The sequence below is a fragment of the Arachis hypogaea genome, chromosome 14, assembly GCF_003086295.3.
Source record: "Arachis hypogaea cultivar Tifrunner chromosome 14, arahy.Tifrunner.gnm2.J5K5, whole genome shotgun sequence".
Classification (NCBI taxonomy): Eukaryota; Viridiplantae; Streptophyta; class Magnoliopsida; order Fabales; family Fabaceae; genus Arachis; species Arachis hypogaea.
The window spans coordinates 2,474,610-2,545,460 of NC_092049.1; the positions used below are offsets into that span (position 1 = coordinate 2,474,610).

The 70,851-nt window shown below is 35.5% G+C and overlaps 6 protein-coding genes and 1 pseudogene across 9 annotated transcripts; 5 read left to right on the top strand and 2 right to left on the bottom strand.

The window, feature by feature from the left end:
- Positions 1 to 2,649: 2,649 nt before the first annotated feature.
- Positions 2,650 to 11,777, top strand: LOC112740937 (protein transport protein SEC23 E). The gene is made up of 12 exons (XM_025789662.3): positions 2,650 to 3,669; positions 4,262 to 4,435; positions 6,657 to 6,818; positions 7,568 to 7,710; positions 8,451 to 8,526; positions 8,672 to 8,844; positions 8,950 to 9,031; positions 9,204 to 9,281; positions 9,992 to 10,153; positions 10,244 to 10,507; positions 10,663 to 10,767; positions 11,030 to 11,777. Exons 1-12 carry the CDS (start codon positions 2,905 to 2,907, stop codon positions 11,174 to 11,176), a joined length of 2,331 nt encoding a protein of 776 aa, XP_025645447.1. The 5' UTR covers positions 2,650 to 2,904; the 3' UTR covers positions 11,177 to 11,777.
- Positions 11,778 to 24,739: 12,962 nt separating this feature from the next.
- On the top strand, positions 24,740 to 32,717 carry LOC112740938 (protein PUTATIVE RECOMBINATION INITIATION DEFECT 1). The gene is made up of 9 exons (XM_025789665.3): positions 24,740 to 25,267; positions 25,756 to 25,865; positions 25,953 to 26,128; positions 26,870 to 27,178; positions 27,755 to 28,715; positions 28,817 to 29,525; positions 30,179 to 30,459; positions 31,155 to 31,821; positions 31,968 to 32,717. The coding sequence occupies exons 1-9, from the start codon at positions 24,815 to 24,817 to the stop codon at positions 32,199 to 32,201; spliced, it is 3,900 nt and encodes a 1,299-aa protein (XP_025645450.1). The 5' UTR covers positions 24,740 to 24,814; the 3' UTR covers positions 32,202 to 32,717.
- On the bottom strand, positions 32,614 to 35,536 carry LOC112740939 (pentatricopeptide repeat-containing protein At4g14190, chloroplastic). Its single transcript, XM_025789667.2, has 2 exons — positions 35,040 to 35,536; positions 32,614 to 34,016 (listed from the first exon to the last, which is right to left on the bottom strand). Exons 1-2 carry the CDS (start codon positions 35,466 to 35,468, stop codon positions 32,874 to 32,876), a joined length of 1,572 nt encoding a protein of 523 aa, XP_025645452.1. The 5' UTR covers positions 35,469 to 35,536; the 3' UTR covers positions 32,614 to 32,873.
- Positions 35,537 to 38,078: 2,542 nt separating this feature from the next.
- Positions 38,079 to 38,999, top strand: LOC112740227 (pentatricopeptide repeat-containing protein At2g15690, mitochondrial-like; annotated as a pseudogene).
- A 1,711-nt stretch (positions 39,000 to 40,710) lies between these two features.
- LOC112740940 (uncharacterized) lies at positions 40,711 to 45,049 on the bottom strand. 2 transcript variants are annotated; one of them, XM_025789668.2, is made up of 5 exons: positions 44,637 to 45,049; positions 44,194 to 44,394; positions 43,544 to 43,654; positions 41,821 to 43,464; positions 40,711 to 41,628 (listed from the first exon to the last, which is right to left on the bottom strand). In XM_025789668.2, exons 1-5 carry the CDS (start codon positions 44,671 to 44,673, stop codon positions 40,973 to 40,975), a joined length of 2,649 nt encoding a protein of 882 aa, XP_025645453.1. In that variant the 5' UTR covers positions 44,674 to 45,049; the 3' UTR covers positions 40,711 to 40,972. The 2 variants fall into 2 exon arrangements, with proteins under 2 accessions (XP_025645453.1, XP_025645454.1); XM_025789669.2 differs by having other exon boundaries at positions 43,544 to 43,648; positions 44,637 to 44,993.
- A 1,194-nt stretch (positions 45,050 to 46,243) lies between these two features.
- On the top strand, positions 46,244 to 51,071 carry LOC112740941 (dolichyl pyrophosphate Glc1Man9GlcNAc2 alpha-1,3-glucosyltransferase). 3 transcript variants are annotated; one of them, XM_025789671.3, is made up of 6 exons: positions 46,253 to 46,730; positions 47,717 to 47,798; positions 47,888 to 48,816; positions 49,218 to 49,421; positions 50,053 to 50,290; positions 50,630 to 51,071. In XM_025789671.3, the coding sequence occupies exons 3-6, from the start codon at positions 48,064 to 48,066 to the stop codon at positions 51,016 to 51,018; spliced, it is 1,584 nt and encodes a 527-aa protein (XP_025645456.1). In that variant the 5' UTR covers positions 46,253 to 46,730; positions 47,717 to 47,798; positions 47,888 to 48,063; the 3' UTR covers positions 51,019 to 51,071. The 3 variants fall into 3 exon arrangements, with proteins under 3 accessions (XP_025645455.1, XP_025645458.1, XP_025645456.1); XM_025789670.3 differs by lacking the exon at positions 47,717 to 47,798 and having other exon boundaries at positions 46,244 to 46,730; XM_025789673.3 differs by lacking the exon at positions 47,717 to 47,798 and having other exon boundaries at positions 46,249 to 46,730; positions 47,897 to 48,816.
- Positions 51,072 to 58,682: 7,611 nt separating this feature from the next.
- Positions 58,683 to 61,485, top strand: LOC112740942 (xyloglucan endotransglucosylase/hydrolase 2). The gene is made up of 3 exons (XM_025789674.3): positions 58,683 to 59,136; positions 60,584 to 60,777; positions 60,890 to 61,485. Exons 1-3 carry the CDS (start codon positions 58,867 to 58,869, stop codon positions 61,281 to 61,283), a joined length of 858 nt encoding a protein of 285 aa, XP_025645459.1. The 5' UTR covers positions 58,683 to 58,866; the 3' UTR covers positions 61,284 to 61,485.
- Positions 61,486 to 70,851: the final 9,366 nt, after the last annotated feature.

Below are 70,851 nucleotides of genomic sequence, written 5' to 3' on the forward strand. Positions count from 1 at the left end.
TCTTTTGCTCATACTTTAATACTCTCGAAAACTGTTGAGTTCAAGACTTCTGCTTTTATGAAACAAACACTTGCGATTCCAAATGAAATAAATTGGCACAATTTATGAAACCATTTGAAATCCTTTCCCTTAATCCCCACCCTTTATTTGAACCAACGGCCCAAATGTCATAGGAAAGCCAACCGGTGTCTAATCAATGAATAATGCTTCATTAACGACTTTTCAGTTATTTTATTTTCTTTTATTTTTTACCATTTTCTCTCCCTACGAAAATTTTAATAAAGTGTCTTGAGTTGGGGGTTCCACACCTATAACGTATAGACCGAGTTATACATCGTTATTTAAAAATTCAACCTGCTTTATTAAAATTTCACCAGACTGAACTTAAGGGCTATGATATGGCCGTTATACGTCGGTTATGAAAAACTCGGCATACATGTTATAGGTCGGCTATTAAAACCATAACAGCAAATTATAACATTATTGATCTCCATGCGTTACCACTATAATTCGGTAACAGACAAATCTCATATCACAAACTCCCAATATAAAGGTAAAAGGAGAACTCATCAAGCGGTAAGTTGAATTCCACTTAAGAATAAGTTGACAAAAGCTGACTTGAGCGTCGGAGTGCCTTTTACAGATACCTCCCACATCTTTATTCATTCTGCATCAAGGTGTACCTCCCTTGGAAAAAAAAAAGCTCGGAGTAAAAGCTCAATAAAAATGAGTTATACCTCGACTTACAAGCAAGAACAGAACCTCATGTGAAAAAATGTTAGTATAAAGTAGATAGAACTTAAAACTTAAAAAGAGTCTCTCACCAAAATCAGATTTTTTAATATTCAACACAATTCCAGATTTACAACCGTCGTTACCGTTTCAAATTGAAGTTTGAATAAAACTGATTTTGTAGAATTGATTTTAGGTAAAAGTGAGTTTATGTCAACATGATTTATGTTTGGCAATTTTATATTAAAATTGATTTTGATAAAATGAATATTATTTGGATAATATTAGTTAAAATCACTTTTAGATAAATAATTATTTAATTATTAAAAATAATATAATATTAAATTATGATGTTATTTTTTTAAGTATATTTAAATTTTTTTATACTTCTTTTAGTATGTCTTTTATATAGTATTTTTTATAGTACTCTATTTTAGTATGTTATAATTTTTTATTATTAAAATAAATTAATATTTATTTATTAAATTAAAAATAACATATAAAAATTGATAACTTTTAAGTATTGTTTTTATAATAAAAATTAATATTTATTTATTAAATTAAAAAATATATAAAATAATAAATTTTAATACTCTTTTTAAGTATTCTCAATAATCTTATTTTTATTATTGTTTTAAGTTCTAACTTTTTACTAGTTATATTTTTATTATTATTTATAAATAATTTTTTATTTAATTTATTATTTTTAATAGGAACAATAATACATATTATAAAAAATTAGAATAATAAATCATGCACAAGAATTACAATGATAAATTTTACAGTATCAAACAAAAAATATTATATAATTATTTTAATACTCTCAATATTTTCTTATTTAATATTATTTTGGACGATAAAATTTTATTCCTTATGACTCTATTGTTATGTACGATCAAATTTTTATTTATTTTGTCTTTTTTAATAAATTAATAATTCATATTATAATAAAATTATAATAAAAAATTTAATAAAAAAAAATTAAGATATGAAAGAAAGTATTAAAAATGATAAAAAAAAAACTATAAAGAAAACTATTAAAGTCAATAATGACCAGTAGGGTTGGAAGTGAGCCGAGCTGAGTCGAGCTAGACCAAGCTCAAACTCGACTCACGAAAATTAAGCTTGGCTCACAGCCCGACTTATTAACAATCGAGCCTATTTCGTAAGCTCAAGTTCGACTCAACGAAAGCTCAAATAATAGGAACATAATCTATAATTGTATATCAATAAATTATAACTTATATATATTAAAAAATATTAAAAAATAAATTTAATATATTGTCTATCTATCAATTATAATTTTTTATTTATCTCTTACATCAAAATTATATATAAAAAATGACTATAAAATTTTAAACAATTAAGAACATTAATATATATGTAAAATTATATATTACTATTTTATATGTATATATTTATATTAAATTATTAATAAGCATATTCCATACTTTTAATATTTTATATATAATCGAGCTAACTTACAAACTAATGAGCTGAGCTTATCAAAGCTCAAACTCGGCTCATCAGCTTGCGAGTTCAGTTTTCAGTTTATTGAGTTTATTGAACTATTAATGAGTCGAGCTCGAGTTGGCTCATAAGTTGGCTTGACTCACTTCCAACCCTAATGACCAGCAACAAACGTAAAGCACATTAAGTAATTTCAGAAACTACAATTTCTTGTTTAAACACGCTTTTAGCATGCAAAATCACGTCTGTATCTAAAAAAAAGTTACCAAATATCAAATAACAACAGTTCAAAAAAACTTAAACGCAATCTTATTCTCTAAAACTTATTTTCCAAACACAGCCTAAGTCTTTACAAATTAAGCTTAACCATTAACGCAAGACAAACAAACACGTGCCTCTCACGCCCCAAAAAAAGATATAACCCCTTCATAAAATAAACAGTCTTTTAAATACAGTCTTTTCTCTCTCGGTCTCTCCCTCCGTCACCTTCCAATGCTCTGCTGCGCAGCAAACTCATCGAAAACACATCATCGCGTTGCTGTGTATTGAGTGTTGACCCCTTTCTCTCTCAATTCTCAAAGGGGTCCCCAAACACACAACTTCTAATTCTCCCTTTCTCTCTCACACACACGCACACTTGAATTCCTCATCTTCTTCTACGACGTCATCATCATAATAATAAGCTAATAATAAATCCTTACAATGTCGGAGATAGCGAACACAGATCCCGAGGGGGTCGACGGAGTGCGGATGACGTGGAACATATGGCCAAGCACGAAGGTCGAAGCGAGCAAGTGCGTGATCCCACTCGCCGCCACAATCTCCATCATACGCCCTCACACGGACATCCCCCGCCTCCCATACTCCCCGTTACGCTGCAAAACCTGCACCTCCGCCCTCAACCCCTTCTCGCGCGTCGACTTCACCGCCAAGATCTGGATCTGCCCCTTCTGCTATCAGCGCAACCGCTTCCCCCCTCACTACTCCCAAATTTCCGAAACCAACCTCCCCGGTGAGCTCTACCCTCAGTACACTACCATCGAGTACACCGTCCCAACCGTCTCGTTAGACCCCGCTTCCCTAACGCACTCACAGGCGCCTCCGCCGCCTCCTCCGCCGGTCTTTGTATTCGTCCTTGATACCTGTATGATCGCTGAGGAATTGGAATTCGCAAAGTCCGCCCTCCGGCAGGCGATCGAGCTGCTCCCGGATAATGCTCTCGTCGGATTCGTGTCGTTCGGGACGCAGGTGCAGGTCCATGAATTGGGATTCAGTGATATGTCTAAAGTTTATGTGTTCCGTGGAGCGAAGGAGATTTCCAAGGACCAGATTTTGGACCAGCTGGGACTTGGAAGGGTGCCTCAGAAGGGATTGGCGCAGGGCGGCCCCGGTGGTTTCGTTCCGGCTTCCTCTGGCGTTTCGCGGTTCTTGCTGCCTGCTTCGGACTGCGAATACACTCTCAATTCGGTAGTGTGGTGTTTTTCTTTCTCTTTTTCAATATATTTTTTTCTAGCTGAATTTCTGTTTTGCATTGTGTAGCTTTTTAGTGAGTTGAAGATGAACATAAATTGTAGGCTTTGCTTAAATGATTAGAACACTCAGCACACTACTAATTTTGTGTACACTGCTACACCTTCTCTTTTTAGTATTAAAATTGAAAGTTAAAAAGAGTGAGAATGCCAAAAACAAATTTTTTGAATATAAAAAAATGAAGATATATACTTGAGTTGTACCAAAAAGTGGAGCAAGTATCATTTCTCTTTGCAGCTTATCTTTCATTCTTGTTTATTGAAGAGTATGTTATTAATTTTTTTAATTTTGTCCTTCACAGTTCACACTATTATGCATGCCGATCGTAAAATAAATTAATGGTTGAGTCCTGATTTTGTGTTTCTTAGTAAAGTGGATATTATGAACTTGAATAAATAAATACACTAACTAAAAGACACCAGTAGTTTAAGCTAGATACTTGAACCTGAAGTATTATTCGTGTTCTTACTCCAACATTCCAATTGAGGGTTTGTTCATAAATTTGTTGTGCTATTGTTTTTTCTTCCAGCTACTAGATGAGTTGCAGACTGACCAATGGCCTGTCCCACCAGCCAGTCGTCCAGCACGGTGCACTGGTGTGGCTTTGAGTGTTGCGGCGGGTTTGCTTGGTGCTTGTATTCCTGGGACAGGGGCTAGAATCATTGCGTTGGTTGGAGGTCCTTGCACTGAAGGACCTGGCACGGTAAATCAGTTCTCTGCTCTTAGCTGTATGATTTATTTTTTGTTTGTTGTGAATTATTAATTTTGGCTGAATATTATTCTCAGTTCAAGACTGTTTTAGTGTTTTTATTGTGATGAAAAATGTTAGTAATAGGAAAACTTCATCTAACTTTCTAACGTTAGGAATGTGTTGCTACCACTGGAATTGTTGGACATTTTGTACCATGCTCATTTATTGAGTTAAGCTTCAAAGTGGTCCCTAAAGTTGCACTCGAGTCTCAAAGTGGTCTTTGAAGTTAATAGTTACCCAATTTCATCCTCGAAGTTGCACTCCGGGACTCATACTAGTCCCTGAGGCTTTTTCCGTCCATCGGAACACTGAAACGACGTCGTTTTGTATTTGTAAAAAAAAAGAGAAAACCAGAGCCTCCCGTTCCCCTTCCTCTTTGTCGCCGCTTCTCTCCGGCCTCCGTCACGGCGCTGCGCCGCACGCCCCCTTCTCCAACCTAGTCTCTTACACTCTTGTCTCCTCTCTGTCTCTCCCTCTTCTCTTGTCTCCTCTCTATCTCCCTCTGATCCCAAAATTAATTCCTCCATTACCTCATTTTGTTTTTCTTCATACACAACCAACCATCAATTTCCACAGACATGTTAATTAAAAAATCGCATTACTCATCAATACACACCATTTCAACAAACTCAATTCAAAGTCATCTTCCACCTAAACCACAAAATCCATTTATCAAGTACAAAATTTTATGCAACCAATGACAGGATAAACTCCATTGCAGTTAAAAAACAATTGAAAAAAAAAAAAAAACTCCGAAGCGAAGCGAACTGACCTTGGTGCCAACCTTGGATCAAAATCATACTTTTTCAAGGACCTCAGTGAATTGATCAACGGTGAAGGAAACACCTTTCATGGGAGCAGTGCGGCACCTCTCATAGGTTTGCTCGAAGATCTCAGCTTCACTCAAGGAGTGCAGTGACGAATTAATTTCGGGATTAGGGAATATAAAAGGGATCAGGGAGGTAGAGGGAGACAGAGGAGACAAGAGTGTGAGAGACTAGGTTGGAGAGGGGGGCGAGCGGCGCGGTGCCATGACAGAAGCTGGCGAGAGGCGGCGACAAAAGGGCCTCGGGTTGGGGAAGGGGAAGGGGAGGCTCGTGTTTTCTTCTTTTTTTTTTAATTTTTTTTTATAAATACAAAACGACGTCGTTTCAGTGTTCCGATGGACGGAAAATGCCTTAGGGACTAGTATGAGTTCCGGAGTGCAAGTTTGAGGATGAAATTGGGTAACTATTAACTTTAAGGACCACTTTGGGACTCGAGTGCAACTTCAGGAACCGCTTTGAGGTTTAACTCTCATTTATCTGGTGTTTAAGTTTCATTGATGGGTTGGAGAACCAGATACTGTACTCAAAATCATATTATTTTATTTATTATTATTATTATATAATTTTAAATTTTGTAATTTGTCTGATGCATTGAAGTGGTGCTGTACTGAAACCATATATTTCACTAGCAATCTTAGAAGTGGAAGTGTTTGAATCGAATAGATTTAAACCACTTATATTCCTTTGTTTAGAAGAGGTAGGCATGCTGCTATATTAAGATACTATAATGGTGAGTTCACAAGATTTAAGTTTTTCTGTGTCACTGACATTTTGATTTTTGATGGAGAATAAGAAAGGGGCAACTCTGTCTCTTTTTCTTAATTTAAAATTGCACAAAAGATTGCATGTAAACTTATTAAGTTGAAAGAAATCAAGTAATTACAGGACAGTTATTGAACAATCTATTAGCACGAATCATGAGTTTAGTGGATTTACATATTTTTCTCCTTAATCTCTCACAAAGATGCAAAGATCTTGTAGCAATCACTGGTTAATGTTGTGCTTTGGTGTATTTGGTTAGAGAAAAACTGCTAGAAGTTTCAATGTGCCCCCCCCCCCCCCCCTTTTTTTTTTTTCCCTTCTCAACTGTAGACTTTATTTGAGACAGGGTTACATTTCTTACTTTGCTTTGTGCTATGCTTCTGGTTTATTTCATGGGGATATTGTCATCTGACATTTGAAGGGATTGGTGTGCATTAGGACTTATCTTTTATTTTGGTTTGGTTGTCTCGTCCTCTTTGTTACTTTCCTTTCTTCTTGCAGAATATCTTTTTCTACCAAAATAAGTAAATCAGCCACAGAACATTTCTAATGCGGCAAATTCTGATTTTGAAATTACTATGCAGATTGTGTCAAAGGATCTATCTGACCCAGTGCGTTCTCATAAAGATCTTGATAAAGATGCAGCTCCATACTTTAAGAAGGCAGTCAAATTTTATGAGAGTATTGCCAAACAGCTGGTTAGCCAGGGTCATGTTTTAGATCTTTTTGCCTCTGCACTTGATCAGGTTTGTGTCAGAATACTTATTTTCTCATACTGCTCGATTTCCTTCACAGATATAGTTGGATAAAGAATGCATGGATAGATCACATATCTGACTGGTCTCAGAGATCTGATTGGTCTCTGAAACTGAGACTTCTGAATCACTTGGCATGAGTTTTGATCAGCGGGTAAATCATCCCCCGCCCCGGGTGCAATTTTTTCCCCCAAATTCTATGTTAAAAGGCATCATTATACCTAGAAATTGTTTTCGAACATTTACAGTTTTTATACATTGGATTTTTTCAATTTTCGAACCAAAACTTTGCAACCATCCTCGTATCTTTGTACCCTTAATTCAGTTTCACTAAAATGTGTTATATGTTACCCTTATTTCATGATTGACTAGCTAGAAGAATGTCATCCATAGTTTGCATTTCGGCTGAAGAAGTTTTCCGGACTTGTTTGGGTATCTCCTGAATGGCATCTCTCTCTTGATCTGACAACAGTTGGCATCAAAGCCTGTGAAACCATATATACTCGTGATTGATATATGTGCCATTTACAAACATTGGGACATTATATTGATGACATTATGATTATCAAGCTTGCTTTATCCTCTTGACACTGAAACTATCTTGAGTTCTTACCTTATCAGTGACTTCCATAAAAAAAGAGCTGGTCTCATTATAAGAATGTTGCTTTAAGAAAACTATTAGGATCTGGTTATTCTCATTCTTTGTCTTCTACTAATTCATGGATGCTTTAATATTAAAGGTTGGAGTTGCGGAAATGAAAGTCGCAGTTGAAAGAACTGGTGGCCTTGTTGTCTTGTCTGAAAGTTTTGGTCATTCAGTCTTTAGGGACTCTTTTAAGCGCGTTTTTGAGGATGGGGAACAAGCTCTTGGTCTCTGTTTCAAGTAAGTAATCTTTTATTCAGATGTTATGCTTGGTTTTCTTTTCACCTAATTTCAGTTTATTTTGGCCTTCTGTTCACGGCTGTTATTTCGCTTCCTCCTTGCTTTCATTGGATCCCAACCTTTTCTGTAGTAATTGTTTGCTAGTGAGTTAATACTTAATCTGGATTTTAAGGGATTTCTTTTGGAGAGGTATATTTGGTCCTTCTTTCTTTAGCATTGACATGTAATCAATGTTTCATTACATCAATGAGAAAGTAGGTATTTTCAATTTTATGAGAAGCATGTTACATTGTGAAGAAATGCTACCAATATGGAGAGAATTTCTGGGTACATTTTAAATGTACTATCAAATAATAAGTCACTAGTGAAAGCAAAAATAAGGGGAAAAATATAGGATTCAATTTAGGCCTTTAGGGCTATTCCACTAACCTCCTAAAGCTTGCTTCTATCTATTTATGCATGTCTTGAAGATCTGAAGGGTACCATCTTTTTAAGTTTTTTGGACCAATTCACTTGGTGACACTTAATGAATGTGTGGGTTTTTTGGTGTTATTTTTTTTTAAATTATTGTTGAGAATTATTATTTGACTTCACCTTTTGATTGATTTTGGGCTATCGATATTGTTTTTCATGTTTTATTTTGTATTGTCATTCTTCCTTTTTCCTTGTTTCCTATTCTCTCTAAGATATCTTCCCGTGCTATCAAGCATGCTTACTGCCAAACTTGGTTTATGTTTCAGTGGTACCCTCGAGGTAAATTGTTCAAAGGAAATCAAAATTCAGGGAATAATTGGACCTTGCACATCATTGGAAAAGGTTGAAGCATCTTCTATTTCAAACTCAATTTCCTATACATATACATAATTGGCTCTGAAATTGGCGTTTGTGTTGGCTCAAGAACTAAGATATGCACGACATGATATTTCTGGATTTTGACGGTTATTATTTTTACATTCTGCAGAAAGGGCCTTCTGTTGCTGACACTGTAATAGGAGAGGGGAATACAACAGCATGGAAGATGTGTGGTCTTGACAAGAGTACGTGCTTGACAGTGATGTTTGATCTTTCATCAAGTGACCGGTCAAACACACCAAATGCTGCCAACCAACAGCTGTACCTGCAGTTTCTTACAAGGTTTTGCTTGATAGCATCTCTTATATCTTATCCCTTATATATACTATATGCCACTTTCCAGCATCCTTCTGGGAGTTAAATGTTGATGGTCATTTCTTGTTGCAGCTACCAGAGCCCAGATGGTCAATTAGTGCTTCGAGTCACAACAGTAACTAGAAGATGGGTAGATAGTTCTGTTAGCACTGAGGTAGTTTCATTTTACTTTTATTTGTACAGTTTGGTGGTTGTTTCTTTTTCTTTTTCTTAAATTTTGTTATTCCCTGCATTATTTTCTTTGTATGGAGAATATTTGATGACAAGGAAATTGATAGATTCATTAATTATGGGATTTTAATTTAGTAACATGATTTTCTCATCAGGAACTGATTCAAGGATTTGACCAAGAAACTGCTGCCGTGGTAATGGCTAGATATGCTTCTTTGAAAATGGAGACTGAGGTATATCACTATTATTTTTTCTATCTTTTGTTCTCATTAGTGTTCCTAAAAATGTATTACAACTCCTTATTAGTGATTCGTTAGTTTTACTATTGGCTAACTGCAAAAATTGCCTTTTTAACTGTCTCATCGTCCATGTTCCTACTTATTGAATGGTTGTAACCCACCTATGTACTTAAGCATGCCACTTAGCATCCCTATTAATTCTTGTGTTTTCAAGGCATGCTAACTCATTAACCAAAATCATGCTGTCAATGGTTATCCCCCTCACTGGTCCCTATCTTTTTATCTTTTATTTTTATTTTTTTGAAGTCCAAGTGACTCAACATCCACATGAGAGGAAAACAAAAAGGGGATAGTGGATATCCTTGCATTATCCCCTTTTTCTTGGATGTAGTAGCTTAAACATTTTAGATAGGCACTAGTTGATATGTTGTTAAAATGTTGATGTCCCAATGGTCATGGGTGTGATCATAGCTTAGCATAAGGTAGACGAGCATGTATTACATGTTAGAGAATTCTAAGTCAAACAACCTTAGTGTAATAGCTTAATATTTTGAGATAATTACTCATGTTAACTCTGCTAGAGAAGTAACCATTTCATCTAACATCAAAACCACCTTGTTGGACATGTATTACATGTGGCAAAATTTATATCAAGTATTTTATTATACAAATGCCTAACTGAGCATAACTTCTTGTTTGATCAGGAAGCATTTGATGCCACACGGTGGTTGGATCGATACCTCATTCGCGTCTGTTCTAAATTTGGTGACTATCGCAAGGATGATCCATCATCTTTTACATTAAACCCTGCATTTTCACTCTTCCCCCAATTTATGTTTAATCTGCGGCGGTCACAGTTTGTACAGGTATCTTTTATTGCAATATTTTTCCTATCCTGATTTGCAATTTTCTTTGTTTAAACTTTGTTGCATGTGGGGGGTGATATGCATTGACAGGTTTTCAACAACAGTCCAGATGAGACTGCCTACTTCCGCATGTTGTTAAACAGAGAAAATATTAGTAATGCTGCTGTCATGATTCAGCCATCGCTAATATCATATTCATTCAATTCACTACCTGGCCCTGCCTTATTAGATGTAGCATCCATCGCTGCAGACCGCATTCTGTTGTTAGATTCATATTTTAGTGTGGTAATTTATCACGGGATGACAATAGCTCAGTGGCGCAACTTGGGATACCAGAACCAACCAGAACACCAGGTATGTTCTTATTCATGTCCTGCTAAAGATGTTTTTCTAGTTGAAAAATTGTGCTCACAGATCGATATTTGCTTTTAAAACCTAAAACAATTAATCTCCGGTATTGCATTCATCATAGTTTCTTGTCCTACTTTGCTAACTTCAATATTGCACAGGCATTTGCACAACTATTACAAGCTCCACATCATGATGCCCAAATGATAATTAGAGAACGTTTCCCTGTTCCTAGATTGGTAGTGTGCGATCAACATGGTTCCCAGGTTAGTGTGGTTTACCAATACCATTTTGCTTGTTATTTGTCTTATTTGCTAGTCATGATCTTTTTCTAAAATCTGTCCATATCAAAAGTGAGGTATTATATTAATTCTAAATTAGTAAATTTCCAAGTCAAACAACAAATTAGCTGTTTTTTACTTTTTCGTTTTTTTTTTCTTCGCCCCTTTTATTTGTCCAATCAGATTGATTATTACTTCAGAATAACCATGATAGGAACCTGACCAAGGTTTTGTTGGTATCTAACAGGCTAGATTTTTATTAGCGAAGCTGAATCCATCAGCAACATATAATAATGCACACGAGATGGCTGCGGGTTCAGACATAATCTTCACTGATGATGTGAGTCTTCAAGTTTTCTTTGAGCATCTCCAAAGGCTGGCTGTCCAATCTTAACGGCACATATCAGGACATACTGACAGTTCATGGGTTTTGGAATTCATACTAAGGAATTGAACAATGATGTAAGTCCTGCATCGCGCTGTTGTGCTGTTGTATTCAGTCATTTTTCCTTTCTTTCCTCTGTTCTTCATGAAGATAAGGTTCAAGAATTTGGAGAAGGTAAGGAATATCTCAGAAATATGTAGGGTTTTGGTGGGGTTGAATAAAGACAGGCATGTATATATTGAGTTTGAGATATTGCGCAAAAAAAAAAGGATATAAAAATGAGTTATAGAGCTATCTCTGCGGCAAAAGCAAAAAGCAAAGGAGGGAGATATCATGAGGTTTTTATTTTATTTTTGGCCTAGATCTGAATTTTCGTGTTCTTCATCTGGATTACTTTCTATATAGATTTTTGTCTTCTTTTCTTTTCTTTTTCTTTTTTTATTTTTATATAGGTTACAAAGTAACGAAATTCATTGTCATGTCCATGGAGGTTGTTCAGTTATTCCCTCGTTATTTTGTATTGTATATTATTAAGCTTATAGAATAGTATATATCATATTGAAAATGAATACTTATAGTTATAATAATAGGATGGTAACTCTTTTCGTTACATGGCTGCTTGATCAAAACGTAAATGGGAATTCCTTGGTAATATGTTTTAAGTATTTTGTGAAAACGAGGGTTGTGGATCCCAATCATGTTCTGTTCTTAAATTCCCATTTCTTGCCATTTTGTGGTCCTGCTTTTTTTTAAGCTTGCATGATGGTATTCGTGGCTTTTTCATGTCACTCGTCCGACAAAGCCCTGATGTTATATCCTCTGAGATCTAAATGTCAAAATTATAACATTTTTGTAATATGAATCTAACTATTAAAAGGTAACTATTTGAAATTTTTTGTGTTGATCAATTATTATATGTTGCCATACTTTATGAGGATGTCGACACTAATGACGAAAAAAGGGAGAGATTAGCAAAGATGAAAGAGGACCAAGAAGCAAAGAATTCTATAGTTGCTTTGTCACTATGGGGATCCATATGTCTCAATTTTAATATTCATGTTAAGTGTTCAAACAATGATTTGTAAAAGGATTATTTGTCGTTTCCTTTTGTTATAGATTTGGATTAATGGGTCTTTAACCAATGCAATAGTGCCTTATGTCAGTCCCTTATCAATCAAAGAGTGACAACGAAGCACTTAACTATTAGCACACTAACTTAATATTCTATGTAAGCAGATTTTGTTACGTGTTCAGCACTTAGAGGGTTTTTAAGTTTGGTTTGAGTTTAGTGGCTAAACATGCTTGGTTTAAGTGTGCTTGGGACAATGATCTTAATTTGAGATTCACTAATTTGTAGATTTGGTTTGAATATATTGGTTTAGTGTAGGGGTACGCTTGAATCGGATAGGATATATGTAAATTTTCAATTTGATCCGCACTAAAACATTAAATTGGATCAGATATATACAATTTTTAGACTTGGAGATCTTATCCGACTTGATATGCAAATTTATAAATCCGATCAGATCAAATATCGGATATTATTGGTCAACAAAATCAAAATTCTAAAACTTGAAAAAGATTTAAATTTTTTCACTCTTTTACACTTGTTACTACTAAAATATTATTAAATTCTTAAATAATAAAAATAAAATATTTATCTGCAAAATATTATGATTCAGATATGTGACTAAGTTTGCGAATACCTATTTGAAATTCACCATCCGATTTTATTTATTTGTATATCGATTTGGATATAATTCAATGGATTTGCGGATCAAATACGGATAAATATTGTTAATCCTGTGGATCAAATCCAAATTTGTATACCCCTAATTTAGTGAGTTTGGTTTTAACTAGTTTATTTTTTAGCTTGGTTTGGTCTCATAAATTGTTAATGAATTAGGATTTTAATTAATTGGAATTGGTGGCTGTAATTGGTCAGTTGTAGAGAAAATTCTATCGTGATTTGTAGTGGAAAATGGATGTACATTTTGTTGCACTTGGAGATTGAGGCAGGACATATAGTTGTGTTAACCTTTCTTCCCTTCCCTCCGCTAGATAATATTGATGAGTGCGGTTTAAAAAATTCACAAGTTATAAAACTCAAGTTTGTTATATCTCTAAATCGGAATTTAACATTTTCAAAGTTTAGTTAAAAAATGTTACATTTCAAACCAATAACCGGAAGTGTAGGACTAGACCATTCTCTCTAAGAATATCAATGTAGTGCATGATCATGGCTATGCTGAATTCAAGGTTTGATCGCAATTAACGAAAATATAAATAACAAAAAAGTAAAAACATAATTAAAAATTAAATGACAAAAAAATTAAATTAAAAATAATCAAGACAATTAATTAGAGGAGAAGAAAGTAAATTCAATTGCTTAATAAAGTCAACAAACAGTTTATATTTGGTATTTTTGTCAATGAAAATCTATTTTTTTGTGGGTATAAGATAAATTAAATTAATTTTTTTTCATGGATAGTTATATTAGTGTTTTTAAACTTTGATGGTTAGTAGGGATGTACAAATTTAAATCCGATCTATAAGATTAGTAATATTTATATGTATTTAATTCATAAGTCTATCGAATAGTTTCCAAATCGATATGCAAATAAATAGGATCAGAGGGTAAATTTTAGATATGTTTCTGCAAATCTAATCACAAATCCGGATCATAATTGTTCATACCCTGGCCCAATAAATAGGACCCAGGATCCAAGCAAAGAAGCCCAACCCAAAGGGGTTGGCCCTCCCCCAGTACCGGCCTTCATCCCCAGAAGTCGGTACTGAACACGACCTACTCCAAAGAAGTCGGATACGAGGGTTAGCTGGCAGATAACACTCATTCGAATGAGTAACCGCCCCTAAAAACTCTCTAACCACTTCATAGAGCCATATCTTAACCTCCCTAAGATATGGGAACGGTTATCCACCTAAAAAGGTGGCACTACTTCAGCGGTGGTTATTGGTTCACCACTATAAATACCCTGACATCCCTCAGGTATCACTAAGTCCCAATACTTTCTCAACTTGCTCACACTCTTGCTAACTTAGGCATTGGAGTGTCATTGCAGGTACCACCCCCCATTCTTCCAGACGCACAAGTCGAACGGAGGAACACCGAGTTTCAGGTGCACCAGCTGGCCACCTCCCTCACACGTTTGGGTTAACCAACGTCATCCAGCCCACTAATCTCCGGTTACCCACCGTAACATTGGCGCCGTTGCCGGGGACCCGAGAGATTGACCAGTGATGGCGGAAAGATCCCCTGAAGAAGGTCATGTGGAGACAGATTCTGATCAAGAGAATTTGAACACCGGAAACAATGAAGCAGATCAGAACCTCCACCAGGAAGCTAATGATCAAAATAAGGAAGGTACTTCCGGAATCAAAAATCCGAAGGCAAACTCCTCGGAGGGACGCGAGTCAGAAAAAGAAGGACCCCCTCTTGCTAGTGAGCTTATGGGGCTAATTCATAGCCGCCTCGAGCAGCTAGAGCAGGAGCGGGAACGACAAAGGGAAGCTGAAAAGAACCTAAAAGAGGAGATGGAGCGACGAAAAGAGTTAGAAAGAAAACTCTTAAAGTTAGAATCCTCCCTCAAGGGTCGGAATTCCCAAGGCGATAGAGAAGATTCTCCCTTAGGAGAGAAAGATCCGTTTAGCGAGGACATAATGAGGGTAAAAGTTCCGAGAAACTTTAGAAGCCCCGATATGGACCTCTACGATGGAACCACCGATCCAAAGCATCATCTGAGCAACTTTAAAAGTCGGATGTATCTGACCGACGCTTCAGACGCTACGCGATGCAAAGCTTTCCCGACAACCTTGTCCAAAGCAGCGATGAAGTGGTTCGACAGTCTCCCTCCGAGGTCAATTACCAGTTTTGAAGACCTCTCAAGAAAATTCTTGATGAGGTTCTCCATCCAGAAGGACAAAGTAAAACATGCACCAAGCCTCCTGGGAATAAAACAGGAGGTCGGGGAGTCCTTACGGGCCTATATGGAAAGATTCAACAAAGCATGTTTGGAGATTCAAGACCTGCCCACCGAAGCGGTCATCATGGGGCTAGTCAATGGTCTTAGAGAAGGTCCCTTCTCGCAGTCCATATCAAAAAGACACCCCGCCTCTTTAAATGATGTACAGGAAAGAGCTGAAAAGTACATCAATATGGAAGAAAACGCTAGGCTAAGAGACCCGAGTTTGCGAATCGGGCCCCCTCCCTCAACGAAAGAAAGGGAGAGGGAAGCGAAGAAGAAGGAAGAGCTCGGCCTTGATAGGCCAAGAAAATATCACTCTTATACTCCATTGAAAGTTCCTGTAGTGGACGTATACAGAGAAATTTGCAATACTGAAAGGCTGCCTCCCCCCAGACCCATCAAGAATAAAAAAGGGGGGAGCCACAGTGATTACTGCGAGTACCATAAGATATATGGACACTCCACAAACGACTGTTACGACCTTAAAAATGTGATAGAAAAGCTAGCCAGAGAAGGTCGGCTTGACAGATATCTCATAGAAAGGTCGGACGGTCATGGAAAAAGAAAGCGAGAAGATGCGGATAGAAGAGATCCACCACCACAAACTCCGGAGAGACATATCCATATGATCTCAGGAGGATTTGCGGGAGGGGGACTCACAAAATCCTCCCGAAAAAGACATCTCAAGAGAGTCTACCAGGTCGAAGAGGGGTCCCCCGATCTTCCGACCATTTCATTCACAAAGGAAGACGGGCGAGGAGTAATCCCTGGGCACGATGACCCAGTGGTAATTACTATGATCCTGGCAAATGCCCATCTACACAGAACCCTAGTAGACCAAGGAAGCTCAGCAGACATCCTCTTTAAGCCCGCTTTCGACAAGCTAGGTTTAGATGAGAAAGAGTTAAGAGCCTACCCCGACACCTTATACGGATTAGGTGACACGCCGATAAAGCCACTAGGATTTTTACCCCTCCACACCACCTTTGGAAAGGGGGAAAAATCAAAGACTCTGAGTATAGACTTCATAGTCATCGACGTGGGGTCGGCTTATAATGCTTTAATCGGCAGGGCTACCCTTAATCGACTTGGAGCGGTGGTATCGACACCCCACCTATGCATGAAGTTCCCGACCTCGTCGGGAATAGCGACGGTGAGGGGAGATCAGAAGCTGGCAAGGAAGTGCTACAATGAAAGCCTAAACCTGAGAGGAAAAGGCAGAGAAGTCCACACAATAGAACTCGGGGGAGCAAGGGTTAAAGAAGAGCTACGACCACAGCCCGGGGGAAAAACTGAGGAAATTCAGGTCGGCGAAAAGGAAGGAAAAAACACTCACATAGGAGCCAACCTAGGGGAAACCCTAAGACAAGGGTTGACTAGGCTCCTAAGAGATAACTCCGATCTCTTCGCCTGGAAGGCCTCCGACATGCTTGGGATAGATCCCGAGCTCATGTCTCACAAGCTCTCGGTCTACTCAGGGTCTCGACCTGTACAACAAAGAAGACGCAAGCTCGGCCCAGAGCGAGCCCTAGTAGTAGAAGAACAAGTGCAGGCGCTCCTAGAAGCCGGCTTCATCAGAGAAGTCAAATACCCAACATGGCTAGCCAATGTAGTGCTAGTCAAAAAACAAAATGGTAAATGGAGAATGTGCGTCGACTACACCGACTTAAATAAGGCATGTCCCAAGGACCCCTATCCACTACCAAGCATTGATGCCCTAGTGGACTCTAGCTCGGGGTATCAATACCTATCATTCATGGACGCCTACTCAGGGTATAACCAAATCCCGATGTACGAACCAGACCAGGAAAAAACATCATTCATCACGCCCAGAGCCAACTATTGCTACGTGGTCATGCCATTTGGATTGAAAAATGCAGGGGCCACATATCAGAGGCTGATGAATAAGGTGTTTACCCCCCACTTAGGGAGCTTAATGGAAGCCTATGTCGACGATATGCTGGTAAAAACCAAGGAAGAAGTGGACCTCCTATCCGACCTCTCACAAGTCTTTGATACCATAAGGTTGCACGGGATGAGACTAAACCCTGCAAAGTGCGCCTTCGCAGTGGAGGCAGGAAAATTTCTAGGATTCATGCTAACACAAAGAGGGATCGAAGCCAATCCCGACAAGTGTAGAGCTATCCTAGAGATGAAAAGCCCGACTTGTTTGAGAGAAGTCCAACAGCTGAATGGCCGACTAGCAGCTCTCTCCAGGTTTTTGGCAGGATCAGCATTAAGATCCCTTCCACTATTCTCCCTACTAAAAAAGGGGCACCAGTTTGAGTGGACCCCCGAATGCGAGGAGGCGTTCCAGGAGTTCAAAAAGTTTTTGAGCCAGCCTCCTATCTTGACCCGACCTATAGCCGGAAAAGACCTCATCCTATACCTCTCCGTGGCAGACAGGGCTGTCTCAGCAGCCTTGATAAGAGAAGAGGAGGTCAAGCAACACCCAATCTACTTCATCAGTAAAGTTCTACAGGGCCCTGAGCTAAGGTACCACAAATTAGAAAAGTTTGCCTACTCCTTAGTAATAGCCTCTCGAAGGCTACGGCCTTACTTTCAGGCTCACACAATAAGAGTCCGCACGAACCAACCCATGAAGCAGATCCTCCAAAAAACGGATATTGCAGGAAGAATGGTACAATGGGCAATGGAGCTCTCCGAGTTCGACTTAAAGTATGAAACTCGGACGGCGATTAAAGCCCAGTGCCTCGCCGACTTCGTTGCTGAATATGCAGGGGATCAAGAGGACAAACCGACTACCTGGGAACTCTACGTGGATGGATCCTCCAATAAAACAGGAAGCGGCGCAGGCATAATATTGGTAGATGAAAGGGGAACCCAGATAGAAGTTTCCCTCAAGTTCGAATTCCCAGCTTCAAATAATCAGGCAGAATACGAAGCCTTGATCGCAGGATTGAAGCTGGCTGAAGAAGTCGGTGCTACGAAAGTGATGGTATACAGCGACTCCCAGGTGGTAACCTCTCAAATAAGTGGGGAGTACCAGGCAAAAGACCCAACTATGAAAAGGTACTTGGAGAAAGCCTCGGAGCTCTTGGGGCGCTTTGCAGAAACCGAGGTGAAGCACATAACTCGGGATCTAAACAGCAGAGCAGACGCCCTATCCAAGCTAGCAAGTACCAAGCCAGGAGGAAATAACAGAAGCTTGATTCAAGAGACCCTCCAGGAACCCTCAGTGGTAAAAATGGAAGACACACTAGAAGTCTTTGAAATGGTCGGATTAAACCTCGGATGGATGAACCCCTTAGTCGAATACCTAAAATTCGACATCCTCCCTAAGGAGGAAAAAGAAGCCCAGAAAATCCGAAGGGAAGCACAACATTATACTTTGGTGAAAAATGTTCTCTACAGAAGGGGGATATCAACACCATTGTTAAAGTGTGTACCGACCTTAAAAACCACCGAGGTGTTGGAGGAGGTACATAGCGGAATCTGCGGGAACCATCTCGGAGCCAGGTCATTGGCCAGGAAAGTAATCCGAGCTGGATTTTACTGGCCAACCTTACAGAAAGATGCCACAGAATTTGTGAAAAAGTGCCAGCCATGCCAAATGCATGCAAATTTCCACGTGGCTCCCCCAGAAGAGCTCATTAGTATCACTTCTCCATGGCCCTTTGCAAAATGGGGAATGGATTTGTTAGGTCCTTTTCCCCAAGCGCCAGGACAAGTTAAATACCTAATAGTGGGAATAGATTACTTCACAAAGTGGATAGAAGCAGAACCACTGGCCACCATCACTGCACAGAGGAGTCGGAGGTTCCTCTACAAAAATATAATCACAAGGTATGGGATACCTTATTCCATTACCACAGATAACGGAACCCAGTTCACCGACTCCACCTTTAGAAGCCTGGTAGCCAGTATGAAAATTAAACACCAGTTCACCTCGGTGGAACACCCACAAGCCAATGGGCAAGCCGAAGCAGCCAACAAAGTCATCCTGGCAGGGCTGAAGAAAAGGTTACAAGACGCGAAAGGGGCTTGGGCTGAAGAGCTCCAACAAGTACTATGGGCTTACAGAACAACTCCCCAATCCGCCACTGGAGAAACACCCTTCCGACTAGTCTATGGCGTAGAAGCCATGATCCCAATAGAGGTCAATGAGCAAAGCCCAAGAGTGATTTTCCACGATGAGATCAGGAATATACAGGGACATAAAGAAGAACTCGACTTGCTCCCTGAAGTCCGAGAAGAAGCTCAGATAAGAGAAGCAGCATTGAAACAAAGGATGACTACAAGGTACAACAAAAAAGTCATTCGAAGGAGTTTCACCCCAGATGACTTAGTCTTAATCAGAAACGACATTGGGGTCAACAAATCTGGGGAGGGAAAGCTCGCCGCCAATTGGAAAGGACCATACAAAATCAAGGAGGTCTTAGGAAAAGGCTATTATAAGGTGACCGACTTAGGCGGCACCGAGTTACCAAGGTCATGGCATGCTTGTAATATGAAAAGGTACTACAGTTAAAAGCAAACCCTACTCCCTGATGTACTCTTTTCCCAGCTTCATGATTTTTTCCCAGAATCAAAGGGTTTTTTCTGAAGAAGGGTTTTTAACGAGGCATCACAGTAGGGGCTAAGGGAAATAAATTAGCAAAAGCCCTTAGTAGCAATAAGGTACCTCCTCAATTAATAAAGAACTCTTTTATTTTAAATATCTCTTTCAAAATTCCCTTTTAAATTTTCTTTCTACGAAACGCGCCGATTTAAGCTCGACAAAACGTAAAAATCCCATGAACCGACCTAGATGGTCGTCAGGATAAAACGACGAGGTACAAGTCGGTGTAAAGAGGCTATAGAAGTCGATCATGATAAACTCGGGATCGGTCCGACTCACAGGGCGGAATGCGAAACCGAGTACAATTAAAATGAATCGCAAAAGTAGCCTAAGTCACGAAAAACTCAATAAAACAAAATTGAGTACTAGGAATACCAAAAGAGATAAGGAAAAACTAAGAAAAAGGCTGCCTTGAGAATCAAGGAAATTCAGAAAAGCAGGCAAATCCCAAAGAAAATATTTTTTCCAGAAAAAATCAAAGAGTCAAAGGAACCACGAAAAGCATGCGCGCATAAGGTAACTCAAAACCCTTATCCAAAAGGGTATTTATCTAACGATAAATTAAACCCCTATTAAAAAGGGGCATTACTGTTTTGTTTACGACCTTAAAAGGCCAAAAAATTGTTCAAAACACCAACAAATAAATATAAAGAGTTCAAAAAAGAGGGGCCCACAAGCCGGTCCCCGATAGCCAAAAATCACTTTTTTAGATCACCACCAGCAGGATCAGGGGGAACGCCAGGAGTAGGAGTTGAAGAGGAAGTCGGAGGAACGGTAGAAGAACTCGGAGCGTCCTTAGAGCGAGGAGGGGACTCTACGATCCTCTGCCCCCGAGTCTTTAAATCAGACTCAGATTCCACTATGGGGGCAGGAGGATCCACGATGGCACCATCAATAACAATCTTATCAGGGTCCAAAGGAGAAAGGTCCAAGTCAGGAGCAATAACTCCGACCTGTTCCTTGAAAATCCTCCAGGCCTCATCAGCACCATCCGCAATAGAGTCCTCCAACTCGGTGTAGGCCTTCCGAGCGTTCAGTAAGTCGTTCTTTACAGACACAAGATCAGCAAATAAACTATTGTAGCTGGCTTGCGCTGCCTTCCTCAACTCCACCTCCATGTTGCATTGGGCTTGCAACTTCTGCCCCTTCTCTCGGAGGCTGTTCCTCTCCCCCTCCAGTTTGGCGACTTTCCCCTCCAACTCCTTCTCATGCTCCTGATATATACGAAGCCTACCCTCCAGCTCCTCGACCCTCGAGGTCGTCCCTAAAGAGCTGATGGGAGTCTTCTCAAATATATCCAAGAGTTTGCCACAAACCCCCGCCGTCTTGAGACTCTCCTCAACCACAGTAGTGAGGTAGTGCCGAACAGAAACATCATCCATACTCATACGAGCATGAGGATAGATGTTCTTTCGGACGAACGCAAGAGCGTCCGCCTCACCAGAAGCGCCAGACTCTAAGGTTTTGCGCTTCTTTGGCTCTGGTTCGGGAGTAGGTCGGATGGAAGGGGGTGGCAGAGAAGAAGCAGAGGAAGAAATTACAATAGGTTGAGAAGGAGTCCCAACGTTCCGAGGAGGAGGAGGGGGAGAGACAACCGTCCTAACACCTCCAGACCTGGCTCGAGACTTTGCCTTGGCTTCCTGAACCCTCTGGTAAGACTCTTGAGCGTTTTTCTTTGCCATCTCTGCAAAGACAAATTGGTAGCTAAAATCAGACAAAGTCGGTAAAAGAAATTGCAAGTCGATCATAAGCAAGAAACACAAAAAGCTACCTAATTGTGACTGAACAAAGGTCGGCGACCCCTGGAGAAATTTTTTAGTATCCAAGTATGGGGCCCTCCCCCACGCTTCTCGGAGGAACCCCACAATGGCTGCCTCTACCTCATTTAAGTCATCCAGACCATATTTCTCGCAAGGGGAGGCCTCCAGCCAATATAAAGGAAATCGGGGAGAAGAATGATCATCCAGGAAAAAGGGGTGGTGACCCTCTACAGCTTGCACTTTGAAAAAGTAGTTCTTGAAGTCATGAAAGGACTCGTCAAAAAGGGTAAAAAGTCTCCGACCTTGTATGGCTCGGAACGACACCCACTGTTGTTTATTGTTTAGCCCACTGAAGGGTTTTGTCATATGGAAAAGATGAAAGAAAATCTTTAAAGAAGTCGGGAACTCTAAAGCCTGGCTGACAAATTGATAAATTTTCAAAAAACCCCAAGAGTTGGGGTGAAGCTGGGTGGGAGCGACTCGACAGTGACGCAAAACAGATATCTCAAAATTCGAAAAAGGAAGAAAAACACCCAAACGGGTGATCATGCACTCATACATAAAGAAAAAATGAGGGGCCGCCTCATCGACTCTTCCAAAACAAACCCGGTCTTCAGGACCCGGGACTACCAATTCGTATTTTGGTTCGTCATCCTCAGAAGTACAAATTCTGTGATGAGTGCGAAGGTTGGTAATGAACTCAGAATCGACTGAGGGCTCCTCCCCTAAAACCGTGACATCAACCCAGTGAGAGAGCATCTACAGAAGCCATTTCTTTTTATAAAAAAGGGGGGTAACAAACCTACAAGGGGAAAAGAAATGTCACCAACACGGTCTCTAAAGGGAGGAGGATGCGAAACTAAAGTCTACAAATCAAATTTATCTACAAAGGCATATTAAAGAACAAACCTTTATCCGGAAATAAGGGTTGGAAGCAAAAAGCCTTTGAAGACGCAAGAACGCAGCACGAACGAAGGCAAGGAAAATTTGAAAGATCGCAGAAACGAAACAACGAAAGAGAGGGAAAATATTTATAAGAACGTTAGGGGCATAACGGTAAAATCGGGGCAATCATTAATGAGGATGCACCGTTACCAAGGCTATTAAATCCCTACGCACACCCCTAACGGACACGACGCTTGATTAGACGTAACTGTCAGAACCAAAAGGTCACGAAAAATCACGTCGGTTCTCAAACCATCACGTCGGTCCTCTCACAAATCGGCTACGACCCCGAGTTGAATACTCGAACCCAACTCTTAAAAATAAATTGGGCTCGAGTAGGGGCACTGTTCATACCCTGGCCCAATAAATAGGACCCAGGATCCAAGCAAAGAAGCCCAACCCAAAGGGGTTGGCCCTCCCCCAGTACCGGCCTTCATCCCCAGAAGTCGGTACTGAACACGACCTACTCCAAAGAAGTCGGATACGAGGGTTAGCTGGCAGATAACACTCATTCGAATGAGTAACCGCCCCTAGAAACTCTCTAAACACTTCATAGAGCCATATCTTAACCTCCCTAAGATATGGGAACGGTTATCCACCTAAAAAGGTGGCACTACTTCAGCGGTGGTTATTGGTTCACCACTATAAATACCCTGACATCCCTCAGGTATCACTAAGTCCCAATACTTTCTCAACTTGCTCACACTCTTGCTAACTTAGGCATTGGAGTGTCATTGCAGGTACCACCCCCCATTCTTCCAGACGCACAAGTCGAACGGAGGAACACCGAGTTTCAGGTGCACCAGCTGACCACCTCCCTCACACGTTTGGGTCAACCAACGTCATCCAGCCCACTAATCTCCGGTTACCCACCGTAACAATAATATTTTGTAGATAAATAGTTTATTTTTATTATTTAAAAAATGTAATAATATTTTAGTAGTAATAAATATAAGAATGAAAAAAAAATCAAATATTTTTCAAATTTCGGAATTTTAATTTTTTTATCAATAATATTTGATATTTGATCCGAACTTAAAAATTGTTAAATCTAATTTAACTCAATGTTTTAGTGTAGATGAGATCGAAAATTTACCTATATCCAATCCGATCCAATCGTACACCCCTAATAGTTTACCAACTATCATTTCTACCTACGAAAATTGAAAACGCTAACATATCTACCTATAGAAGAAGAAAATTACTATTGGTATCCATGAAACATAGGTTCTATACAACAAAATTATCCAAATACTAAAAAATTATATAAAAATTCCAATTTACCCTTATCATTATTATCTTTTTTCTCCCCAGTAACCACTCCATCATCCTCATCTTCTTATCACCTTACCACCACCACCACCACTAACCCCATCCGCTGCCGTCCTCCTTCCGCCGTGGCCACCCCTCCTTCTCTCCTTCCCTGTCTCGTCCTCGTCGATCAGAGAACCTTCGCATCAGCCCATGCTTTGCCGCCACCAACAGCCTTAGAGCTGCAGTGCCCCCCTCTCCTCTCTTCACCTATTATGGCTACCTTCTCCTCATCACTAAACCAGTGCCGCTGACGGGCCACCGCGCCAGCCGCCACCACCACTGCGGTCCCCTTTGCGAACCAAAATCGCGGCTCCCTCTCTCTCTCTCTCTCCATCTTATTTAAACCACCGAACTCTAATTCATCTCTCTCTCTCTCTCTCCATTTGATTTAAACCATCGAACTCTAATTCATTTCTCCTTCCAGCCGCCACCATCTGCGACGAACCCAAGCCACACTCATCATCCAAGTCGTTCTTTCTCTCGGTCCAGACCATCGCCAACGAGCCACTCACCAGTCTTGCACCTCCTCCATAGAACCCTAACTCAGCCCCTGTTCTCACTCTCCCTTCTACTCCAACGAGTTGCCGGTGACGTTGCCACCATCATCAGTTTCTCATCGCCGAACCTTCAGAGCAACTACCGTAGTTAGCGTCTCTCTCGTCGAAACAGAACAAGCTTACTCCTGCCTCTCAGAGTTTGGCTCAGGTGAGAATTACTCAATTCGTTCAATTTCCTATATAGTCTATTTGAGTTTGGCAATTGATTTGTTGTAAGGGCATTAAGTGGTAGCACTCTGTTCTTCTGAGTTCAATGAAAAGTTGAAAACTATGATAATAAGGATAATTTGAAATTTTTATGTGATAGTTTTCTTTTTTCATGGGTAGATATGTTAACATTTTCAATTTTTGGGATGGCAGTTTACGCGGCAAAATATAAATAAAATAAAAATTTCGGATCTCCTCATGCGTCAGCACATTTTGCTGTTACTTTGGCGCCAAAAGTAAGTTTGAACATACAGAAGCCTGGTCCTCATCGTTTCTGAGCTTGAACCCGGACGAGAATGTACGATTCGCAGGAAGTGGATTTGGATTTCGAAGAAGAAGCTGACACTGTCTTCATCAACGACATCTCATGCTCCCAGGGCCACCGTTCCTCCTTAAATCTCCGCACTCAGCTCGGCGGCTCCATCTGCCTCCTCTGCTTCTCCAACCTCGTCTCAAACCCTCTCTCCCCAACCGTCCACGTGTCCTATGCTCTCTCCCAGATCGAACGATCCCTCTCTCACCCTCCCTTCCTCCGATCGGTGCTCGCATTCCACCCTCACTTCTTCCTCTCTCCTCTCGTCGCTGCTCTCTCCTCCTTCGACGATGAGCCCATTGCTGCGCAGATTATCCGCCTCATTGTCGATATCTGCGCCTCCGATGATCCCTCCGTTCGACAAGAGTTCGTCAGTCGGGTTTCCGATAAGATTGCCTCCGGTACTCTGGCCTGGAGCTCCCGTCAATTGCACATGGTAATTTTGATTTACTTCCCGATCAAATATGTTTTGGATTCTTGGTTTCGTCTGATTATTTATTTGTTTAAATACCTTACATGAAATCAAACGTAATGCGGTGATATGTTTTTTGCGTGTAACGAATTATTGATCTAGTGATGCTTTTAAATTGTGATTGTTGTTATGTTGCATTTACTGAATTGGGGAAATTGGACTAAAATTGAAGTTGTTATGAATTTATATGCATTTCCAAGGCTTCCAAAACTATGAGATTTTGCTCTGACTGAAATTTCTGTAGCCGCAATCACTGTAATTTCTGTGATTGTGGATGCAGTCATGGTTGTTGTTATGGTGGCGGGCGACAAATTTAAACTTAACATATGGCTCTATGCAGTCTTGGAGTACAATTAACTGTCCATATGACTTCAAAGTCATGAGTTCATGCCATGAAAACAGTCACTGTTTCTTTTTTTTTTTTTTTTTTTTTTTGTGGTTTGAGTGTACAGATACACTGCCTTGGGGTTCTTCTGAATTGTGAAAATGATGATCTAATAACACATATCAGAGATGTATACAGCCTCATTACCATTCTTGTTACCGGTCTTCAATTGCCAAGGTGAACAATTGTATTGGTTCTGTTATGCATAATAGTTTTTTCAAATTTGATTTGGATGTTTGTAAGCCCTCTACTTCCTCAGTGCAGTGACGAGATCCGTGGCGAGATCCTTTTTGTCCTTTACAAACTGTATGCTCTTAAGAATACATCTGCTGAGGGAGATGACACTGATATCTTAGTTCCCTTTTGTCCGAAGCTCCTGTACCTATTGGGAGATGTTCTCATGAAGACTCAAAATGATGATGTTCGCTTGAATTGTATTGGTCCGTTATCAATCTCACAATCTTTTTGTTTGTTGCTGAAGTTTCAATTTCCAGTATCTCTGTTTTGTTTGCGACGAGGCCAGTTTTGGACATTTAGTAAGATTTGACATCAAGAATTTCTATGATAGTTGTTATTGGCAGTTACACTGGTTCAACATGCAGTTAGTTAGGTAGGTCTTGGTGTGTGTAGTTAGTTAGAAATTCATTCTCATTTCATTTAGAGATTACTAACATGTCTTTTGTCTTACTTAGCTTGTCATGTATATTTTCTCATTCACAATTCCAAGCTCTCTCTTTTCTCTCTGTTACTTGGTCCTCATGCTTTCGTCTTAAGGAGCTGATACCATTGGCACTCTCCAAAACATGTTTTTACTCTTTCTTGCATTGAAACTCATTACAAACAAGATGATACAATCTAATAGATTTTTGCAATTAGGAGGCCCTATCTCCTGGTGCTGTTACACGGTGACAATATAAAAAGACACAAAAGGTTGCCATATTATGCAGAACTTCATATATGATCATCTGTATATCATGATATCAATAAGATTGGTTTTCTGCTTGTATCTCTCTAAGACTATGCATACATAAGCTACAGACTATATATGCTAAGCAGACAATGCTGGATTAATGAATGAGTCATTAATGTTAGTCAGCAACAGAAAAGACTCACTCTGTAGTATGACATAACTTTCAGTATTGTTTTACTTTGACTAACAGTTCTCCTTCATTATTGATTAGCACTTTTGACTATGTTGGCTCAAGGACATTTGCTCAGGGAAGAAAGTGCATATGATACTTGTCACCTTTCTTACTCTGATGGAGCTGACTCTGAAGAAAACATTGAGGGAGCCAAGGAGTTGTCTCTGGTTAATCTGCTTGCAGAAGCCATCAAAGGTCCACTGCTTTCATCGAACAGTCAAGTCCAAATCAGCACTCTGGATTTACTATTTCATTATCTGTCTTCAATCGGAACTTTAGACAATCAGATTCATGTCATGGTAGAAGAAAACATTGCAGATTATGTATTTGAAGTATTAAGATTATCAGGTAAGTACACACTTAAAAATTGCTAACTAGTGTGTCCTTGCGTTACTGATAGGTTCAGGGAGTAGCAGAAACAGTAGGCTTTATTGATGAACTAGGGATTGCAAATCACAATTCCCTTATTGGAATACACGGTTGGAACTACCAACTGTGGACGGAGTTCTTCCTCTCCAGTTCTAACAGTTTTAATAGAAAATTCACAAAACTAAAATTAACTAATCAACTAGTATTTATAGGCAGCAGCTAGGACTAAGAACTATTGCCCTTATGCCTGCTAGTGAAGCTCAAAGGAAACAACCAGATAGCTAATTCACAGCAATTAGGAACTAAAACAACTAAAAACCAGCAAGTAGACTACTTGCCTTTCCTCTTGTAAACTAAACCAAACCGGTTTCTATCAGTTACAGTCTGGATTCATTGCTGATCGAATGAAATGTATAGTCAGTTACCTGGATGAGTTTGATTGGTCTAGTTTAGCTTAGCTCATCTTTTTCCTTTTAAAGTTTGTAAAATGCGATTCTTAATTTGGATCTTCATGTTACAACAAAGTGACTTATGCTGTTCCATTTTTATGAACAGATTGTAAGGATCCTGTAGTTAGGATGTGCCTTCAGGTACTTGATTTTTTATCAACTGATAAGGAAGCTTTCAAACTAAGGCTTGTTATTGGGTTTCACACTCTGATTCTAGTATTACATTATGTGGCTGAAGTTCCTTTTCACCCAGCTCAATACCAGACTGTGAAGCTCATTTATGAATGCATTTCTGAGTGCCCTGGAGCTGTATCATCTTCTCAAATGGAGGAGTTGGTTCTTGTTTTGATAAAAATGCTTAAAAAGAATTCTAATGGAGAGATGGGTATGACTCCTGATACTTTTATAATGGCTTGCTCAGTCTTTGTGGCCCTTATCAGATCTCCATCTTGTAATGGAGATTTAGATCTGCCAAAATCTGTTGAGGATGCAGTGAAACATGCCGCATTAGCTTGTATCTGCATCTCTGAAAGGGACATTAACCAAATCTTGCAATGTTTGTACCTACTTAAAGAGGCATATGCATACAGTCATGATGGGAACACCATCAACTCTAGTAAGCTGACACTTAGAAGCTGCATTCTAGATATATGTAATACACATTTGCTTCCTTGGCTCATATCTGGCATCCATGAAATGGAAGAGGAAATTGTCCTGGCTGTGCTTGAAACTTTTCATTTGATACTTTTGCATTCTAGTAATGATGCCATGGAATTTGCAGAGTCCCTGATTTCATCCAGTTGGTTCAGTTTTTCATTTGGATGTTTGGGTTTGTTTACTGGAGATAGGATGAAATATAGAGTATATTTGTTACTCAGCTCACTCATAGATTCTCTCCTGGGAAATGATTCTGGACAACTAATTAGAGATGCTGCATTGGACCTACCATCCGATCCTGTTGACTTACTCTTTCTACTTGGGCAGAGGAGAAGTAACAATTTAAACTTGCCCTCTTGCCAAACTGCTATTTTGCTGATTATGTATACTAGTACACTATATGATGAAAGGTTGTTGAACTGCCCATTTCATTTTATTCCTATTTCTGTATTTGACAATTCATCGACATCTATGTTTCCCTAACAGCAGTATTCTGACTTTCATTTACCAGAATTGCTGATGAGAAGTTGGCTTTAGCTTCCCTTGAACAATATATTCTTCTTAATGGAAGTGATTTTCAAGATCCAACCAATGATAACTTGATAGTGACGCAACTGGTAAATCTGTTCGGATTGTTAAGGGGTCTTGGCAAGATGAACCACGAAATTCATTACAGTCGAGAAGCTGAAGAGATTCTGTTTCGGCTCATAAAGAATGATGAATGGGATTTACTTTCTGCAAGGATTCACACAGTATCATTGAGGTGGTTGTTTCAACAAGAGAATATAGTCGAATCCTTGGGTCATCAGATTTTAGCATTCTGCAGAAGCTACAACTTAGAAGGAGGTGACATAATTACTGGGAACATTTATCAAACTATAGATGTACAGACGCTTGCAGAGTTGGTATCTGAAAAAGATAATTATGGAGCTAGACTTTTCGTATGCTTATTGGCACAGCTCTTTGAGGAAGAAGGTCAAGAACATGATGTGATTTCTGTTCTGAATCTTATGGCAACCTTAATTCACATCTGTCCAGCTGCTTCTGACCAGCTATCTTTGCATGGAATAGGGTCAACAATCAGGAATTGGTGCTATTCGAGCAATACCTTTTCAGAAACTACTTTCATGTCCATCTTGCTTTTAGTTTTTAACATTTTGAGTTCAGTGCATCCTGAAGCACTTTCAGCTGATCAGAGTTGGATTGCAGTAACCATGAAGGTATATAATTATGCACATTGCTTCCTATTGTTAGAAAGTTTGTTTAGAGTATTGAAGTTGTTTAGAGATTATATAAATTAATCATGACCATGTTTAGATATTCTAGTTTTGGTTTGGTTAAATTATCATTTTAGTCCTTGCAATTTACGCTAGCTTTGGATTTGGATTTTGGAACCTGGACTTTCTAGTTCCATTTACTCCTAGTCCTAGCCATTTATCAGACTTAGTATAGTCAGTGATCCTCCATGTGTAGTCTCTATCCAATGATGATAATATTATCGAGTTCTGATCATATGGGTGTCATTTTGCCAAACTTTTACATCTAAAATCCTGAAGGAAGCTAGCTAGTATCCAGACTGCAAAACATAACTCTTGTGAATTGCGATGCTCATGTTTGAATTTGGAAAAGTATGATAGTATGAATAGGTAACAGGCCAAAAACAACAATCTGGGGATCAGTTGCAAGAATATTAGAATCGAGAGTCTAAAATGTAGTAGCTAAATTGAACTGGAATATATAATAGCAAGACCGCAGTTAGAGAAGGGTTGAATGCAAATGTGCATTGATGCTACCATTTTTTTCGTGAACAAACTACTTTTAACACTATGATTTGTCCAGTGATTGTTCTAACAGCATGTTACTGATTCTGCAGATGATGGAGTATTCTATTCCAGCTGAAAATTCTGATGTTTTAAGTAATGAAAGTCTCTTTGTAATTGGTATTCTTTCCTTGATTTTGCATCTTTCCACCAGTAAAGCACTTGAAGAGGCATCAAAGACTATTCTTTTCAATACTAGCATAATATCTGTAGTCAATACTGCAGTCTGTGCTGCTGCATCAAAGGGACCCGCTTTGGTTGACCATGATGAGGGAACAAGCACTGGAGAAACATTAATCTTTGTTCTTTTGCTTCATTACTTCGCTATTAGAAGGTATAAAAGATCGTATCAGCACAATGAAATAATAAATTATGTGAGTAAACTACTAAAAACGCACATGAATAATTTGTTGTTGACAAAAATGCACTCAAATTTTGTTATCGACAAAAATGTCCTCAAATATTAAAAACGCGACAAAAATACCCAAAAGAATATTATTTTTTTTGTAAGTAGCAAATAACTTTTGTATTTGACAAATCGCTTATGTATTTGGGCCAAAATTTTCTAGGACTATTTAGATAATTATTTAAAAAATATACACAGAAAATCAGATAAAATTTTGATGTTTATACTTTTTATTTTTTAAAAATATTATTGGTTGTTGAAAAAAAAAATCACAAAAAAATATATATTTAGCAAAAAATTACCAAATTTTGAAGATAAAAATATTTCATTTTTTTAATTATGCCTACAAAAAACTACATCAAAATTCAATCTCTAAAATATTTTTTAAGAATACATATTTAATGTTGGACATTTTTATTTCATTTTTAAATTATTTGAGAACATTTTTGTCAATAACAAAATTCAAGTACATTTTTGTTAGCGACAAAATTATTCGGGTGTATTTTTGGCGGTTTACCCTAAATTACGCTTATCCTCTTAGTTCTGATTAATGTCACCATATTGACCTCAATATTACATATTTTTCATCAATTATGTTTTAAATGCTAATTTTTCCGTTCTAGTTTGCATGCCACTGTTCAAGGGGTTGTGGATTGGCAAAACTTCTTTGTTTCAACAAATCCAGCAGAACCGCTACCCTTCATTGGCATCCACTGCCATGATTTGTGCAGAATTCTGCATTTTGGTTCTCCTGTGGTCAAGATTATTGCTTCCTATAGCCTGTTAGAGTTGTTTAACAGAGTATCAAATCAAATAAACAATACACATGAAGAGTTGAAATGCTCCGTTGGATACTTAATGTCCATGAAGAGTATATTGGAAGGCCTAGTTTTTTATGCTGACGTGAGAGTGGCTACAAATTGTGCCGTTTGCCTGTCAATGCTTCTGAGATGGGAAAAGCTGGAAAATCAAACAAAACTACATGGAAAGGGCAACTGGTGCAGAATGATTATGGAAGAGATGACAGTGTCTTTGGTATCTCCTCCTTTAGCATTGCCGTCACTTGCTAAAAGTCAAAGACCTGCCATACATATAGCTACTGCTCTGCTGAAACAGAAAGAAATTCCTCGGTGGATGAGATCAGTGTTTAACAATTCATGCATATCTGGCATACTTAATAGCATTGATGCAAGTAATTTGAGCTCGGAAACTCTGGTTTTACTTCACGAACTACTCAAATCAGACTTCTTAAGTACTGAGCAAACTGCAACTATAAGTCAAATGCTCCAGGTAACTATCATCTTATGTCTATAAGTTTAAACTACATATGCTCTATATTTAGGGTTAACTTTATTACACTCGCATGAAGTTTACAATATGTGCATTTTACATAACTAGATTAGATGTCATAGCTATGCCATTGCTATTGTTTACAGGAATGCAGAAAGCACATTTACACAAACTCCGAATGTCTCCCATCCGAACCAATAAAGAAGGTCCTCACCACGCCTTATGATCTGGGAGACGTTTACAGCTATCTCATTGATTTAATGTCATCAGAGACATATATAGATATGGATTCATGGGGATTTCATGTGGGTAATAAGAGGCTCTTAGAAGAAATAGAATTGTTTTTGAGGACCCTCACTGTAGATAATAGATGCAGATAGCTTAGGTATCAAAATAGTAAGCATGTTGGAATTCCATTACAAAGTATCATAGTGATTCTATATATATGTATTTACCTCATGATCGCCATCTTGATCATCATCATTGCCCCTCACATAATCACGTTAACTAGTGTAAGTCCCAGCGCGAGCACAGCAGCCCTAGCTCGCTTATATACTTTAGGTGCAGGCCCATGTCTAGGAGGTGGTGGCGGGATTGCAAGCATTTGTGGTACATGGAGATGCATGCCAGCCTGCCTTGGATCCAACAAAAACACAGAAAACCTATTACCTTAAAAGCACTATCTTACATAAAAGAAATGATAATGGGGAAAGAAAATGCATAAACTACATGGTATCATATCACCATTTTCTGCCCGTGTAACATCCCATTTGTTGGAGAGGAAAACATGTCTTGTAAGAGTGTAAATACTTTTTTTCTTGGTATACATTTTAAATCAGGGAGAAACAACCCGAAAACGGAAAATATTACAAGCGGCAGAGCTGATTGTAATGTAATGTATGATAAATCTACAATTCCTAAACCGCTAGTTACAAGTGTTTTTTTTCAACCTCCTAATCCCAACTAGACAATAAACAATAATGTGAGACATTGAAACTTTCTTTACATACTCCATCTCTTTTGTTATCTGTTTTGTTTTCATACAATGAATGTTACTTGCCACTATACATTGATACTAAAGTAATAAGGTCATGATATGTCCATGTTTTCCTTTCTCTATACTCTGGGTGAAGGGAAGAGTACATTTCTTCGCAGCTTTTTAGAAAATGGCCTTTACCAAATGCAGTAAGAACCAGAGAATCTGTTTCCATTTCTACAACTCGGTAATGATACCGCATTCTTCTCCATGCTTCTAAAGTTCCACTACCATCAAAGCCGATTCTGTTTGCATCGAATACAATTCCAACAGTGACTATATCAGGCTTCACTCGATACATTGGGAATAGCGATAGCAAAATCCTCAACCTCTTGAAATCTCTCATCTTCACATAAGCCAACATGATGATATTGGCAGTGGTAACATTCCAATGAACCTTGGCATCTCGCATTTCTTGAACAATTATATCCATGCCTTTTCGACTCAGAAGACATGCATAAGAAAGGAGGCGAAGGCACCATACAAGGTCAGATTCACCGAATGCTGAACGTAAATCTAGTCCAAGGTCCTCTAACCTAGAAAACATGTAGTTCTTGATATAAACCTCAGCCACTTTTCGTATCAAATCATCATCTAGACGTGTTTTTGAGTTCAGCAATTTTCTATAAAACATTTCCATCTTTTCAACCATACCAAATGTGGTGTAAGCATCGAGCATTGCAATCAATGTTGAAGATTGCAAACGCATTCTTTTCGAAATCATTCTTTGATATATTTTTTCCATCCTTTGGAGTACCCCACCGCGTGAATACTCTTGTATAAGTATATTATAAGTGATATGATCAGGAGAACAACCATCCAACTCCATCTTTTTCACACACTTACCAATCTCATCATACATTTTAAACTTACCATAAGCTCGTATCAATCCATCATAAGTCTCAGTGTCTGGCTCTAAATCAAATTCTTTCATCTCATCAAGAAAACGCAAAGCTTCGCCGAATTTACCTTCTCTGGAGAAACCGTGGATAATCGGATTGTAGGTGTCCAAAGAAGGCTTGAGACCATGAATTTTCATCTCTTGCAATGTAGACATGGCACCTTCCATCATCCCTCCTTCAACTAACAGGGATATTATCTTGTTATAGTTTAACTCACTAATCCTTGATTTCTCAATGTTCTTCCACATGTCAAATACCTATTATTCACAAATACCCTGGAATCAATTACTGCAAGATGCTAAGGAACTATGAAGTATTAATCCAAAAAGAAGGAAGAAGAAAACCCTTAACACATCAAAAGGCAATTAAATAGATTCCAGATATTGACCATAGATTTAAATGTGTAAATCATTTCATTTTAGTTCATCCATAAATATGTGGAGAGTTTGCATACATAGCAAGCATATGAATGAGTTACTATGATGCACAAGTATTTTATCCATACTGAATGCACTACCAAGTACCACCTAAAAATTCATAGATGAGATAATACTCAATTTGATCCCTGAATTTACACGCGAGTCTCAATTTAGTCTCTGAAATTTCAATTGCCTCTATTTAGTCCCCAAATTTTGTGAACATAACTCATGTTAGTCCTTGAAACAATTTTCAACGTACAAACGTTAACGGAACACTGTCGTGACAGCCGAATGCCACACTAAACTTTGTAAAATGATGTCATTTTGGTTTTGGCACTCAAATAACCTAAAAACAACATCCTAAATGGTGTTTATTAAAATTTTACCTAACAAAATAAGTAATACGATGCCCTTTTTGAGCTATTTAAATGTCAAAACCAAAATTGCATCATTTTACAAGTTTTAACGTGACATGTGATAGTCTACAACAGCGCTCTATTAAGGTTTTTATACTAAAAATGGTCTCAGAGACTAATATGAGGCACGTTTATAAACTTCGGAGACTAAATAGAGGCAATTGAAACCTCAGGGACTAAATGACTCAGCGTGTAAGTTCACGGACCAAATTGAGTATTATCTCTTCATAGATTTATTACTCTGTCTTTTTCATAAATTTATCATAGTCAGTAGTCACATAAGCAACCGTATCATATTCTCACTGTTACACATAAATCATTATGACTCCAAATTACATTTTTTTTCAATTAAATATTTTAGCTTTACGCAAAGCTTCAAACTTTGTCAAAAAATAAAACTAAATACAAGAAACTGCAAGTGATAGGGGTCCCAGAAGTCCCAAACCTGAAGGATTTCCGAAAACCTTGATGCATTCTTGAGGAACTTGACAACAACCCAAAAGTATTCTTTGGGCCAATCACCGTCTTCAGTAAGAATCCTAAGAGGGTCACCATCTATGCTATCAAGTTTCCGCAGCAAGATTCCCAATTCACGGTGAACATGGTAAGCTTCCACAAGAAGGGTGGTGTGCTTTGAGTCCAAAACAGCATTGTTGGTGGATGGTGGCGGTGGCGGTGGCGACAGTGGGTGGATAGAGGAAGCAAGGCGAGCTTGGGTTGTGAGGGATTGGAATTTTGAAAAAGGTTTGAAGAAGAAAAAGATGGTTTTGTTTTTGCTGCTCTTAGTTTCGGTATGTATGGTGTTTGTGAAGCTATTGGGGTGGAAATGGAAGTGGTGGCTGTGAGAACGAGCGTGTGTCAAAGAATTCTCCATTTTTTTTCCTCTCTTCAAATTTTCTATGGTTTGTGGAATGTGAACTACGTAATAGAAATTTAAATTATTAGAATAAACTAGATTTGGTCTTCAAAAAATTCTATATCAAATATTTTAATCTCAAATAAATTTTTATTCGATTATCAAAAAACAAAAATTTATTTTTTATAAGTCTTCAAAATTTATTTTCATCAAAAATAATTTATAAAATTATTTTATAATTATATTTTTTTTATCAAATTATCTTATAATAAAATTTGTTAAAAATTTATTTATCCAACAAAGATATTAAAAATGGAAAGATCAATTTGTCCAACAAAAATAATTTGTTAAAACTTTTAATGAATTAAAATTATGACAACAAAATATTTGATGACCAATTTAAATATTTACTCAAACAATTATTAGTATATGAAATAGCAATTCCAAAAAACTGCATCCTTGGAAAAGTTCTAAGGATAGTTTCAATAATCCTTCATAACATTGTATCTAATCTAATTCCAAACTGTTCGGACCAAGTTATAAAAATTCTATTAAATGTACAACATTTGACAATTCTTTATTTCTTTGTCTTGCTTTTATCTAATTGCAAATATAATTTTATATTAAATAATAGAATAAAATCTAAATTATTGTCGCATAATTTGTAGATTTTTTTTGTGTTTCTGGGTATTTGTGGATTAATAACTTTATAAATTTTATTTTTAGTTTGCCTAAAATTAAAAATAGTAGAGATAGTATTTTTATTATGATAGACATATTTAATAAAATAACTCATTTCACTGCATATTATAAAACTGATAATGTAACAAACATTGCTCATCTATTTTTTAGCAAGATTGTGTGCTTACATGTATTTTTAAACTATTGTTTCTAATTATAATATAAAATTTTTGAGTTATTTTTAGAAAGTATTATGTAGTAATAGAACAAAATTATTATACTCTTCTACTTGTCATTCATAGACTGATGGTCAAACTGAAATGGTAAATAGAATATTTAGAATCTTATTGCATGGTGTTTTTGGTAAAAATTTGAAAATTTAAAAAAAAAAATAGTTTACCTTTTATTGAGTTTTCTTATAATAGAACAATTTATTTTTAGACAAATTTTTCTTCTTTTGAACTTATGTATAGTTTTAATCCTTTAACTATTTAGGAGTTATTATCTTTGTCTTTAAGTGATTTTGTTAGTTTAGATGCAGATAAAGTTAACAAGGTTAAGACAATACACTTGAAAATATATCATTTGATTGAAAAAAAAATTAGGTTGATAGCTCAAACGTTGAATAATGGTCAACAATAACTTATCTTTGAATTTGGCAATTGGGTTTGGGTTATATGAGGAAGAAAAAATTTCTTTCTCAAAGAAAATCCAAATTAGAGTCAAAGAGTGATAATCTATTTTAGGTGCTCGAAAAGAATCAATAATAATGCTTATAAGATTGACCTTCTAAGTGAGTATAATGTGTCAACTACTTTTAATATCTCTGACTTATATTCTCTTTTGATTTGAATGGAGATTCCAGGACGAATCTTTCTCAGGAGGGAGAGAATGTTACCAGTTACGTGGGACAAACTGATAACTATTATATATCAATTGGTCCAATTACAAGAATAACATCTAAGAGAATAAAAAAAAATTTTACAAACATGGCTAATTCATTTGTTCAAGATATGCATCAAGAATTAGTCAAGATAGTCCTTAACAATTATGGAAAACCAAAGGTTTTACTAGTTTCAAGTTGCATTAAAGACTCTCATTGATTAAGTTGAATCAAATATGCATTACCTTATTAGAATTTATTTTGCTTTTATTGTTTTAGGTCCAAATTATGATTTGATCCACTTTGTCTTAGTGAACTTATGAGTTAGGATTTTTGAAACTAAGAGGTATAAAAATTTTTAAACTTTGTAGCCACTTTTTGCAATTTTTTATGAATAAAAATTTCTTTAAATTTCTTGAAAAATTTGGATGTGAAAAGAAAAGGTAAAATAATTTCTTATTTATTGCATCAGAAAATCAAATTGAGGTCATTCCATTTCTTTGATTTTCATCTTATTATGGTTCCGCTTCGTATCATTATCATTATCATCACCTCTTTCTCTTCCTCCTCCTCCTCCTTATTCTTTGCCTTTCTTGTTTTACGAATAAATGACCATTTGTACCCATGAGAGATGAAAACACTGACATTTGTACCCATGATAGCTCGAAACTAACCTTGTACCCATGAGAGATGCTGTCCATGTGACAAAAATGTCCCGCTTTGGATCTGAGCTTGGTTCGTGCCTTTCCGAACCTACGTAGCACTCCCAAACCCTCCCCCCTCAATCTGAGCCAACCATTCACCATCATCATCTTCATCTTCTTCACCATCACCATCACCATCACCATAACCTCCATAACCTCCATCACCATCACCTCAGCACCGCCACAGCCACCTCCCTTCACCACAACCTCCGGTGACAACCCACACCGCCGCGCCCCTTTCTCTTCTTCTTCCCCTCTTCTCACCTCCGCTGAGCCCAGAAACCACAGTGCCAGCTCCTCCTCTCCACCAAAACAGTAAAATTTTCAAATACCAGCATGAATCAAAACACACCTAAATCCACTAACATGCATTTCTAACTAACCAAATTAAGCAAAATAAACTAAAAGCAATACAATGAAAGAAACAGAACTCAGGAAAAAACGCAGGGGATGGAAGACAAAGGGAAAAACGGAGGTTCTGTTGCTGATTATGGTGTTTTTCTCGCCATGTTGAATTTGTGCGAGGGTACGAGGTTGCTTGAGTATGGGAAAAGGGTTCATGAGTTCTTGAGAAGATCGAGGTTTCGAGGGGAGGTTGAATTGAACAATAGGTTGATTGGAATGTATGAAAAATGTGGTAACATGAATATTGCACGCAAGGTGTTTGATCGAATGCCAGAGAGAAACATGAGTTCTTGGCACTTGATGATCATTGGATACACTGAAAATGGAGCTGGTGATGATGCTTTGTTGGTTTTTCAGGAGATGAAGGAGGCAGGGATACGGCCTGAGAGTGAAACTTTTGCATTGGTTTTGGCTGCGTGTGCAAGGGAAGAAGCTGTAGAGGAAGGATTATTGCACTTTGAATCAATGAAGGAGTATGGAATTGTTCCCACCATGGAGCATTACATGGAGGTCATTAACATTCTGGGTAATGCCGGTCAGTTGAATGAAGCTGAGGAGTTCATTGAGAGTAAGCCATTTCAGCCTGAAGATGACATTTGGGAGGCTCTTCGAAATTTTGCTAGGATTCATGGAGATATGGATCTTGAGAATCGTGCGTAGGAGTTGTTGGCATGTCTAAATCCTTCAAAGGCCATTGCTGATAAGCTTCCAACATCTCTAAGGAAGAAACAGTCTGCAATTAACATGCTAGAGGAGAAGAATAGAATGGCCGAGAATCGGTGTGCCGTTCCATATAAAGAGGCTGATGAGAAATTGAAGGGTTTGAGTGGCCAGAGGAGGAGCTGGCGCTATGGTTTCTGGGCTCAGCAGAGGTGAGAAGAGGGGAAGAAGAAGAGAAAGGGGTGCGGCGGTGTGGGTTGTCGCCGGAGGTTGTGGTGAAGGGAGGTGGCTGTGGTGGTGCTGAGGTGATGGTGATGGAGGTTATGGAGGTTATGGTGATGGTGATGGTGAAGAAGATGAAGATGATGATGGTGAATGGTTGGCTCAGATTGAGGGGGGAGGGTTTGGGAGTGCCACGTAGGTTCGGAAAGGCACGAACCAAGCTCAGATCCAAAGTGGGGTACTTTTGTCACACAGACAGCATCTCTTATGGGTACAAGGTTAGTTTCGAGCTATCATGGGTACAAATGTCAGTGTTTTCATCTCTTATGGGTACAAATGGTCATTTATTCCTTGTTTTACCTTTTAATAATTCTTATTGCTTAATCCGCTTAATAAGAATAAAAGAAAAAAAAAGTGTTGCAATAACACGAGAAGAGAAGAAATAAAATAAAAAAATGCACCAATAATAGCAACAATAAAAAAACGATGAAGAGAAAATACACGAAAAAAAAAAACAAAATACAAAAAAAAAGTACGTAATTCATGCACACATTGTGTAAGTGATTTTTAGTGAGTTTAGACTAACTTAATTGACAAAAGCATTTAAATGTGCAGTAAAACCGTTATTAATATTATATCATCCTGGCATGGTTCTTTATCAAAAGCAATGTCACAAATTCAATCCCATAATTTTTTTGAAAAGTTTTTTAAATTGAAATACAAGAAGAGATTGCAAAAATTTAATAGTATGTGAAAGTATAATTTAGTTCGATAATAAGAATTACAAATTGGAGGAAAAAAAACAAAAAAAATTACATGAAAACACAAAAAACTACCTCATTAAAAAACACCAACACAAAGATCTTTGCAAATATGTATTATCTTTCGCAAAAGTTCAAATTCATAATTAAAATATGTATTATTTTAATCTTTTAGATATTAGTAATTTGTTAATAAGATAGAGATTATTAAAAAATAGACATGTAGAATACTATTATAGATCTGTCAATATATTAATAGGTATTCCACCAAATAATGTTAATAGAGTATCTAGATGCTAATTTGTCCTAATTAGACAACATTTTCTGAACTAAAATCGACATGAAGTATAATAAGTCAAAGTTTATCGAAGTGTAGCCATGAGACAATTTTCAATTTTAAGAGCAATTATGTACTGCAAAAGGATGAGTAAATACTCAATTTGAGATTTAAAATTTGAGGTTGAATTTAAATTGAGCCTTAAAATTTTAATTGATCTAAATTGACCTCTCAAATTTATAATTATAACTCGCGCTAATCCTTGAGTTGATCTCTATTAACACCGTGTTGATTTAGTATGTTAATTTGCCGCGATTTAAATTTTTTGCCTAAATTTCATGTGATCAAGACCTATTTAGAAGCTTGATTGTTACTCCCAAATCCTCAAATTTCACAAATTGAACTTATTATTATCATCGTTTTTGTAAAAATGTTAAAGAGCCAATTAAGTTTTTAGACGCTCTAGTAAGCCTCAATCATATAAAACCTAATCGAGGAGTCTAAATCGTAGTAAGTTAACGTACAAATTTAGCACGACAATAACAGAGATCAGCTCACGGGCTAACGTGAATTACCGTTGTAAATTTTGGAGTCCAAATTGAGTTAATTATAATTTTAAGAGTTATTTTGAGTCCGAAGCCAAATCGAGTATTCACTCGCAAAAGGATATGTAAAAAGATATGTAGAGTAAGATCGTAATAATAACTGAACACCCTAAAAATATACATCCAGCCTCTTGGGATTAAGGCTAGCAACTAAGATGAAGAGAAATGACCAAAATATGTGCCTAAAATGCAATCTAACCGAAAACATTTAACAGTGCATACAGCATGTCAAAAATCATAGTCAAATATGTGCTTAAGAACCTAAGCAATCACTGAGATGTTATCATCACCACCTAGCATAGTATAGCAAGCAATCTTCCGCCTTCACCGAGTTTCGACAGATGAACAACACAACAATTGTATCCAGTGTGATCTGCTCTTGTCTTTCTTCTTTTTTCTTGTTATGTCAGCCGGGGAGTTCCATTCTTCCGTACTCTCTCGGTTCATAATCTGCATTGCGGGAGATTCACAACCCAGAATGGAGTTAACAGTAGTCAATCCAGAACCATTATCTTCTGTGACTCTAACACGTTTCTGATTCACGGAATCTTTTTCTGATATGGGCGACTTTGACTTTTTGCTGTTATGAGCAGCCTCAACCAAGAGACTCTTGAGAGGTGTGTTCTGCTTTCTTGTTACCTTGGCTATTATTTCTTCATTCCTCTTTCTCCCTTCAGACTCATTGGCAATGTGAGTTAAAGTGGGAAACCAAGCAGCCTGTGAAGAGTTAGAATCCGGTTTCTGCTTGTTCGGATCTGTCTCGACTTCGGGTGCAGATTTTGGGCCAAGCATGAGTCCAGGTTCGACCAATGTCATGAAAGAAGGTGGTTCAAACATTTCGGATTTTTCATACTGCTGTTCCTCAGATGCCTCTGGGTACTTCAAGTTGGATTTTTCTGTCTCTGTTGACATCGACAAATCAGTTGATGCTATAGCTTCCGCTTCATTAGTAGCTTGTACATCAGATTGCACAGGGAGATCTGTTCAATAGATCAGAGAAACAAAAGTGAATTGCAGCTTCAATGGTTTACAAGTAATGAAAGGCAACATATGTTGGATTACTTCATTGACAAGTCTAGCATGTAGTAACTATATTACACGGCATGCAATATAATATTAGAAAAGAAAAGGAATGCTAATTACGGATGAAGCAACTTTAAATTCATTATTACCTCTTTGATCTTGAATAGGGACAGCAACAACTCCAGGAACTTTCGTCCCATGCTGTCCAACTTGAGTATCTTCGACAGGAGAAACACACTGATAAGAAGGCTCAATATTTAAAGAATGGTCTCTACCAGTTCTATTGGAATCTTCAATTAAATCAATGCCTTCTGTAGCCTTATGTAATAGTTCCTCGTCTTGTGTTTGATGAGGAGCAGCAGAAGTACTAGCAACTATATTACTGTATTCATTTGATCTGTCTATGCTATTGATTTCCTCTTCTTTGATTTCTTCGTGAGTACAAGATAATGGACTTCTATTTGAGCATTCAATATCTTTAGGTGTCCCTTTAGGCCCATCTATTACAACCTCTGAAAGAATTGTAGATTCAAAAATATCTGGTAATGTAGCATCTTTCACAATACCACTTTCAGCATGTTGTGCATCTACTATATCAGATTGCTCAAATTTACCCATTTCAACACCATATTCATTACATATACTTGATGAATTGATCTCCGAAAGCACATTACTAGATTGAAGAGTATTCATGCATATTCCAGTATCATTTTCAATATTAGCCCTTCTGCATTCGTCATCTACAGCTATGCTGGTTATGTTTCCCTCATGATGAGTTGTATTGTCTCTGATAATTACAGCAGTTGTTTGACTAGTTGCAGATACAAAGGATGCATCACAGGCGTTCTCATCTGATGCAGCCATTAAACTACCTTTGGGTACATCAATCTGTTGTGAATTTTTATGAGCATCATTGGATACCTGTTCTTCAGAAAAGTGAACCACATGATTCTCATTCTTCTCAGTTTTCATATCATTCATAAAGGCTCCAGTTTCATGTAATCTTCTGTTACTTTCACCATTGAAAACCTCAATGCACTCTTCAGCATGCATTTCTGCAGCCACAAGCTCACAGTTCACCTGCTTTTTCATGTTACTATTCAATGAATGCATATCTTGCGAGAGAAGATCTCCCTTTTTGCTCAGTTGGCCTTGGTTGATAAGAAAATCATTTTCCTTATTAACAGAATCCTTCAAGCCATCATGCCCTTGTTCCAATGCTTTAGACAAATGTAGACTTGCAGAATTTTGAGAGACCACTGGTTCATGACATTCATACTCAATATGAGGGTGTGCCACATCAGGTCTATCATCACATGAAGGAAATGTAAGCATTTCAACATTTACTTCTTCCCTTTCCCGTGATATCATGATGTCACCAGAAGTAGCAAGCTCTGTCATGTGTTCTGACTCTACCCGTATGCCATCTATGGAATCATTCATGCTCTGAGCAGATTCTGCTTCAAGAAAAAGATCTTTGGGCATAACAGAAGGGAAGCCAGAGCCATTATTTTCCTTCAGAATAAAAGCTCCATCAGTAACTTGAGATTTCAAGCTAACCACTTCAGTAACTGCTCCAGACACTCCCTCAAATGTTCTACCTATGGTGCTGTCGGAAGATTCCACAATCTCAAACATGTCTCTATCTGGTTTGATTTCATCCTTTTCTTTCAAAGTCGTCCCCTTCGTTCCATCAACATAGATCTTATTGTCCAGCAACACATCAGACATGGCTTCAGATCTGCAGGTATTTGAGTCACTTGCGAGAGCAAAAGAATCATCAGTTTTCAAATCTGCAACAGAAAGCAATTATTAGTCTTCAAATCTGCAACAAACTTTCTAATGGATTCACAATAGAGCTTGACATTTAACCTTGTAACTCCAGCAGGTTACAATCATCATTCCTCTCACTTTGCAAAATTTTAGGAGTTTGTGCTACAATATCATTTCTTGATTTGGAAATTGATGGACTCTCTTCTGCAGCTGTGAAATGTATGGTCAGAACAGAATAGACTGACAGAGAATAAACAAATCTCAGACTGAGAGAAATATAAAACATGAACACACAAAAACCAAAATGTCTCTCTAATATTAGTGGATTCAAAATGTCTATACAATATCATTTCTTAATTTGTGGTTTACCATTGGAACCATTGTCCTTAGAAGACACTGAAAAGTCTAGATGTTTTCTGTGGATTATTTACCGATCAGTAGCCAAGTCCAAACTATCCCATTTCGCAAATGCATCCAAAAACTGCTCATCTCTTGGATCTAATTGATTTTCCTCTCAATCCACCATTACCTTCTTATTCTCACCACTCTACAAGGCATTTGGGCCTAAAACAACCCAACCCATTAACTATCATAAATCAGTAAAACTTCCACCTATGTAGTAGTAATGCACTAGATTCAACACATAATACACATACAAAAATGGGGCAAACATTCACACTTCACAATCTAATTAATAATAATGTGAAAAAAATGCACAATAATGTCGAATAAGAAAGGGATTGATCTACCTTGTGTTTTGTGATCATTATCAGAGAAGTGTTCATCATCTGAAAGGTTCAAATGGGTTTGACCCTCTGAGACCAAAAGCTTGTAACCTTCAATGGTTCCACAGTTTTTCTTGTGAGCACGCCTATGTTTGGCACTGGGGTGTGGATTTGGAAAAGGCCATCCACATTTGTTACATACATGAACTCCATGATTCTCATTTCCTGCAAAATTAATCTCCAAAAAAAAATCAAAATTAAAATTAAAATGTTTCCCTAGAAAGAAAGTTTTGAAGTTGAATAAAAAAATCCGTAAATAAAGGCAAAGACTATTATTTCACAAGAAGAACAAGAAAGTCACCAAGCAATCAAAACCTAGAAAGAGAAATCACAACAAATGATAAGAAAATAATGTTACAAGAAAATAGCAATAAAGAAAATCAAAATACAAAAAAAAGAAACAGCACCTTGAGTTTGAGTTCTTCTTTGATCTTCGCTATCCATAGTAAGAAAATAAAAGGATCGAATCAGAAAAAAGAAACTCGGGAAAATTAAAGAGAAGCGGAAGGTGTTGGAAATGGAAGCAGCAAAAAAAGGAGAAGAACTGAAACTTGTTTAGAGCAAGGATGAAAGAAGATACACCAAAGGGAGGAGGAAAAGTGAAAGTGACTAGTAAGGGCAACGAGTGTTAAACGAAGTCGTCGCCATTGCCGAGTGGCATTGCATAATGCAGTGCAGTGCAAAACTGAAAGAAAACCCCTTGAGGCCTTCAGAGTTGTATTGACTATTGACTCTCTCATGCGTCAAACACGACTTTTCTGTTTGTTTTCCCTCTACGACTACTACTAGTCTACTACTACAACCCCATGTTTCTAAGGGCTATTCGGTCTAATGGGTTTCTGGAAGGGGTATAACTGTAACTTTAAAATGGCAGTTTTCCTCCTAAATAATCATTTTTATATTGGAAATATTTTTTTATTAAAAAAAAGGTAAATAAATTTATTGTCCTTGTAAATTTGGTAAAAATTTTAAAAATATTTTTAAATTTTATTTTATTTTAATTTTATTGTTAAAATTTTCGATTTGTATTAAATATACCTTTAAAGACTAAATTTTAAAAAAATTTAAGATTAATTTAATAATAATACATAAAAATCATGCTTGATTTATTTGTATTGAAGATTGTTCTTTTAAAATTATTATTAAATTAATCTTAAATTTTTTAAAAAATTAGTCTCAAGTACATCTAATGTAACTCGAAAATTTTTAAAATAAAATTAAAATAAAATAAAATTTAAGAATATTTTTAAAATTTTTGTTAAATTTCGGAACAAAAAAATATACTTTGACAAAAAAATCCATATTTTGGCGTTACCAAACATGGCCTACGCGTGCTTTCACGCACTCGGTCTCTCCTACGGGTGTGTATTGGCCGAGTAAAATCGAGTTTGATGTGACCTAAATCTAACTTAAAATATATACCGGACTTATTTTTTAGACTCGAACCCGACCCTAAACTCGATAAAACTTATACACTTTCGGGCCACGATTATATCGGATAAAAACCGGGCCGTTAACATTACATTACCTTGATATCTTCTTATAAGTTAGCATGTGAAAATATCCAAATTTCTAAGACTCCAATCATTATTTGACATGATAAAATTCACTTAAAAAAATATAACAAGAACCAAATCTTCTCTAAAATTAAAGCATAACCATAATCAATACTAATATTGTCTAATAACACCAAATATTTAAATCAATATAAATAACACAATATTATGCATTAGTCTAAAATCTAATACATTTTAAACATAAAACATTAACTTATAGTTTTATAATAACTAATAACACAAAATATTAAGGTTTACAATATTTAAATTCCACATAAAAATAAACATCATCCATCGCTAATAAAACAAAATATTAATTATGTATGATGACCAAGCCATCGGGTCGATTTTGGATGACCCGAACCATGGCCCGGATCTAACCCAAAATAATGACCAAGTCTATTTTTAAGATTCTTATCCGACATTAAATCCAATAAAATCATACCAAAATATCTTCTAAAATGTTTGGGACCGAACCGGGTCCTCAGGCCGAGCGGGCCATGCACACCCATAGACTCTGCCCCAAGGCCCCAACTGGGCCATTGCTACCTCAGTCCACAGTGGACAGTGCCTCGCCCCTCATTGCCTCCCTCCCTCCCTCCGACCTCCGTTAGTCCGTTTCTCGCCGTCAGCTTCTGTCTCTCTCCGGCTGTCGCCGTCCCTCCTCACCGCTCACAGGCTCGCAGAGTCGTCATCTCTGGTTTCACGGCGTACCCCGAAGTGGCGTCTCACCAGATCAGAATCATATCAACGCCAAAGTCTTCCTCTCCCGTGGTTTTGCGATTCGGCGGCGGCGGCGGTCTTTACAGCGCTTGAGGCTCGCACCTTAGCTTCCTCTTATCCGCGACGATCTCCTTCATCTGTGGCTGAGTCGAATCGCCACCGGTCACGTCGTCCCTTGCCTGTTAATCGGAGTATTGTTAGACTGATTCTGGATTTCTATTGGTAATTCTACAATGTTTGTTTCTCTCTTTTGAAAATTTCTGACTTATTGAGCCATGGAATTGCTCTTGAAATTTCTATCGTGGAATTTCTGATTTCTACAGGATTTTAGATTCTGGAATTACACTTGATCTGTGATTTGATTTTGCTGAATACAAATGCTCATATGTGATTATTGCATCCGAAACTTGAGCTGCTCCTCTTTTATTTTATGGTTTTGATTTTCATTCTTTAATCCTCTTTAAGGTTGGAATTTGTTTTGTTAGTAGCCCCATTCTTGTGTTCCATTGTTGAATTTCAGTAATTGGTGGTGTATATTTGGTTTTGTGAGTAATTGAGAATATCATATGAAGATTACAGAAATTCAACCATCGCAACTTTGGGTGGGAACATAGTACCATTTTTTCTTCTGCACACCATGTGCTTTGAAAAGAATGATGAAAGCTATATATATGATGAAGGGCATCATAAAAATACATGCATCTCATGGTGGAACAAAAGATGCGGGAAAGAAAATGAAGGCATGCTGGCTTTTAGAGTAGGAAGTAGGATAGTAGGATAGGATCTTCATTACCAAAGTGACAATCGATGTGCTACATCTTTAAGTACTGTTGGAGTGTATACATTGAGTTTAAAATTTTAGTTCTTAAACTAAAGTGTTAGCTTTTCTACCAAAAGTGTTAATTTTTAAGTTAAAATTGTTAGTTTTGAGTTAATAAAGTTATTTTTGTTAAATTATTAGGATATTTTTGGAAAATTGTTTGATATTCTTGGCGTATCAGTGTCTACCAACACATTGAAATCTTCATTCCCAGACATATTTTTCAAGATTCCCAGGAAAATTAATCCATCTACCAAACTCAGTTTTAAATCTATTTGTGGAACAGGATTATTTTCTCGTAGCTTTTTTAGTTTAGCCTAGTGACTCTAGTTTCCTTCTAATACGTGGACTCTTGATTTAACAGATAAAATGTTGTCATGTATTGCAGATTTATTGCCCTGCCCTATTCGATGTCACATAGCCAAATCAATGGTTCCTACCTGTTACTAATGCAAATAAAGGAGTTTATTGTAGATTCCTAACTGTTTCTATGCAAATAGTCTTTGCGTAAAGGATTCTCCTATATATATTCTTGGTAACTCTGCTGACTTTCGTGCAGGGAGTTCAGAAGGATTATGTTTTGTATCTGCATGGTCCTCATATTGGGTTGAAATCTTGTGCAAGCACTCTTTTAAGAATACAAAATTCAGCACTTTTGGGTTTCTGCATTGATACAAAATTCAGTACTTTTGGGTTTCTCCATTAAGTTTCCCTCTTTCACTCTTATCTTCTGGCATGGGAAAACAGAAACTAAGCTCTAAAGGTGTTCAAAATTCTGGTTGCACAAAAGCAACTCTATGGTGGTTCTATCTTGTAGCTGCCTGCATAAAAGTTCTACTTTTCCCATCCTACCGCAGTACAGACTTTGAGGTGCACCGCAATTGGCTGGCTGTGACTCACTCTCTGCCTCTTTCCCAATGGTATTTTGATGAGACCAGTCCATGGACACTTGATTATCCACCGTTCTTTGCTCATTTCGAACACTTCCTATCCATGTTTGCCCACCTCATTGATCCCAAAATAGTGCACCTTCAGGAGGGCCTGAATTATAGCGCAAACACAGTTGTCTATTTCCAAAGAGGGACAGTAATACTTTCTGATCTGTGCCTTCTCTATGGGGTTTACAGACTTACTCGGAATCTGGATTCAAGAAAACAAAAGCTGATTTGGTTATCAGCTATTTGGTCTCCAATGCTTTTTATTGTGGACCATGTGCATTTCCAGTACAATGGATTTCTCATTGGGATTTTGTTGATTTCACTCTCATATTTGGAGGAAGGGAGGGATTTGTTAGGAGGGTTCTTTTTCGCTGTCCTCTTGTGCTTAAAACATTTATTTGCAGTGGCAGCACCTGTTTATTTTGTTTATTTGTTGAGGCACTACTGTCGGGGTGGAATAGGGAGAGGCTTCACTCGACTTTTGATTATGGGAGGTATGGTTGCAGCAGTGTTTGCAGCTGCATTTGGTCCATTTTTCCACCTTGGACAGGTATTATAATATGACTTTGACATTCTTAGTACATCTTTGCCAATCAGTTTGCTCCCTATGCTTTTGGTTTTCCTATTTTTCTGAAATCCTTTCAATTGACCAATTTGAATTTGGTTACTATTTTGTTAAAGTGTCACTTGATATTTTGTTGTTTTGTTGATTTTCTAAATTTTGGAATTTTAAATTGATGTTTGTAGTTTTCAACTTAAGTTATCCAGGAATAGTAAACAATTGGATGCTCCTACAGCCGTGAACATCATATAGGAAATCAAGTTCTTCTGTTTAGTATTTACTTCCTCATCTATTTTTAAGTTATTAATTTCTGTGTAAAAGTGAACATATTTTCATTTGACTCTTCGTATTATTGATTTTCTTATTGATTTTCAAATAATAAATTGCAGATACAAGTCATTCGACGATTGTTTCCATTTGGCAGGGGACTTTGCCATGCATATTGGGCCCCAAATTTTTGGGTGTTCTATATCATGTCTGACAAAGGGCTTGCTTTCATACTCAGAAGACTAGGGTTTAATGTCCAGACACCAACTGCTACGTTTACTGCTGGATTAGTGGGGGATTCCTCCCCTTTTTCTGTACTACCTCAGGTAATGTTTATGTTTTCTGAATAAATGTTTCTTATCATACTGAGAAAGTGCATTACTAGTGGATGCTCCCATTAACCTGATTGTGTGATTTGTAGAAGTAGGAGGGTTCTGTGATATCACTTCAACCTCAAAAGTCGCACACATGTGACCTAGCTACAGTTAGATACTTTTATTTGAAATTTATATACAATATTATGGATAATGTAGCTGACTGAATGAGTGAATCTTATTCTGTTTCCTAAGAAAATATAGGTATAGATCCGACATAGGATGTAATATTTGTGAAACATTATAACTGGGACTTATAATTAGGAAGCATCATATAGCAAGCTGAACATAACTCAAAATCCAGACCGATCCAACATAGGATGTTATATTTGTTAAACGTTATAAATGGGACTTGGGAAGAGATGCATAATATTGGCATTTTACATATTACACATCCAGTGCTAGCCATTGCAACTTCCAAGATGCTGTTGTCCAATTGGCATGAGCACATGGGGTTGATAACTTGTTTGAATCTCGGACTATGATATAATATAACAGCCATGTTTAGTCACGCCTATTTGCTTCTCAATTTCCAAAAATTTTTATCAAGGAAGCATTCATTTTTCTATTAACCAATCTGCAGGTCACCCCATTAGTGACCTTTATGATGGTTCTACTGGCCTTATCTCCGTGTCTTCTCAAAGCTTGGAAAGATCCAAAACCCCAGATGATTAGTAGATGGGTAGCCTATGCTTATACCTGTGGTTTTCTCTTCGGGTGGCATGTGCATGAGAAGGCATCATTACATTTTGTAATACCGCTTGCCATTGTAGCAGTACAAACCTTGGAAGATGCCAAACATTACTTTTTGCTGTCAATAGGTATCCTTTTGAAGTTTTAATGCTCCTTCATTTGTTTTCCAAAATAGAAAGAGTAAAAGACAAATAAGTCTCTGACCATTTTTCGCTAGGATGCATATAAGTTTCTAGCCAAAATTAATGACTCAGTAGTCTCTGACCATTGAAAATGCGAGACACATAGGTCCCTTCGTTAATAGACTTGTGTGTTTTCAATGGTCAAGGACCTCTAAGTAGTTAATTTTAGTTAGGGACATGGGTGTTCCCATGAAGAATTTCCTTTCTGCTATTTGGACCTTGTATCAGAAACTTTTTTGGATGCCAAACTTCTTTGGATTCACTTAAGTAACTTTGTGCGCGCAGTGTCTTGCTATTCACTATTTCCACTACTATTTGAGGCACAAGAGTATCCTATCAAAGTTCTTTTGCTGCTGCTTCACTTGATTTTGATGTGGTCTGGCTTCTCTGCGCAATTTCCTGATGGTGCTGAAACAGCAAGAGCACCAACTGGTCATCATACCGAGAAAAAGGTGGATCAACATAAGTCCAATGGTGGTTTTGTTATTGGCTGGATTGAGAGGATGTATTTGGTTGGTCTTGTAATTGTAGAGATATGGGGTCAATTTTTACACCCTTTGCTTCTGGGTGACAAGCTTGCTTTCGCTCCCCTTATGTTGATCTCTATATACTGTGCTTTGGGGATCATGTATTCTTGGATTTGGCAGTTAACATTCATAGTTAAATCTCCCTGAAATTTTGGACTGATTGGACTTTGAATCAATACAGCTTTACTTTTTATAGTAAATCGGATTACACGAGTGACGAGTCCATCCTTCAGAAATTTCAAGAATGTTATTTAAGTTGCGTCAGGTTCTACATTGAGTTTCATACTACCATTTTTTTTTTTTTTTTTTGGTCTCCTTTCTGAAATTATTTCAATCTGTTGCAAGAATCCATGTATGCAGGCGTTCTAATGATTACATTTGGAAGAGGCATTGTAATGTAGTCTTGCGTTAATTAAATTCAAAATAAAGACAACCTGGATAGGACCAAAATGTACTCCCGATTGTCTTTTTTATTGGATATGATTTTAGTTTTGGGCTGATTGCATAGCATATCTATTCAATATCAAAAAAGACGACAAAAATTGATTAAAGTCAATAAACCATTAGCATGAAAAAAAAGATCGAGTTGATTAATAGAATATTCATGTTTCAAGAAAATACAATGGCATATCTGAAGCACTTCTTATAAAATATTAAATTATGCTAAAATCTAAAAGAATTGTAATATTATATTTTAATTAATTAAGATACAAACTAAATATTCTTTTTCAATGACGAAGGAATCGAGCTCAGGATCAGAATTGAGAGAGAGATACGTGATTGAAGTTCAGAGAGAAAAGGTGAGCATATGAACTTCTCATTAGATGCAAAAAAATAGAATGAGTGAATCTAATTACTATAATGCACCTAGTTTCTGCTATTTATTATAGTTCTCACTAACAACTAATTAACTTAGCAATGCTAATTAACTATCTTACTAGATGTTGACCCAGCTCAGCCATAAGTAATATAACTAACTATTAGTTACAGCTTGCCAAGACAGAACATGCTAAAACAATAAAGCCAACTAATTAATCTCTCCATCAAATGATTTTTACAAACGTTTTTTATATATAATCTCTTGTGCCAAACAAATGTAGGAGTACCATACCTCACTACTAAAAGATATGTTCGGTGTTTGCTCTGATTTGATATAATAGTAAATTAATATATACCACTATAATTAAAAAAAAATGGACGAATAAGAAAGTGACATTTAAGTTATATTATCTGCATAAAACCATTCCTTTTTTTATTTAAAGTTGTAAATAAAGTGTTTTTTTTATTTGACTTAAAAAAAACATGTTTATATTTTTTTGTGGCTAAATAAAAAAAAAATAGAGACAAAACTAAATTAATTGGTTAGGTTTATATCTAAATCTATTAGATGTTAAAACTCACTCCATGGTTGACTCCAATTCGAATGAATGTTCGTGCCAGAAGCAGCTGCTTTAGCCATACAATTTGCTTCTCTGAATTAAAAGAATAGAGACTCTCCAATTCCAATTCATAACCTCCTGTATATGCTTTGCCAAATCTCATTCCGGAATATCCTTACCAAGTATTTTTTGGTTTACTAAGAAAAGAGCTTTTAAACAGTCTGTTTCACAAATAACTTCACGAAATTCACTATCCCAAGCAAGAAGTAAACCTCTCCAAATTGCATACAATTTAACAAAAAGAACACTGCACACTTTGACTTTTCCAGTACAACCTTTCAACCAACATCCATCAAAATTGGAATGATACAACCAAAACCAGCATAGCCAAAAGAAGCAAAACAACTAGCATCACAATTCAATTTAACAGAATAAAATGGAGGTGGAACCCAATGCAAACAAAGCGAAGGAGGAGACAAAGATTGATACATAGCAAAAATAGTGTGGAAGTCCCTTATTGAACTACGAATCAAACTCACCACTTTACTAGCACTCCAAGAGTCATCTATATTAAATAAGTCATGATTTCTGCTTCTCTAAATCCACCAGATGGTCGAAAAGAAAAGAAAAACATCTCCACTCCTTGCACCTCTGTAGAGCCAATCATGTAAATCTGAGTTATCTGAATACAGGCCTAAAAGGTTCTAGACCTTCTTGGCACTAGGGCACTTCCGAAGACAATGAAAAATGGATTCAGAACCATTCTGACACCGATGACAGGTGCTAGATAAAGTTAAGCCACGACCAAACGAAACTCTGTCGTAGGAATAGCATTATGAAGACTGAGCCAAATCAAGAACTTGTACTTCTTAGAAATATGCAGTCGCCATACCCACAATCAATTATCATGCTCATTCCAGTCAAACTTTCTTTTGACTAGCCAACTGTACTCACTTCTAGCTGAATAGAGTCTAGAAGATGCCACACCCCACGATCAACCCGAACTCTCTCCAGCATTCAAATCCGGATTATAAGCATTCAAACGCTGTTTGACATCTTCTGGAATGTTAGAGAAAACATCATAGAGATTCTATTGACCATCTTTCCAAACATCTTTAATAGTTAAATCAGAGTCAGATATATGTACAAAAGGGATATCTTTAGCAATTGGGCCTCAATACTCCAATTGTCAAACCAACAAGATTAATTAAGTGTATCCATAAGAGCACCAAAAACCTTTGAGATACTCTTCCAAACATAAAAATCGTTGCAAGGGACAGGGCCATCTAAAACTCCCTCATTCCTTAGATACTTTGCCCTCAATAGAGCAACCCAAGGCTTGTCCTGACAATGAAAAAGTTGCCAAACCAATTTACCAAGTAAAGATATATTAACACATGCAAGATCTCTAACACCCAAGCCACCAAATTTCTTTGAAGTGATCACGGTCCTCCAATTAACAAGAGCTAGAAAAATCTCTGCCATCAACTTGACCCTTCCAAAAGAACTATCTCATCATAGAAGACAATTTATCACAAACCCAATTTGAAAAAAAATATGTGATGACAACTTTTTTTCTATTTTTTTTAAACATAATTAAATAGAAAGGAACCACTCAAATAAAGATATTTAAAACGTCCTTTTTTAAGATATTTTTTAGTAATTAAAATTCAATATATATAACTGATTAAACCGTGTTATTTTTATCAAAATTATATCAGACAAATTAATTTGGCCAAAAAATCGATGAACTAAATCTTAAATCAGTCTAAATTAATATTTTTTTTATAAAAAATGACTATAATATCTTTATTATATAAAATGACAAAATACTCTTATTATATATATGTTAATTTTAAAAATCCTAAATCCTAATATTTCTCTTTTCTATGTACCGTCATGGGATTAAAATTTCAGATTTTCAATATAAATATATATATATATATATGAATATTTTAGTCATTTTTATAATAAGATATTATAATTATTTTTTATAAACAAAATATTAATTTAGATCAATTTAAAATTTAATTCATTAATTTTTTAGCTAAATTAATTTGTCCAATCTAATTATGATAGAAATAATACGATTTAATCGATTATATATATATAATTTTAATTAAAAATATTTTTAAAAAAATATTTTAAACATATTTATTTAAATGTCTAAAAATACAAAAACACCTGTGTCGGTGTCATAGTTATGACTTATGAGGGTTTGGATTAATCTCAAATATGAAACCTGTCTGCCACACGGCATAATCTAAGTGGATCCAAAATGCTCATGATTTGGTACGTAGACACATTAACAAGTAAACTCCTTTATTCTTATTTGAGGTACCTAGCTTCTATATCACGTCCAGTTGGCATCCACCACCTAATAATCTCTCATATTTATTTTCATAATAATCTCTTTCCCAATTCATATCATAGTATATACCAAAATGCGGTTGACCCATGCATATATCATCCTTGAGAGAGTTGAGTGACTACTCAAATATGTGACACCGAGGCCACAGATAATCATCTTAGGTGGATCCATAATTCACATCGGGAGTTTTTTTAGGGTGATAAAAATATATTTTGGAATTTAAAGGGTCAAGATAGATAACGGAATTAGTAATAATTTATATTTTTTTATAAAAATGAATTTTAAGCATATGAACTTATCTCAATTATTATTTATATTGGCCAATTAATAAATTTATATCGTTCAATCCTGTTAATAATAGCTGCCGAAGATTAAAAAAAGAATATAACAATAATCAAATATCACTACTAAATCCAATATTTTCATACCATAAATTAAAAATTTTTCAAAAGAAATTGTTTAAAAATAACATTAAGATTAATCATAAATTACAAAAACAAAATAGAAAAATAAAAATAAAAATTAAAGTGAATATCATGTTCATAAACAACAATGAAAGTAGAGAAGATTTTTTCGTCGACTTCTCTAAATTCCAACAAGCTAAGGAAAATGATAACACCTCAGGAAGTTCCTCAAAGGACCGTACAATAACAACTCCAATTCCTCCACAGCTGCTATAGACTCTGACTCCATTTTCATCGATGAATTGTCCGTCTCCTTATAAGTATCCGAGCAATAATTTTTTTTCTCTTGCTTTTTTTTATTTCATGTTATAATTAATTAATTAAATAATTCAACTGATTCATACTGGCATGTTTATAGGACGATGACTTTGTTTCAACGTTTTCACCAAGCACCCTTACTCTCGCGTATGGCGGCAACATGTTTACCAAACTCATTCGTCCTAATTACCTCCGTCAATTATAGTATCAAAGTTGAAGAACTGGTACTACGCATTTTCTACGCTAATATTATTTGCAATTGGCTCTGTTGTCATGTGGTTTACCAAAAATGATCAATGCTTTGCTTAATCCCTTTGTACGACATCAATCAGAGTCACTAGAATGGAATATTGTCATCTAATTCTTTAAGATCTTGCTACTATTTTCTCCACTATAAACAAAACCTTCACATCATATGCGTGATTTTGCATTAGATGTAAAAAAAAAAATCACCGTAAAAAGTCATCGGATATTGTCAAATTTATTGGTGGATTTAGGAAAAAATCTGATGATAATATATTTATCGTCAAACTTAACGGCATAATAAATTCAAAGATATAAATTTTGTCGGTAATTGTTTACTAGCGGATTTTTTCGTCCGTCGTTAATTACCGACAGATTTAGTAGCGGATATAAATTTTTATTTGGCAAAATTTTTGAACTTGTTACCGTTGGATTTATTTCTACTCGATAAATTCGACGATAAATTTAGATTTTAAATTTTTAAAAAAAAATAAATGGTAATATTTCTTTAAATGATAACATTTTTTTTTTGGCAATCTTAACACCTAAATAATATTATTAAATCACACTTGTATTCTAACATAAAAAAGAAAAGAAAGAACTTTTATTTTATTTCTCTCTAACCAAACAAAATTTTATTTCTCTCATTAGCTCACTCTCTATTAAATAATAGCATGAACTATATGTAAGAGGGTTAAAATAACGTATCATGAATATATATATATATATATATATATATATATATATATATATATATATATAATTCGTTCTTTATCCTATTTACTAATTTTGTGATATAATATTATTATTCATAGGCAATTGCTCTTCTGCGAATGAGTGAGTCACTAATCAAGTCGTATTTTAAAATTCAATGGTGACCACCTGCAAATATGGAACAAATTGATGCTTAATGTTAATCACTGTAGCAACAACAGTAACTTATATCAATTAAAAAACAAAAAGAAAGCAGCAAGCTCACATTTGTCGATTCATTCATTTTTTTTGGTCTAAAATAGGTGAATTTTTATTTCTTGAATTCTAAATTAAAGTAATCTGAACTTTTTTTTTAAACAGTATGAAAAAAAATAAATTATCAACAATTTATTTAACTCCATCAGTAAAATAATATCAATTTAATTTTTTTCACATAAATGACATAATTCAATAACAATAAAAAACCATTCATATATCTTTCTATATCCAAAACTTCAATTCTCAATTGAACTAAAAAAATCTAACATATTCAATATTATTATATATCATTTACCTAAACATATTATAACTCGTCAGTACCTTCATATTCAACATATGGTTCAATATTCAATTCAACAATACCTAGACGATATTTAGAAACAGGCCAAAAGAACTTAACAAAAAATTAAATTAAAATAATCTAATAAGCAAATAGTTAATAAAAGTGACAAAAAATTACTTTGTCTAAACAACTCAACAACATAATTAATATTAGGATGATGAGCTGCCTAAAAAATTACAACATAAACAGCTTACTTAGAATAATTTTATATCAATGAATAAGAACACTAAGATAAAATTTATTATGATAATAATAAAAAAATATAAACACGTATTAACAAAACAGAACCAACTGAAGAAAGTAAAAACGGGGTTGGGGTTAGGGTTCAAAAAGGGATTAGGATTTTTTTATTTCAAATGAAGTAAAAAGAGGATGAAATAGGGAGAGGGATGAGGGTAACCTACCTAGAGAATGGAGGAGAGACCCAGTTCTGGCAACAGAAGGTGCAGCAATGATAGCGGCACCAACAGCGATAGAGACAGAGGGAGAAGCTCCGTTTCAGGCAACGAAACAGGATTAAGGCAAGTCCACAACGTCTTTGGAGAAGAATGCAGGTGACCGGCGCTGACAAAGGATAATCGCAGGGACTGCCGGAGGTTGAGAGAGAAGAGAAAAAGGTTAGAGAGAGAGTGTGTGTTTCAAAAATAAGGGGAGAAGGTTCACATTTTGAATTTAGGGCAAGTCTGTCGTCGGATTTATCGGCAGATAAATCCGACGATAACACATTGCAGGTCACCAAAATGCAGTGTTCCACTAATTGAGTTTACCAGCAGAAAAATCCACAGGTAAATCTGACGCTAAATTTTGCGCCTATTTTTTTCGTTTTTTCTCCAATTATTACCGGCGAATTTACCGTCAAAAATAGAAATCCGCCAGTAATAATGATTTGACCTAACGAATTTGACACCTAAACTGCTGGTAAATCTGCCGGTAAAACCAACACTAAATCTAACAATAAATCCGACGATATTCAGCATTTTTTTTATAGTGATGAATCACTAAATCAATTATTTATATAAAATATATATTAAAACTAAATAAATAATATATTTTTATATATAATTAATAAAATATATATGACTTAAAAATATTAATGTACAAAATTATATACATTATTTATTTATAAAAATTTGTATCCTTCCACCAAACATATCACCGAAGAATCCTCCTCTTCTCTAAAAGCTAAAAGGTCTAGCTACATCTATCCATGCATACCATTCCTTAGACACAGCAATCATTATAGTATATTATTATATTACATGTACGTACAAAATTAGTTCATATAAATTAGTCATATGTATTTACATATAATTAAATATATATTATTTAATTTATTTTTAATATACATTATATATGAATAAATGATTTGGTAGTTGTTTTCTTTATAAAAAAAAAAAAACATGGTATGATTGTATATATCATATATATATACATGGCATTATATTCCATCATTTCCATGCGAAGCATAAACCCAAAACGAATAAAACCACAACCTACTCTATATATTTATAATTTGGAGCCAGTTCACGATGAGGCTATTGTAGCTCGTCTTTAGGTGTCCTATTCGAAATAGCGTCATTTAAAGAAAGAGGGTCGGCACGACGTAAAAAAAAAATGTGCAACACGAGGACTTTCCACGAAGTCTCCGTCCTAGTACTACTTTCGCTCAAGCACGCTTAACTGCGGAGTTCTGTAGATACAATAACCAACGTTCAAACAAAACGCTTCCAGCTTTCAAAGCAATATAAGCTGGCACCAGCCTTCCTATACTTTCCTTGACGCGTCTAATAATTATTCCAAAATTCTTATTATTCATTCATTTCCCAAATTACCCTCTATCTTTCTATCATGCACTTATATATATAACATGCACCTCTTCATTTCTAACACATCACATCATTATTATCACAAGAGCAAAAATTCACATACATTATTCCCTATTCTCTTCTTCCTGTTGCGTTCAAAATGGGTGGGTTTAACCTGCTAGTGGTTGGGGTTGTGGTGGTGGTTACCACCATGGTGGGTACGTGCAGCGCTAACTTCTACGACGATTTTGATCTAACATGGGGAGAAAACCGTGCAAAAATATTCAATGGAGGGCAGCTTCTGTCTCTTTCGCTGGATAAAGTGTCTGGCTCTGGCTTCCGATCCAAGAAAGAGTACATGTTTGGCAGAATTGACATGCAACTCAAACTTGTTTCTGGCAATTCCGCTGGCACTGTTACTGCTTATTATGTATGCTCTATCTGCTTAATTCATTACACTCCTGTTTTTTTTTTGTGAAAACTCAGGTGAAGTCGAATTCAACATGAAGTTGATATCTGAGAGTCGTTAGATGAAAATTTAGTCAAATCAGTAAAATTATCTGACGGCTCTCAAGTATCAACCTCATGTGAAGTCTATTGCACCTGAGTTTCCACATTTTTTTTTTCCTAAAATTAAGAGTGAGATTCGAACTCGCAATTTTTAGATAAATATAGAGAGATTATGTCATTTGAACTATAATTTTTTAAATTCAGTTAGTAAAATTAACCATAATATAAAATACATATTAAAAATAAATTAAACTACACTATAAGGACCAGCATAGTAATTAAATCCATAAATATAATTGCTGATTTTAGTTATTGATTTTACTATATAAACAATATTTTAGAACTAAATAAGTGTTTGTTTTAACTACAAATCTTCTTAAACGTAGGTGGTAATACTATAAATTCAATTAATAATTTTTTTAATTTAATATTAGTTATTTTTTTAATTATAATTTTTATTTTAAATTATAAATTTTAATGCATCTTTTCTGATTTGATACTTTTCTTGTCCACTTTAATTTGCTAATATTTTGTTTTCCAAAAGAATATTTTAACAGTGATTGTTCCTCGTGAAATACTAGCATGGATGCTTTCATACTCTTTTTAATTGAAATGGTTGTAAACTTTAGGCATCAATTTTGAAATTCAAATGCAAGTTCACGTTCACGGGAATTGTAGCACACCCACGTAAACAAGTTATACTACATAATTTTACTTTTTTAAAGCTATTCCTTTTTAGTTTCCACCTTAGCAGGTTATACATAAATAACTAATCTTTATTTTTACTTACACTCAATAATGTTATTTTCACACTAAAAAGGCCAGTCTTCATTAGATATAATAATTAATTATACTCGCACTACCATCACTTATTAACCTTTTTTTCTTAGAATTTTTAAAATTTAAAATATTTCGACGTCATCTCTGATTTTAATTTGCAAATAATAAGTTTTTTTAATTAAAATATTAAAGTGATTTTAAACATGTTTACATGTATAGTCAATAATCTCTTTTTAAATTTATTTGATTTTTGCATAATTTTTTTTTCTTTTGTCTCAGTTTTAATGAGGAAGAATTCAACTATATAATGAAGAAATATGAATAAATTATATATTATATCTCATCATGCTGAGTAATTAATGGCTTAATGCACATTTTTTATGATTAAAATGATCATTCTTAAATATTTAATTACTCGATAATACTATAAAAAAAAAACAGTCAGAACTTGTTTTATTTAGTATTTATTAATTGTCGTAATAATTAATGAAGGCTAAATAAGATAAATTATGACTGTTTATAACTGATTTTCTTTAATTATCAAATATTTTTGTAATTATTTATGTGAAGAATATTTGATGGTGCAGTTGTCGTCAGAAGGAGCAACACATGATGAAATAGATTTTGAGTTTCTAGGGAACGTGAGTGGTGAGCCATACATTCTCCATACGAATGTGTTCAGTCAAGGTAAGGGCAACAGAGAGCAACAGTTCTATCTTTGGTTTGATCCCACAACAAATTTCCACACTTATTCTATCATTTGGAAGCCCCACCACATCACGTAAGAACAACGTTACTCTCCTTTAATTTATTACAATTATTATTAATCTCTTCTGTTATTATTATGTTCCATTTTTTTTTCTAATTGTAGTGCATTAACTAATTTTGTGCAGATTCTTGGTTGATAACATCCCAATAAGAGTATTCAAGAATGCTGAATCAGTTGGTGTTCCATTCCCAAAGAACCAGCCAATGAGAATTTATTCGAGTCTGTGGAACGCAGATGATTGGGCCACAAGAGGAGGTTTGGTGAAAACCGATTGGTCCAAGGCACCCTTTACGGCCTATTACCGCAACTTCAAGGCCACCGCCTTCTCCGCTACTTCTGCCTTCTCCAATGTTGTAACATCAGAGATACAGGGTAGCGGAGAAGACAGCGTGCTCGATGCCTATGGCAGAAGAAGACTCAGATGGGTTCAGAAGTACTTCATGGTCTATAATTACTGCAACGATCCCAAACGCTTCCCGCAAGGCATTCCTGCTGAGTGTAGTCACGGAAGGTTTTGATCATAGAGATGGATTCGGTGTTCTTTAATTTGGCAACATATGTATTACTGTGTGCCTGTGTTATCATTCTTTTAGTTTATATTGTGTTAATAAGGATTTATTTATTTATTTTTTATTATTATTATCGAGTAGAGTACGAGTACGAGAGAATTTGCATTTCTTGTTGAAGTTGATCATCAGTACACGTAAATTTAGTTCACAACTTATATCTAATAATCAATAAAAGTTATTCTTTTAAAAAAGAATTAGTTTGTGGATAATAAGAAAATAATATAATTTAGGGTTAAGTTTGATTTTGGTCTCTAATGTAGGGGTCGAAAATTTGTTTCGTCCCCAACTTTTTTTTTGCTACAAAATAGTCCCCAAAATTTCAGTTTGTTTTAAAATTATCCTTTTTACCAATTTTATTTTTTTATTACCAAATTACCCCTCATTAAAAAAATTATAAAACAAAATAAATAAAAAAAGAAAGGGATACAGAAAGAATGGGAGAGAGAGAATGGGCGGGGGCGCGAGAAACGGGGAGGGGCGAGGGAAGGGAAGAAGGGGGAAGGGAAGCCGCCGTCCCGCCGCCGCAATCCCGCCGTCGTCGCCGCTGCCTCTTTCCTGTCCAAATCAACCGCGACCCTCTCCCCTCCTTCTCTTCTTTCCTGTCTCGGATCTCCTCGAACCAGAGTTCACTGCCGGCGAACCTCTCCTGCTTCACCATGGCGCAGCAACGTGGAGCCTCCCCTGCTTCACCACCACGCAGCAACGTGGAGCCTCCTCTGTTTCACCACTGCCAGCGAACCTCCCTGCTTTCCCTCTCTCAGTCCCTGTCGCAGAAGGAATCAGAGCCACCACTGCCTGTTATCATCCCTCCAACCCCTTGATTTGATTCTGGCTTTGTTTAGCTGGATTTTAATTTTTTGTTTTAAAAAAAAAAAGAAAAAGAAAAAGGGTTACATGGGAGAAGGAATCAGGGGCGGGGGAAGAGGAAAGAGGAAAGGGGAAGGGGAAGGGATCACAAGGGGGAAGGGGGAAGGGGAAAGGGGAAAGGGGGGGGGGAGGAGGGAGCCGCCGTCGTACTGGGTTCGTCGCTGCCGTTGAGCCACCGTCGCTAACCCTGAAGGGAGAGAGGGATGCGCGAGCTGAAGGATTTGCGTCCTCCACTGCCGCAGCTGCCGCCACTGCCGCCGGTCCTCTCCCCTCACCGCTCGTTGTTGTTCTTTCTTACTCGCCGCTCTCCTTGCTGCTCTCCTCGCCGCTCATCACTGCTCCTCCTTCTTCTTCCCTTCTTTGTGAACTGAATTTCTTATTTGTCTTGCATAATCTAAATTTGTTGTGAAATTTGTTGTGGAATATATTATGATTTGGAATATCTGATTTTTGTTGTGGAATTTCTTATTCTGATTTTTGTTGTGGAATTTTTTTGTTTGTGGAATATTGAGTTTGTCTATTGATGATATGGGTTTTGGATATGTTGATGTTGCTGCAATGTCATGCTATGTTGATTAGGTGAATTTCTGGTTCTGATTTGGCTTGAATTTGGAATTTTGATGCTGCTTAGATCTATTGTTGTTCTTCTGAGTTTGTGCATCTACTTCTGGTTAATATTGAGGAAGAAGATGGGTGTTGAGGAAGAAGAGGAGAGGGAGGGGTATTTTCGTTCGACGGACGGTTTTAAAACAAATTGAAACTTTGAGGACCATTTTGTAACAAAAAAAAAGTTGAGAACGAAATAAATTTTTAACCCCTACGTTAAAGACCAAAATTAAACTTAACCTTATAATTTATTAGCAAAGTGCAAAAGTCATAAGATAACGAATTATATTAATATAGAATATGTTGTTCATAAATTAAATTGAGAATTGAGAATACAATTTATTACGTGGAGCAAGAAAAAAAGTAGTGAAGATTTTTAGAAAGCTTTGATATTGATTAGAGATTATGACATACCTCAATGATAGCAATAACCTAATGATTGGAGAAGTCAATTATTATAGTGCGATTTCGTTGCAGCCTTAAAGAGGATAAACGGTATTTAAAGAAGCTTTATATTTTGTAGAAAAAAAGAAGAATATATTTTTGGAGCGAAATCAAAATGGACAGAAGTTATGTTTTATGAAAAAATAATTTAATACGAAATATGTCTTTAGGGGAAAAACAAGTCAACATCGAACGAAATAGGCGTGAGAAAAGAAAAAATACATTAAGGGTAATTCGGTAAAACAGCAAGCAAAAAACACTACGTATTTGTAGTTAACAGTTATCAATTACGTATTTTGTTAATAAAATAGCAACGCTCTAAAATTATTGTTGTTGTTCCGAAAGTTATTTGAAACTGGATTGTTTCTAGATCTAAACATAAGATCTAAATTTTTTTTGGATAGCGTCTGACTTTTGTTGGTGTCGAGCTGCTGACGTTTGAGTTTCTCGTGAGGAGATGAAGGATGGTACTTACAAAGAATTCCAATGCATAAGTTAGCAAGGATTTTAAATAAGTTTTTTAGTAGATTGGGTTCTGAATATACTTGAGATAATCAGTGTATTTATAATAGAAGAGATAACCACCTTTATAGAGTAGTTCCACCTTTAATGGTGGATGACCGTTCCTTTTATCTTAGGAGGTTGTTGAGATCCCTTTTCTAGGTGAGTAAGAAATATTTTAGGAGTTAGTTACTTATTTAGATAAGTAGAGCTATTGAGTCCGATCTCTATGAGATCGGGTAGGTGTAGATGAGATCAGGTCTCTTAAATGGACCTTTGTTTATTTTGGGTCTGGCTATGTTTTTGGTTTAGAGTATGAACAGTATCCCTACTTAAGTCTGAACTTTATGAGGTCGAACTCGAACATTTGTAGATCATGTTGTTTCCTTGTGTGCTTAGTACATCATGTTGGGTATGCTGCGTTTTAGGGACTAAGTCGAAGACTCGACGTGTTTTTGTAAAATTTTGAAGCGTCACGTCTTTTCATAGTCTTTGCACGTTACTCTACGTTCTCTCTCAAAAATTCTTCATAACTTCTTTTACGTTTCAAGATTTCGTCTCTTTGAATGTGTTTAGAAATTTTTCTTCGTTTGTTAGAGATTCTTGGATTGTCCGTATCTTTCTGTTTAAGTGCCCTTTTTCTGCTTCACATTCTATCAAGGTTGGTGTTTTAACTCTTTGAATTTCTTTCTCTGTTTCTGTGTTTTGGGTAATGTGCTTCTGTTTTGAATTTATTTTGTTATTTTGACGATAATTCTTTGTTTGTTTGATGATTATGCATTATGTTCGAAAATCAAGTTTGAAAATTTGCTTCTTTCTTGAACTTTAGTGGTTGTTGCCGCTGTAAATCTAAGTGTGGGGTTTCACATTGTGTTGTTTTCAAATGGTGCCATTTTATCTGTTGAAGATGACACCATTTCCATATTTAATAATGTGGTATATTTGTTTTGCATACGAGAGGTTGTAAGAACTATAACATTCTTTTGTGTTGTTGAATACGACCCGACCTCTTGCGACTGTGTCTGAAGGTTTATGTTGTTTTGCCTGGCCTGCCGACTTGTAGTGATGACTTTTCTTTTTGTTATATTGTAGGTATAGTTTTTATGTCTAGTTTAGTAATTCTCAACATGTCATTTAAAGTCCCGTTCGACTTGACTTGGGTAAATATATTCGTTCTTTCTGCCGTTCCTGTTATTGATAACGAGTATGCCGAGACCTTTTGTAGGCATCATAGGTTATGTTTAAGTCGGGAGGATGAGAGGAAGTATAAAATCATAGTTGCTGATCCCGAAAAGAGTGTTTGCTTTCCCTGACTTGACAAGTCGGAGCACCATTTTATATACATGTATGAGTGTTTTTTTACAAGGTTGGGAGTTCGCCTTCTTTTTACCGACTTTGATTCCGAAGTCCTTAGGCTATGTAAAGTTGTCCCTTCCCAACTTCATCCTAACTCTTGGAGTTTTCTGAAAATTTATCAACTCTTCTGTCGTGAACTCGACATCCCTCATTCTCTTAAAGTTTTCTTTTACTTTTTTTTACTTACCAAACCTCTTAGCTCTAAGAAGCAAAGCTAGGTCTCCTTCCGAGCTGTTCAAGAGAGAAAGGTTTTTGCCATTTTTTATGATTCTTTTCATGATTTCAAAAATTACTTCTTTATAATCCGATCTGTTGAGGGTGTCTGATTATAGATATAATTTTATTGATTGTTTTGTTGACCAATGTAATCCAATTTTAGTGTCGTGCAGAAAAGATAACTGGAAAGTCGGCCGCCATGAAAATTCTTCGTACAGCTAAAAAGAATGTTGCTGCCCGAAATATATGATTGAAAGAGGTCGGTGAAATAGGCGACCTCATTTCTCCTTCTAAGTCGGGTTCAAGTGCTTCGACATCTGTTAAGGTTACTCCTGACCTGACTTCTACTTTTTCTGGTTCTGGTAATCAAATGGTTCCCCTCTCGCCTCTTTTTCTCGAGCCGAAGCCTAAAAAATGTAAGACTTCTAAACTAGGGGTATCTATGAACAAGGTTTTGATGCACGCAGTAGCATTTTGTGAGAAACACATCTTTTAAAATAATTTTATAAGTATAGATGATATTTTTGTAAAGCACCATTTTCAAGTATTAGTTCGGGGTGGGATAAGAACAGCAAAAGTATGCTAACTGAAGTAGTTTGAAGAAACTCCCTTTAATGTTACTCAACGATCTTTGTCCAATTTAAAGGTTGAGGTCTCTAAGTGCATTACTTGTTTATTCTATTTTATTTTTATTTTTTTTAAAAAAATATTTTTTATTAAAAAATCACATAATTATAAAAGGTGTTTAAATGTGATATGTTTAAAAAATATTTTTATTAAAAATATAAAATTTTATTTATTTTAAACAAATAATGTGTTATTTTATAAAAAGTTAAAAAAATTTAATGAATAATCTATTAAAAAGACTTCTCATATTTTTATTTAAACGTAAAATTAATTTTTTAATAAGATAATATCTTTTTTTTAAAAAAAGTAAATATTTGTTTTCAAATATCAATTCATACTCACTGCAATAAATGCTTTGCAAATACACGGCTAGTCTATCTGAACATTTGATTAATGAAATATTTTACATTCTCAAAAAGTTTGTATTTTTTTTGTGGTGACTCAAAAAGTTTGTATTAAATTCGAAAAAAGGATTTTGAACAAAAAAATAACAATATAAAAATATTTCCGTGAATCACGTTCCTCCGAGTAGAATTGTGAATGTGACAAAATCGTAATGAGTTAAGTTTTAAATTAGTTCTTTAAATTAATTATATGCACGCAAATAGTTTTAAGATTTTAATTGTATTCACTAAATTATTGACATTAAGAAAAATATATTTTGTTAGTCCATTAAGCTTTTTTCATCAAACGAATTATTATACCTTTAAAAATGATTAAATTTCTTTAAAATGAGAAAATTAATAAAATAATAAAATAAAAATTAATTATTTTTAAATAAAAATTATAAATTTAATAATAATTAAAATATTTATTTTATTAATATTCTCATCTTAAAATATTTAAATTCTTAAAATATATGTAATACATTTTTGTTAATTTCACAACATATTTTTTTTAAATTAGAAATAAAATTCAAATCTACAATTTTTAAATATGTATAAAAAGACTATCATTTAAGTTATAATTTGTTAACAATTTCACAACATAATTAATATAACTAAAATAATATTTATTATAAACTATTTTAAAACACATGTCCAATTTCATAAAGTATGACTTAACTCTTATTTAGTCGTTGAACACAAGAATAACCTTCGGCTTCTCTTTCTCTCGAGACAAAGACAGGGACAGTGAGATGGTCAGATCAGATAGCATTTCTACGCGAAAATCCAGTAGGATACAGTTGGCATTCCTGTGGGTCACACTTTCTCTAAATTAAAGAATAATACTGTATATTTAATTTTTTTAATTAAATTTAATAAAATTAGTTAAATATAATAAAAATTAGTTATGATTAATATATATTATTTTAAAATTTATTTTTTGGATAAAAATTTAGATTCAGTCAATTTCATATGAAGTTGATAATTAAAAATTGTTAAATAATTTAATTGATTTGAATAAATTTTTAATTATTAGCTTCACGCATTTTAAACTACTCTTCCACTTTAACTCATGACAACAATAAAGAAATCTTGTGATCCGTAAATTCAGTCCAACAGAATACATAAATTCAATTACAATTTTAGTTTTTATTATCATTGGATTTTGAAAAAAAAAAGGTGATTTCTCACTGAAAAAATGATAGCTTATGTATCCTCTTTAAAAAAGATATACCAAAGCTCTGATACCATGATAAAATTGTGAAAGAATAGAAAAAGAATAGATGAAGAAATTTTATTGATTGTTAATTAATTGAATTAAATTATAAATTATGAAGGTAAAACTAAATATATATAGAGCATTGACTTAAGAAAGATAAAAACAAATAAAGATAAGATAAGATAAAGAAAAGATAAGCTAAGATAATAAAGACTAAAATTGTAATTGAATTTATGTATTCTGTTGGGTTGAATTTGTGGGTCACGAGACTTCTTTATTATTGTCATGAGCTAAAGTAGAAGAGTAGTTTAATAACGTAAAATCAATTGCACTTAAATTTTTATCTATTTTTTAACTTAATTAAACTTAATGCATAAAAAAATTTAAATGCGTAATATTACCAAAAATTATTTTTAATATGAAGTAAAAATGGTGTTTTATTGAAATATTGATATTTAAAGTATATTACAATATTATCAAGGTATAAAAAAGAGTGTTTAACACACATCCTGCGTGTTGCTAGAATGTTGACAAGTGTCCAACACGCACCCTACGTATTGTTAAGATGATAATACTTATCCAATATATATCCTGCGTATTGCGAGAGTAATAACACGTATCCAACACGCATCTTACGTGTTGATTCTCCACCTACAAAATTCACCCACCTATAATTACACCAAATAATCCATTTTATAAAAAAATAACCTAATATTACTCATATTCGTTTTTCTCTTTCTTCTGCTTGTCACCTAAATCCAATTCAAATCCAGCGCTTATCCTCTTTGTTTTCTCTGCTCATTAGTCATTATTCTGTTGGTGGGCCTTCTTCCACCTCTTACTCACTTCCACTACTATCATTATCCATCCTGCTTTCTCTTTTTTTTTTCTTCTTCTGCTATGTTAGTAATTTAGTGTAATTTATAAAAGAATAATTCCTATCTTATGTCAACTAATTTGACATCATGTATTCAAGCAAACAAAATTGTCGTTGATAATTTACTTTTGTTATTTCTAAATTATATCAAAATAAATGATCAATTTCATTAAAGTATGCGACTAATATCTTTTTCATAATTAATTAAGTACAAATACCAAATAAATCGTAAATAAAAAATTGTCAAAAGAACACCCATTAATCATCCTTAAATGAATTTTTATATTTTTTAAATTTTATACAGAAATAAATAAAAATTTATTTAAAAAAGAATGACGAAAAAATATGTTTAGCACTTACATACACTAGTTTTAACTTGTCACTAAAAAAATACACTAGTTTTAACTTCTAATGAAGTGTTTGAAGTAAAATTCTTCTATTTAGTTGCATATCATCTTTAAAAAATTTAAAGATACAAAATTCTTGTGGTTGTTTCCAACTATTTTTCTATAACCAAACTCCCAAATTATTACTAAACCTTTTTAAATCACACATAACTCTGTTCTTAACACACTAATCCTATGTACATTTCTTAAGCAATCTCACAACTAGCATTTCGAGTCTTTTTAGATGACACAATCAAAATCAGTCTTCTTTTTTTTTCAATAAAAATACTACTATTATAATTGAGTTTCAAGTAATATCCAAGAGTTCTAAACTCATAAAAACTATCTTATTTCTCTTCAACTAGATTCGTCGTTCTGCTGCAACCAAAAAAAAAAAACTATCCTCTCTCAATACCATAATAAATTTAATTCTTTATTATAATAAATTAGACAATTTTCTGATTTGTAAAAACAAAAGCTCACATACTACTCAAATGCGAATATAATCTCTTAAACAATGAGATAGAAATTCATTCTTTTAAGTTGTATTTGTTTCTGAGAACAAGGTAAGATAAGACATTGAGAACAAGATATAAAGAATATAATAATAAAATTTTATTTAGTGATAAATTAAAATAAATTATGAAAATTTAATTTATTCTCTTTTTTTTTTCATTCAAAAAATTTGAGGCGAAAAATATAATAATAAAAAATATAATTATAAAAAATTAATAAGAATAATAAAAAAATAAAAAATAAGTTTTGTCCTTGTTAGTATTTCTGTGTCCTTCTTATCAGTATGGACACAAAATACATTAATTCAGTATCTCTGAACATATTGTCTCTGTCTATATCTTTTCTGTTAAACATAATTTTGTGTCTCCATATTTCTATCTCAGTGTCCTATTTCTGTCTCTATAAACAAATAATGCAGTCTTAGAGACAATAAAAATAATAAGTTGCATCAATTGATAAATTCCAATGAAATGAAACTTGGATGTAGTCATGTAGATAATGCATCATAAAAAACCAACTATAGATATAATAATTTTTTTAGAAATACAAATCTTCCATAACCAAACCTAATTCATATTTAGTCATCATCCTTTTAAGAGGGTAATTATGTCCTCTCTTGGCCAAATAGATGAAAGATGAGGGAACTCCCAACCTTTATTCCAAATCTACATCCGTGTCAATATCATGGAAGTAGGCCAAAATTTTCATCACTGCATCATTGAGTAAATACATAGCAAACTTAAGAAATTGCCATGTTAAACCTAATGAACATTTTGTAGACATAGATTAATATTAAAGATATCAATAATACCCACTTTACTTTCAACATATCTTTATTGCATCTATGGAAAAAACCAAAAGGATGAATCTATAAGACTCACAATCCAAACAAATTCCTCCCAAAACAAGTTTAAAGTTAAGAATGATCAAATATATCAAAAGTAAATCTTATTTTTAATGTATTAAAAGTTGAAAATAACTATTTTTATCTCCTCCACAAATAATACAAAATGCTTTATAAATGACAAAAATTAACCACTTAATTTATTTTTTAATCTCGTAATACCATAACTAACTATCAAATAATTGATTTTTTCAGTAGAATAATTAAATTTCTTTTACTAGAGTAATGAAAATTTTAATGTAGGATAATCAAACTTTTAATTAAATACTAAATATTAGTTATTAGTATATTTTTATATGTTTATGCATATTTTAATTATAAATGTGAATATAATTTAATTATATTATTAAATATGACTATAAATATGAATAATTAATTACAAATATAAATCTAGTTTATATATATGTATATATATATTATATGAGGGCATTTTGATTTTCTTTTATGTATTTCTACTTAAATAACTAATACTCTTTGTATTTATGTAATGTGATTGCTTCGTGTTCGATTTTGTAAAATTTTTACGTTTTATAAGTAATTTATTAAAATTGGTTTTAAAAAAGAATTTTCTAAAGACTACTCTAACACTGTTTGACGAATTAAAATAAAAGT

Bases quoted from the DNA above. Each gene is read 5' to 3' on its own strand.
- LOC112740937 (XM_025789662.3), top strand. From the start codon at position 2,905: ATGTCGGAGATAGCGAACACAGATCCCGAGGGGGTCGACGGAGTGCGG. The intron at 8,845-8,949 runs GTTTTGCTTGAT...TTCTTGTTGCAG, and splicing joins TACCTGCAGTTTCTTACAAG to CTACCAGAGCCCAGATGGTC. The intron at 10,508-10,662 runs GTATGTTCTTAT...AATATTGCACAG, and splicing joins AGAACCAACCAGAACACCAG to GCATTTGCACAACTATTACA.
- LOC112740938 (XM_025789665.3), top strand. From the start codon at position 24,815: ATGTACGATTCGCAGGAAGTGGATTTGGATTTCGAAGAAGAAGCTGAC. The intron at 25,268-25,755 runs GTAATTTTGATT...TTGAGTGTACAG, and splicing joins GCTCCCGTCAATTGCACATG to ATACACTGCCTTGGGGTTCT. The intron at 29,526-30,178 runs GTATATAATTAT...CTGATTCTGCAG, and splicing joins GGATTGCAGTAACCATGAAG to ATGATGGAGTATTCTATTCC.
- LOC112740939 (XM_025789667.2), bottom strand. From the start codon at position 35,468: ATGGAGAATTCTTTGACACACGCTCGTTCTCACAGCCACCACTTCCAT. The intron at 34,017-35,039 runs GTTTGGGACTTC...TGTGAATAATAG, and splicing joins GGTTTTCGGAAATCCTTCAG to GTATTTGACATGTGGAAGAA.
- LOC112740940 (XM_025789668.2), bottom strand. From the start codon at position 44,673: ATGGATAGCGAAGATCAAAGAAGAACTCAAACTCAAG. The intron at 44,395-44,636 runs GTGCTGTTTCTT...TTAATTTTGCAG, and splicing joins AAGAAGAACTCAAACTCAAG to GAAATGAGAATCATGGAGTT. The intron at 43,465-43,543 runs GTTAAATGTCAA...TTTCTGTTGCAG, and splicing joins TAACCTGCTGGAGTTACAAG to ATTTGAAAACTGATGATTCT.
- LOC112740941 (XM_025789670.3), top strand. From the start codon at position 48,064: ATGGGAAAACAGAAACTAAGCTCTAAAGGTGTTCAAAATTCTGGTTGC. The intron at 48,817-49,217 runs GTATTATAATAT...AATAAATTGCAG, and splicing joins CATTTTTCCACCTTGGACAG to ATACAAGTCATTCGACGATT. The intron at 50,291-50,629 runs GTATCCTTTTGA...TTGTGCGCGCAG, and splicing joins TTACTTTTTGCTGTCAATAG to TGTCTTGCTATTCACTATTT.
- LOC112740942 (XM_025789674.3), top strand. From the start codon at position 58,867: ATGGGTGGGTTTAACCTGCTAGTGGTTGGGGTTGTGGTGGTGGTTACC. The intron at 59,137-60,583 runs GTATGCTCTATC...TTGATGGTGCAG, and splicing joins GCACTGTTACTGCTTATTAT to TTGTCGTCAGAAGGAGCAAC. The intron at 60,778-60,889 runs GTAAGAACAACG...AATTTTGTGCAG, and splicing joins TGGAAGCCCCACCACATCAC to ATTCTTGGTTGATAACATCC.